The sequence below is a fragment of the Topomyia yanbarensis genome, chromosome 2, assembly GCF_030247195.1.
Source record: "Topomyia yanbarensis strain Yona2022 chromosome 2, ASM3024719v1, whole genome shotgun sequence".
In the NCBI taxonomy this organism is placed as follows: Eukaryota; Metazoa; Arthropoda; class Insecta; order Diptera; family Culicidae; genus Topomyia; species Topomyia yanbarensis.
Window position 1 is genome coordinate 58,526,709 of NC_080671.1, and position 72,089 is coordinate 58,598,797.

At 36.4% G+C, this 72,089-nt stretch overlaps 1 protein-coding gene across 11 annotated transcripts; it reads right to left on the bottom strand.

Annotated features, from left to right (window-relative positions):
• Window positions 1–17,019: 17,019 nt before the first annotated feature.
• On the bottom strand, window positions 17,020–54,163 carry LOC131685829 (lipase member H-A). Of its 11 annotated transcripts, none has more exons than XM_058969806.1 (8): window positions 46,659–46,786; window positions 32,330–32,501; window positions 21,096–21,162; window positions 20,782–21,031; window positions 20,561–20,718; window positions 20,280–20,497; window positions 19,785–19,950; window positions 17,020–19,721 (listed from the first exon to the last, which is right to left on the bottom strand). In XM_058969806.1, exons 2-8 carry the CDS (start codon window positions 32,349–32,351, stop codon window positions 19,643–19,645), a joined length of 960 nt encoding a protein of 319 aa, XP_058825789.1. In that variant the 5' UTR covers window positions 32,352–32,501; window positions 46,659–46,786; the 3' UTR covers window positions 17,020–19,642. The 11 variants fall into 11 exon arrangements, with proteins under 11 accessions (XP_058825789.1, XP_058825787.1, XP_058825785.1 ...); XM_058969804.1 differs by having other exon boundaries at window positions 32,330–32,508; window positions 46,659–46,780; XM_058969802.1 differs by having other exon boundaries at window positions 32,330–32,565; window positions 46,659–46,779.
• Between the last annotated feature and the right edge of the window lie 17,926 nt (window positions 54,164–72,089).

Genomic DNA, 72,089 nt, shown 5'->3' on the forward strand with positions numbered 1-72,089 from the left:
TAGGAATAAGATAGACAGTAGAGGAGGACATGGTAATATGAATAAAATTAAATTTCGCTCCGAGTAACTTTTTGGGTCCCATTTAGCTCCCAGAACAACTCTGCAAATTTTTAGTTCGATCGGTGAAACTATATTTTTGAGCCCACGGTTTAAAGTTTACATGGGATTTCGTTGGGGAGAATGTATTTTGCAAATTTATTCTTAATTCTTAATTAAAAATCGCCCCCTTAATAATCTAAAAATAGATATCTGATTTTTATAGGAAATTTGTCAAGGAAACAAAGTTTAGAAGACCACGAAACGATCTGATGCATGTGGAAAAAGTTACTAAGCAAAAACCAATTGTTGCCCTGAAGATTAATGAAAATTTTACTTTTCATTTTTCATCTTTAATTTTCTCTTATTATGTACAAAAGAAGACTCAATTTATCCCTTAAAACTCTTGCAAAGTGGCCAAACAGTATAGATAAATGATTTAGACACATTAAGAGAAGATCAAAACAAAATTGCATATAATTGGACATCCAACTGCAGTGGTACTAGAAAAAATGAATATTTTATCAATCGTCAGAGCATCAATTGGTTTCAGCTTAATAAGTTTTTTCTCAAGTATCAGATCGTTTCGTAGTTTGCGAAACTTTGTTTCTTTGTTAAATTTCCTTCAAAAGCCATATAACGGTTGGGTGACTCCTGGAGGAATTATTTTGTAAAAGTTAATTTTTCCCATATATAATCCCATGTAAACTTTAAACAGTGGGCGCAAAAATATAGTTTCAGGGATCAAGCTAAGAATTTGCACAGATGTTCTAGGACCCAAATGGTACCCAAAAATATGCTCGGAGCTCTATTTTTTGTCCCACCCTAATAGACAGTCGACGAATTATTCAAAATGTATTTTATAGCCCATAGTGAGTTATAACTAATCTCACGCGACACTTACAGAAAAATTTCCATGAGTTTCAAAATCATTTTATTATGCTGTTCATGTTTATTATTTATTAATTAAATACGGTATGTGCTGAGCAATATATTTGTAAGGTTTAGATAAAATTCTCAAAATCACGGTTCAAAAATCGCATAAAAGGTAAGTATTCTAACTTTGATGAAAACAACTGTGTCCTCTGTTTGTCTTACCCCAATTTCCTCTGCCAAAGAAAAAGCAAAGGCACATAATACATTTTTTTTACTCGCACCAGGTGAAGTAAACTAAATCCTATTTTCAGCTGTTCGTCATTCTCTGATTTTCTTTTGCTACAGCAAAAAACATCGCATTGATAGAAGCCTAATTTAACTTCAAACGAAAAACACGATGACAAAGCTAATGCCGACAAATTAATTATTATCCATGGAACTCGATTGGCTTGGACGGATTTTTCGCGGACAAAAAGAAAATATTGACGGAGCAAACAAAACACTACTGAGCCGTGACCGAAATAACAAAAGTTGGGACACATAATTCGAGGGAGATTGTGAGTTGAAAAGGAATTTGTTCCCTTCGAGTTTTTCACACACGGTGTATCGTATTCGCGATATTACTGTGTATTGGAAACATATCAACCTATGGTCATGATTTGTTTCAATTCTTTCTTAGTTTTGTTGGTTTCTGCACGCACATAATTTGAATTTTAAATTGGTTACGGAATTTGCGTTTCGACTTCAGCTCATCAGAATCCGACACTAACTTAGTGACAGAACTAAGCTAACGCCGGATTGACGCCAGCGCCAAACACGGAGACACTGATTGTCTTCCTGAACAAATTACTTGTCAATCGTGATGTTCCGCAAGAACATCACGCTTGACGTTTTTGGAGCTGGCGACAATCCGGTGTAGCTTAGTCCTGTCATGAAGATAGTGTCGGATTCTGATGAGACGAAGTCGAAAGGCAAATTCCATAACTAATTTAGTTTTAGGTTTTGTGCCCTCGACGCGCAAATGAGGTAAACGATTTGTTTTCCTCCCAATTCAAACGTCAAAACGACACGAGGAAAAAATCTTCCGAGAATGCAACAGGGAGCGTAGCGAGCGATTGACTCTCGGCTCCCTTCGAGTCGGTTAATTTTCAACATTTTCGGTACAGTTTACTGCCTCCCGGTTATCGAAAGTGTGAATAACGGTGCAATTTAACGATTATACAAAGTGAAGTGGCTTATAAAAGCATTTTTCGGCATATTTTCGGCTGACGCGAGTGGTGACAGTTTGTGAAAATCGAATTCCGGCAAATGAACAAAAAATCTTTTCCTCGCATTACGGGCCGTCGATTCCCGATGCAAGGACAATAAAAGTGCACAGAAAACATCTAGAAACACAGTGTACATTCTAAAAATAGTGAAAAATGGTTTTTTAGAGAAAAAAATTCGATCCGAAAAATGAAAATATACGGCAATAAGAAAAATTGGCATATTCAAATAATTGGCGTTTCATCGGCGACGGGCGACTACCAGGTGTCGCCCTAAAATTCTTCGCCCGAAAAATAGGTGGCAAACCAGCCTGTCGGTGCTCAGCTATTTTCGTCCGCGTCCCTTGTCACCTATTTTTTATTGGGTGTTTCATCGGCCGTGCTATCTTCAGGGATGCCAGGTGCACAGATTAATCTGTGTTTCACAGATTTTCAATGTGCTGCACAGATTTCAAAAACTGCACAGATTTCCGCAGTTTTCTGTTTTAATGCACAGATTTGCCCAGTTTTCTTATACAATGCACAAATTTTTCAATTTTTTACCTTGCGCTTAATTTTTGCCTAGATAATCAGTAGTCAAACATGATGAAGTCAGTGTGCATTCGCCAAAATCATTTTCACAACGCAACGCAACAACGGAAATAACTCAGTTTGCGTTCCTGTTTGCACACTTCTTAATAAAGTTTAATATTAATAAAAGCTCCTCATACTACGAAATCATTATACATGTGCAATTCCAACTATCTACAAGAATAGTACTTGACACAAGAAAAAAATAAAGACGCAGGCAAATACCTTCTGTATAAAATTCCGCATTTTATTCAAACGATCGCCGGGTAAAATCAGACACGATAGAAACCAAGAAAAAATTCGTCGCTTGATTGAATATTATTAAAAATATAAGCAGCACTCCTTATAGCCGGCTATCCGGAGTTCAAGTTGCTTATTTTGCTAATCGTATTAATACAACAAATGATAAATTTCCCAAATTCTCGGCAGCCGGCTGCTCAAAGCGATTATTACATGATAACGCTATTGGCACACTTACTAACAACTCTCCCCTTCCCGTGATACATGTGGAGATGCAGAGGATTCCTCGGTTTCCAGTAGCAACATGTATCGGACTAACATTCCTTCCTTTCCCAGAAGATCTGCATTCGGACGTGGCCGGCGTCGGTATTGTTCAGCATGCAGGAATCAATATAGATTGTACAATGTGGCTCATCATGTTGTTCCCAAGTATGTTGTTCCAATGAACATTTTGCAACCTAATTTGGCTCTGGTCAATAACGGAGTAGCAACTACGAGCGATCTCTTATGCTTATGCTTATGCACGGTGTATCGTATTCGCGATACTGAAATGCGAAAATCTGCTGAAGTAAATGATGGGCTCTTTTTTCCATGATTAAGATTTGGAAGATCTAGCAACTTGAAACGTTGTCGAAATTTAGCTGACATACTGCTTCCCAGCAAACCGCTATTTGCTGATTGATCCAGTGATCGACATCTGCGGACTGGAAGTAAAAATGACATTATGTACTTTCTGCAATTTAAATGGTTTTACTGCAGAAAAAATATCAATGATGAACATTGTCAACCCTCTCAACTCAGTATTGAGGTTTGGAGATATTATTGTGTATTCCTCTAGACTCCGTCTAGAAAGGCGAAAGGAAGTAATTGAAAATTCTGACCCAAACCCCCCCACCCTTATATTGAAAGTGCCAGACTATTTCTTTACTTGATAAAAAGCGTCTATATTGGAATCGATATTTTTGATTTGTTACAAACTTGTTACGGTATAAAGCTAATGTGAAAATAGTGTTCTCTTTGGGATTTTCTAAAACGAAAATGAGAATCGGTTATCTTATTTTCACCCTTATAATGCACTAATATATGCATTGAAAGGCGATACGAGATGTGGCAAAAGCTTATCTATCCAACGGTTTCAAGTGGATAGAAAGACAACGCTAATATGTTGTATTCAGATTTCTTTCTTCACAGCATTGTCGCGATATTACAACCATACGACCATAAAAATAACATTTTTGCGACACAGAAAACAAATTTCGTGAAGTAAAGTGGATGGGACCCCGGAAAACGGAATCATCTCCAGCGCATCACCTGATACCTCTGCACCGCAATAACCTTCGAAGCAATTACTGCCCTATATGCAAACTATCTTTTCATTTCCAAGATCGTACTGCATAATGCAAATCACATAAACAAACTCACTTCCCCAATGAACTAGAAAACTGCTCTAGACTAAACACCACTAACAATGCGTTGCTGGCGCGTCAACTCAGCGCATCCTCCATTACATCCGACGGCACCGAATATGCATGGAATTTCGCCGGCAGCTTTTACTTTCTCACGACTTTCCACGCGGTATGTGTGTGCCTTCCTATTAGATACTGTGTTACTAGAAGATTTTCCCAAACCTGCTGATACTGCTTCGTTTGCGTGCAATGTGTGGGTGGCAGTCATGTTTCAGTTGTTAACGCAGCGTAGTAAACAACCAAATCGTGGCTGTTAAAGCCAGTGCACTTCTATCCGTTCACCTGACTGGCGCAAAATGCTTTTTTTTTGCAATAATCAGTGCAAGTGCGATGCAGGATCGTGTATGGATGTCTATAAACAGCATAACTGTGGTAGAAAAGAAACCACCACTCCCTGCGTGAAGGCGGAGGCTATTAAATTGTTGAGAGTAGCGATATATGGCTTTTGATTTAACATTTTTCAATGTAGGAGGAATAACAATTTGTCGAAAGAGGAGTTTTACTTGCCGGAAAACTGAACCGCAGTGGTAAGATGTTGGATGAAGATGAGATTGATGCAGCATGCATTTAACATTGTGCATTGTGGGAAACGGATATATGTTAATAGATTTATATGATGAGTAAAAAATGTATAATGGACGAGTGAGCTTTAAATTAGTCTCTATGATTAAATCCATCGCAAGTTTCCGTTAGATAAAAAAGTGCATCGTGTTGTGATGGTTTGAAATTGCGACAGATAAAAACAAAACCGTCCAGATGATTTTTTCTGCAGGTATTTTTATCTAATAGGAATAACTATTCGCTGGGTTCAAAGGCGGATCCAGGGAAGAGGTCCAGATCCCTCCCAAAACATTCAAGTTGTAGAGAACTTATACATTAATTTCAATTTTAAATGAGTTTCAAACTCATGTTTTTGTATTGTTTGGCGTCACCTGTCAGAAGAACAATACAAACAAGCATAACCACGTATTACACGATTAACGTATTACCAAAGATTGTTATAAGTTTGGTGTCTTATTGCAAACTTCTGCAATAAGACACTAAACTTCTGCAATATGCTACCAAACTTCTGCAAAAAATCGGAGGCATAGATGTGTGCTTTCACTAGTTCCATTTTTGCTCATAACTTAAGCTCTCGATTAGGTGACTTGCCATATAAATGGCCAAAGGAGCGAATCTTTGCCAAACTCATTCAGAAATAGCCCACTAATGGGATTTTATCTCAACAGATGGCATAAATGAACGACAATGGAATGTAGGCAAAATATCAAAGATGGGCATCTTCCTCCTTAATGATATTTTCGATATTACGTATTGTACAGTTTCCAAATAAAAATCGAAATTAAGACTCCCCCCATGTTTTTCTGGATCTAGCTGGGCTCGGCACCCAAAATGCGACCTATATGATTTACAAGCATGATTATAATGCGAAATTTGGTTTCTCGGAATTTTCTGAACCGATTTTGACAAACTTGATTTTAAAAGAAAGGTCCATCAGCTGATATTGAATTTTGTGTGGATCCGAGTTCTGGTTCCTGGATTACAGGGTGATACGTACGATCACGCAGCAAATCCCGATTCTAACGAATTCTGCAATGAATGTAGAAAGGTGATTTTTTTCCAAAATGTAAACACAACTGTTGAATTTGTAGATCTAGGTCACCAACAGTCATTCAAAGTCCCTTTGCCCACACTGGCCATCATCGACGGATCCGGAAGCATCCAAATTCAGAATAACGGTTATATTGGTTTCTCGAAAATGGCTAGACCGATTTGGTCAACTTAGTTTCAAATAAAAGGTGTTGCGTCCCTGGAAACTGATATTAAATTCCATCTCCATCCGACTTCCGGCTTCGGAGTTACGGGTTGTGGAGTGCGATCACATAGAAAACTCCGATTCAAACCGATACCGCGATGAATGCAAAAAGGTGCTCTTATATATACTTACCAAGTGTAATAAGAATGAAAGACATTTCCATAATGTTATATTGTACGAACTAGCTATTAAATCATAGTTTGGAGAAATGAGAAAGGCACAATTGCACCTGTAGGTGGATTAAAACAGGTTTTTCATATTATTCTTATGAAAACATAGTTTTGTTATACTCAGCCAAAAAATACAGTGAACTTCATAAGTATATCGTATACTTTTTAGCCACAAGCAGGACGTATGTAAATAATTAGAATATCTTATGAAGCGGCATTTATTTCGTCAAATCGTTTTGCTATGATTTAATTTTCCATAACACATCTTCGATTTTTCATAAGACAAAATTATAATTTTATAATTTGAAAGGATTCAAAACTAATATTCCGATTTCCGTGAAATAGTTCACGAGAAAATACCCAGACTGTTTTGATTTTGTGAACAGATTTACAGCCACGAAAACTAGATCATGATCAAGATGAAATCAGTTCACGTCGTATAGTACGACTCTGAATAATGAGACTTAAGTTCGCAAAACAAAAGCAAATATATCCTCCAAAAAATGACAGATTTTTGACATTGAAAAGTTTCAAAAACAAACTTCTTATTTTTACTATCTGGTAGGTTAACATGGCTGCCAGTCTCGCGGTTATTGTAGTATATTTGATCGAAAATGTAATTTTTGTGTAGTGTGTAGTGTAATCAAAAGTGTAATTCCTTTGACCTGACAGATTTTTGACATTGAAAAGTTTCAAAAACAAACTTCTTATTTTTACTATCTGGTAGGTTAACATGGCTGCCAGTCTCGCGGTTATTGTAGTATATTTGATCGAAAATGTAATTTTTTGGTGAATTCATATCATTTCATTTGTGATAGCGGAGTGCATCAAAAATCCAACTTTCAAAGCAATAAACAATAAAACATGATTTTTATTCATGGTCCTGTTTTCGTTACGTAAAAACGCGATTGTTTCCGAGTTCGTGGCACTTTTTTCGCAATTCCGGAAAAAAAAAATTCGTGCAGCATACGCTCTTAAGCCCTTTGCAAGACTGACTCAGACACACTTCGTTAAAAGTTTAATAGCTTACCCTAACGAAGCTGGATTGATTTATAGTATTCTATTAATCGAATAAGTTTTTTTTAATTCGTTTATTTGACACGGCTCATAGCGGTAGCTTAACGGAGCCGTGGATCTTTTATACGTTTACAATCCATGTAAAAATAAAAATACAAACAAGAATTAATTAATTGGATCTCATGCGCGCAACTTTTTATTGCGAGCGGAGACCTTTTTCCGCGAGGTCTGTTGGCAAACAGCGTCAGGGGGGTCATTTAATTCTCTTGTTTTTCACGTCCCGGTCGAAGCTGGCTTGGTGTCCGGGATCAGATGTTCTCCCTTGCTTCTTGCACTTATTGTTGATCAGTGTAAATCCGTCATCATTGTTACTGCATTCGTTGCCGATGTTGCTTACAGTTGCTTTTGGGGTGCTGGGTGATTCTTTTGCGGTTGTCATTATGATCTGAACAGCTGCCACAAATTTGGCCACCGTTTGTGGTTCAGGCATTGGTATTGAAAACTCTGTTTTAGGTTGGTTTGCTGTAGATGAGTTGGCAATCGGTTGAGATGCATTTTCCTCTGCATCTTCCACGCAAGGTTGTCCATGATGAGCTGTCTGATTACAATACTTGCACGTAGGAGTTTTCCCCTGATGGGTGCATAGCGTAGTTTGCATAATTGTAGTTCCGTGAGTATTGAGTTTTATTGCCAAGTAAGAGGGTATAGGCCTTTCAACCCGCATCCTCACTACAAAAACGCCGTTAGGAGTACCCGGGAAGAAGTTTCTCCAAGTATCAGGTGTAACGGATTCTACTTCTCCGTATTGCGACATGCATTTTGCAATTGGCTCAGGAGGGGTACGAGGTGATAGGTCATATAACCTTACATCTATATAATCATTCTCAATGTATACGGGAATCTTAATCCCAACGTTGTCACTTTCAACCACGTGTTTCAAGTTGTTCTTCAAAACGAAACGCTCGGCTTGTGCTAACGTGTTGAATGATATTAACACTACATTGCGAAGATGATGATACTGAAGGTACAAGACATCCGCAAGCCTAAGTTGCATTTTTACCTTCAAGGTATTCCACTTCACTAAAACTCGGTCGTTTTAAACAAAATTTAAAGTCAACGACCGCTGCGTTGGGTCGGAGTAGAGCTTTTTCGTCAACTTTACTCATGATGACAAGAATAATCCGATATTTCCTTTGTTCTCGAGACAATGCACACTAGATCGAGAGGCCTGTTGTTCACTTGGCTCGATTGTACGTCTGACTGCGGCAGAAGTAGAAAGTAGACTGCCATAATTCGTGTTTATTGTTACATATTTCAAATCTGGCAAAAGTCGAATGTAACTGACGAAATTCTTTATACAGTATTATCATTATCATCATCGACTTAGTCCGGTCTGACTTAACACCGACCATCTTATTATTTCCATACGTGCTATTTGTGGCTAAAAATTAAACGATATTTCTATGAAATTCGCTGCATTTTTTTCCTGAGTGTGTAATAGCCGAAATGACAATCGTCAACGATGTTCTCTACCGTGTAGCAAAGATAATGCACTTTACCTATCGTACGCCCATACCTGTTTGACCCAATTCTACTCTACATTTATTATACATTTTATAGCTCGTGACAAAAAGTTATTGTGATTCTACAGTTCTTTTAACCCTACGGAAGTCGCGCCAATGGCCCACTAACCGAGCAACTGCTGGTTCGCTAAGACGATTTCGCTAGATTTTCAGACCAGCGTGCACTCAGTGCACTAGCGCGACTTCCGGAAGGTTTGACAAAAACAATATGTGAAAATAAATAACATTTGAGTTTAGATTCGTCCCAAAACACATTTTTTCGCCTCAAACTGCCTATTAGTACCTACTAGGAGAATCCTTTAATCTCGTAAAAAACACTAGAAATGTATTAATTGTTACACTTCCCGAGCAAAGTCCAACATCAAAATTACAGCAAATAGACAACATATTTTAATATCAAGCATCAAATTGAAATCTTACATTGATATCAGTTTAAACTTTTTTAGATATGACATCATATTTTGATCTCATTTTGATGTGCTTACATTTTTACAAAAAAATGTTTGTTGCTATTTCTTTGACAAACATCAAATTGATTACTTATTTTATTATCAATGAAATATTTCACCATCTCAATGAGTTTTCAATTTGCTTTCACTGATAGCATAAATAGTTTTCTGTTTGATGTCATAGTGCAATTTTTCTGCTTTCGATTTTGATCTTTTAACCGTTAAAACGACCAAAATGATAACAACCTGAGCAATTATTCCCTACCACATCACAACATCAAGTTTAGTTCTCAATTTTTTATCAGACTCTGCTCGGGTTTCTAGACAGATCATTATATCCCATTGTCATTATCGTTGTCCATTTTCCGTTTGCCACAAACCAAATCGACGAGAACATTTCAAATGGGCCGATAAACAAAACGTAAACAATTCCGGTTAATACTTACTTCAAATGGACACTAACAAGGCTTTATACATACCTTAAATAAGCCGATTCTGAAGCCTGGCTGTTGGCGAAATAATGGATTATCGAAAAGGCACATAAGCAAAATAACTTGTTTTGCTTATGTTACCTTTCACTTCCCCTCAAAAATAAACGGTTCATATACACCAAACAACAAAACGGAAAAAAATGTTTATGGGCTCTTTTCTTAATGAAAAAGTCTATACTTGTAAAGGGAACAAAAACATCGCAACACCAAAAAAGGGATCAAAATAAACGTCACATAATCATTTGATGTAAACAAAAGGGCTCACCCGCACGCACTATAAGCTAACGTCTCGCCGAAAAGGGATTATGGGAGAGGGCACAAAACCAGTGCGATGTTTCAAAAGGGACCAAAACATTTATCTGCAAAAATCGTTCAAACTACAAACAAATTTTTTTTTAATAAATCTGGTATATTATTCGGAAAAATGGTTAATTTAACACGGCATTGAGTTGTTTGGTCCTTCAATCAAGCTCCTGTGCATGAATGGGAATATAAAGTACGAGGTAATTTTTCAGACACCATTTTCTCAACATGAGCATATTGTATGAAATGCTGACGTCGAAATGTTTGATGTTCTGCTCTTCTCTGTCTTCTCGCTGTACATTATGTTACTGTTATTCCGATGCTAGAATCAACCCCCTGACAATGTATTTCTCAATCAAATAGACTTCCCCACAATCCTTCCGATTTTCCCACCGACTAAATCTGTTTGCGTCGGCACAATCGGTCGATTATGCCACCAATTAATCGGTCGATTGTTGCATCAACTCTTATGGGAGTTTAACATGGGCGTCTATCGACGCGACAACCGATTAAATATGACCGACGAAATCGGTTGACATCGGTCTATTTCAACCAACTAAATCGGCCGATTAGTTGGTAGTTTAAACCAAATTATCACGGATTAAATCTGGCGATTAATATGTTGACGAAAATTGTACACCGACGAAACCCAAATTAGTCGGTAGATTAATCGGTTGACCTCGAAGCACCCGATTTCGTCGGTCGACTGGGAAATTTATCAACTGTCAAATTTTCTAAAGCCCAAATTTGAATCCATTGCCCTTAAAAAAACAAAAACTAAATGTAGGTATTTATTGATTTTATATTGGATTTAAATTTTATTTTTTTATAGTTTTTTGATTTGTCACAAGGCATATAAAATTCGCCTGGATATGCTGCACGGTGTATTAAAGCACGTTTCCAATGCAGTGGCAAACGGTACATCGCAGTACCTCGCCCCAAAAGTTGCACGCCTAACTAGCTGCAAACATCATTGTGCCCGTATTTCTCGCGCCAGTCGGAGGTCCAATATTATAACTTCCACCCACATCGCATGTGAGTTTTTATCTCTTCGGGGTCTTTTTGGAAAATGTAAAATGGCATCAAAACGAGCATCAAACCCGTTTGTGAAATAAGCACATTCCCGATTATTCATACCAGCCGTACAAAATTTAAGAGCATAGGGAATTTGAGACATTTGGCGGTATATTCCGAAAAGGCACTAGTGCGTATTTATCCGAAATTTGCACGGAATAACTGACGTTAACAGAATGAAGAGTGTTCCTAGATATAACACATGGTTCCTAATGTGAGAAATGCGACGAAAACGTTGAAATCAAGATTTACCAATGCCTAAAAATACGGCGGACATGCAATCCGGACCAGAATTGTATGATTGTTTGGTCTTGCGTATAACCTGAGTAATTTCCTCGTCGGTAATGGTAATACGTCGCTGTAGATGAGTCGTCATTCAAAACGCTCGCAAAATGCCTAGCGGATAAGTAATAGTGCGAGTTGCCCGCTGTCGCTTCATCTGCTTCCAAAAATATAGTTGAGGATAAACCGTTCTCTTTCTGTTTCTAGTTAACATAGTTCCAGAAACTGCTTCGTAGACTCTGCTCTATCTATATCCTTTTTCAAGGTATACAAAAACTACGAAAAAACTTTACCATGATATTGCAACTGCCTGCGTCAAGAAATAAAATACTCTGTCACATGTCCGCTGAAAGTATCGTAAGTGCACGTGTGATCGACAACGGCTGAGCTGACAGAGTCATTCGAAGCGACTACTAATATGGGAAGGAAGGCTAAGGTGGACACTGTGGGTAAGATGGACACCGCATTTCTAGAAACTGGAAAAGTTCAGTTAAAATGTACTGACACTATATCATTTTTAGAAGTTTTCGAATGATTCTGAAACATACTGGGATTGTCAAACTTTTTAACGATATTCAATTAGCTAGAAATTACTGAGTAGGGAAAGTTATGAAAATTTAGAGCCATAGTACTCAAGTGAGAGCAAGGACGTGAAATATGCAGATCGGAAAACTAGTGGCAGGGTAATTAGAAACAGACTTAAAATTTTTGTCTTCTACTGGCAGGAGTCGAGCTTAAGCAGCATTACTACGAATCGCTCAAGTCTACCACATGCCTCCCGGCAAAGAAAAACTTGTCCCTCTTTACCTTGAGAACCGACAAAAGAGAAGCCACTACTACTGTCACTACTGAAAACCTGTCGACAATTAGTATCAATGAAATGCTGCTGTTCATCTCTGTTTGCCTTTCGAATACTGAGGTAGATTTTTATTAGACTATTGCCATTGCGCTTAGAGTGGTTTGCTACTGTGTGTAAGGTGGTGGCTTTGTCTACAGCTGCCGGTGCCGATGGATTCCCATCAGTTCCTTTTTTTTCTTTTTTATTTCGACTAATATATAGTCACATTTTCAGTGGGAACAGGGTTTCAGGGGTGGTTTCACATGGCTTTACTTTTGTCGTTTCTCACGGTAAAGAGTGACAAGTCTGTCCTTACCAGGAGACATGTTGGTAGACTTGAGTGATTTGCTGCCTCCTGTCAGCAGAAGACAAAAGATAAGCCCGTAAGATTTTAAGCCTGTTTCTAATGACCCTGCCGTTTATAGTTTTCCAATCTGTATATTTTACATTCTTGCTCTCACTTAAGTACTATCCCGATCAGAAGGGCATAACTAATTTATAACAACTGGAACTTCAAAAATATTTTGAAACAGAACCTGTTATAAATCCGGCTGCTTAGTTGTTAAAATAACAAAACAAAAAACTGGCTTATGAAAGATATCAAAATTGTAGTTATAACTAAAAGAGATATATTTTTTTCCAAAAGATTAGATTGAAACTGTATTAGATATAATCTGCCGTGCTACGTATACTTGTCCCATGAATATAGGGAATCCCATAGAACATGGGACAATTAAGCGTATAACCGCAGTAATCATAGCACTTGAAGCAGTTTTCTACTAAAAGGCCCTCCTTGAGCGATCGTATTCTTCGATGGCTAATTCATTGAGCAAAGATACGGATTTTATCGCTGCTGATCTGAGTATCAACGATTCTTTGAAATATTTTATAAACAATGTGCAATGTAGTGCATTTATATTGTGTAAAACTTGGTTAACTTCCGACGTAGATCTAAACTTCCACAATTTTCACGATATTCGCAAGGACCGAACAAACATTTGTCAAACCTCCGTCAAATGCAAAGACCTTTGCATTGCTTCCATATACATCCCACCGAAGCCCTACCCGCATCTTAGCTGGTTCTAGAACACTTCAACTCCCATGATATGTATGTCATGGGGATATCTTCACCGTGATAACCGATCTTACTTACTGCATAATATTTACAAGAATTTCACTACGGCCATCTTGAATACGGGAGAAACGACAGGAATGCTAGTACCACCAGCGCACCCAAGCGCGATCAATTTATTATTGTACTCGACCTCGCTACAATTGAGGTGTATCAATTAATTGAAAGAGCTACACATCTACTATATCCGAAACATTAGAATCAAAACAAGAAATGTGTCTCCTTCCCCCCACCCCCCCCAAATATCTTCATGAAGCATTTAGCTCTTCTTGCCTTTTCTAGTTTTAACTATTATACTATATGATCTCGTTGAAAATGCCCAACTCTACTACCACATAAAATAACTCTAATTAATGTCCCCGAATCTTTACAAAATTTAATCACGCCCTCTAATTATTTCTACTTTTAAGATAGTCGTAAAAATTTTCCCCCTTAGTTAAACATTATTTGCTCAATAATCTCATTGCTAAAAATGTCAAACCATATTGCCATAAAAACTAAATGACCCCCTAATCTTACGAAAATTATATTACCCCCTTGTGTATATGTATAGCTATAAATGCGCCTTAGTTTAATTTCAAAAATCAATATGTAATCCCCTAGTTTTAAGTAATTTAAAATGTAAAACAAAGCAAAATTGGCACCTTGCGGCTAACGCAAACCTGCCTTATCAAATAAACGAATTGAAAAAAAAAGAGATGTGTCCGGTAGAAGAGTACAAGGTTTAGGGTTGGCTTGATTCTCGACACTGCGATTAAAGAGCAGACGAAACGAGTACACAGCGCAAAGTCCCATGGACGGTCTCTCAGTCCATGGTGGAACAGAAAGTGCTCAGAATTGTACTGGAAAGTGTCTTACAATGAAAAACTTGATGAACGTTGGAAAACGCGGATATTAGCGCCGGTTCGTCAGATGATAACGGTTATACCTCACTTCTATGCTATTTATTATGACAGTAGTGGTAGGGACGACCATAAAAGAGGCTGTGCTGCAACGTTCTCTCCACAAAACTGACTGTTTTATATTTACCTACCAGCGACCATATCTAGTATTTCTTGTCAGAGGACGCTCAAAAATTGGCGAATTTCGTGGAAAAATGGAAGTTTTGGAATATATGAAAAAATCTTGCTTCAAGGGGATGGATTTTCGTTACTTTATTCGGGTGATCTAGGGTTTTGTCCTATCATTATACGTTGGATGCGCATCCCCGGCGTATTGGGGTCGTGGATAGCGGTCTTCGCGCTAATGGTGACGGCTATCGCGACATTAAACATGTTGTCTAGTCATGCGCCTAGTATTATGGCGCCGGATCTCCGCTAAACGGTTCCATTCGGCCTCGCTCTAGTCCGAGATGTGCTGGCTATCCTCGATCTCCCCTTTATGTCTCTCATATACATATTTTGAAACACGATAAATAGCCAAATTTAGTTACCTCTTCTTTTTTGGTTGATATGCTAACAGCGACCTAGAAATCTGACCCCAAAAGAGTTCCCATTCGGTGGTCTGGTTCATGATGTTTTGGCAGTGATCTTCCGTTTGCCAAAAAGTTGGAAACTTGATTTCTTTTTTCTCTGTCATTGTTGTCCGCTCTCTCTTCATTTTCCCGGATACGGTTTCTGCTACTCTGATGTTGGAATCAATCACTCTTGTGTATGTATGTCATTTGCCCTAAGAAAATATTCCTAACTGCATCCTTTAGTCTAAATAAAATTGCATTAATATTTTTGTGACTCGATTTGAATTACTCGTTTTAAGATGTAGATGTGTCAAAATGTATTCCCCTTAGTATTGATATAAAAAATAATTTCATATTTCAAACAAATCCTAATTATTATCCACTATTTTAACCCTTTAAAGGGCCAGAGTTTGGGGCTAATAATGAATGTTATATTAATAGAAACACTGTTCTCTCACTTAGTTTAGAATATATTTACATTTATTTCGTAATAAAAACTGTTTTGAACATATGCTGCTACCGCCCGTAAGAAAACGTCAGTCTTTGTAATGTTTGATGTTTTTCCAACGAGATTGGTGCAAATATAAAGACATCGAGCTGGATCAGAAATTCAAACAGAAATTAAGGTGGGTTACTGGATTTTACCTGATTAACAGGAAATAACCCCTGGATTCTAAGGATAAGTTGAAAAATGAGATCACAGATTACAGACGTTCATTTATTCATTTTATTTTTTTTTCTTTGCAATTTTTTCCACTCATCAACCAAATTTTTGGATTATAAATAGTTGTTTTTACAAATTTGCATCACCAACTTATAGGATCTAGAGTATTTTTTTCAAAATCGAGCTAATTTTATTGTCCAAAAGGAAATCATCGCATTTTTTTCAAAAAACTCTTCACAAATCTGACACTTTTCACTGTATCTCAATAAAAAGTAATAAGAAGAGTTGCCAGACTCCTAACAAGTAGATTTCATAGGATTGGAACACTTCTTACTTCATATTCCTGCGTTTTGAACGAAACGAAAAGGTGGCAATATTGTTGCCACTGCCTTATAAAGGGTAAAAGAAATTTAACCCTCAAAAAGGCCAGCTAAAATTGTGCATTCCAGAAGAATCGCCTACAAGACCCGATGAAATCAAAAGCCTGTTTTTTTAGTTTTATCAGTGATAGAATCGAAAGCCCGAAAACGCTCGATCATTTGTATTTCAAATCACTATAACTAGCCGGGCCTCTGAGACCCCTTGCCTTTTTGAGGGTTAAATAGAAAAAACAAAAAAATTGTTTAACATCGAGGATCTCGGATGCGTGCATTTAGTATGCGAGACACAAACGTTGCTAATCTCGGTTCCTTCCATTTTTTCTCGTGTGTAAATAACCCCTCGGTTATTTTCAAGTGGGTAGTACCATGCATACTATCCACGTAATCTGCCTGCTCGGATTCTGAGCTACGATTGGATCAATTCGATAACGGCAACGATAGACAGTAAAGTTGTTTTGTTTTTTGGTTTCGGTTTCATCTTATCGGCAGGATAACAGACCACCTTGGCCGTTGGCTAGACACTAAACCCAAAAATAACACGTCTTGTGTGAACATCCAAACAGTGTATTTCATATTCTTACATTTTTTGGTAAATTGTTCGTGTTTCACAAACTGGTTACAAATTGTTTTATGACTATAAATGATATTTCTCGAAAATTTACACTATCATAAATTTACAATTCCTTTAAGCGTTAGGAGCAAAATAGCGAAACTGGATGCACTCCCTTACAATTGGTTGTAGGCGTTTGGTGCGTCATTAAGAAAATATTGAGGAATGATAGAGAATCATCTCTTCCTGAAAAAAATGATGCACGCATAACTCCACACTATTTAGTAGATTGTCTCTAGATTTAATGCTGAACTAAACACCGTGTATAGTTGATTCGGAATTAATAAAAAACAAAGAAAGGTTACTTTCAATTTCTGGTATAGCAGTAAATATACTGTTTTATTTATTATATTACGACATCCTATTATCCTAGACACATTTGTTCTTTGTATAGCAACCAAAATGCTACCGATGAGAATTGTGTTCATGTATTTCTTCCACATAAACAAACTAAACAAGGTATCTGAAAGATGCGAAAAATATCACACCTATTGAGCAAGTAGGATTAATCAAAATGGGAATGACATGTCAAAAGTATCACATTTAAATGACAACGAACATGACATATAAATACAATTTTGACCCAATGCAATGTACCAACGCGTTGATTACTTATCATGAACAAATAAGAAGTAAATGAAGTGAAGTGAAGATCAGAGTGAAATGTGTTTGCTGTGATTACTGAAATTTTGTTAATCTTTGGATATAAAAGTTCGAATAATGGGCGTCGAAACATTAATTACTGTGCCGGGACTACAGAACAATTCTAATATATTTTCCTACCCATTTACCACATTTTTATTGAATCTTAACATTATTTCGGATGCTCTGAATATTATTTGGCCTGTGTTAAGCCAAAAGTGACCAAGCGCCATTTTTTTTTAAATACAGCCGCTGTCGTATCCAATGTTGCACTACAAACACCAACATCTATTTATTCTTGGAAAATGAAATAGCAAACGAAGGTAAATAAGGGTACTCTTTATGTTCATGGTAAGATATCGAAAAATGAATTTTTGTTCAAAAATTACTAAAAAAAATCTTGGCGCATAGTTTGGTTTGGTTTAGCGCAGGCCATTTTAACTTCACAAAAAGAAATAGAAAATATTCAGTATTTTGCTTCAGTGGATAGTAAATAATTTGTTGTTGATATTTTTATCTGATTGGATGTATTTTGAATTTGAGTTAGTTGTAGAAACATCGGATTGCTTGCGGGTTTTTTATGGCGATTTAAGACTACACAGTCAATCAAAAAACAAAGCTGTATAGATTTCTAACATCAACTACTTATTTTTAGAAATTTACTATTTTCGTGGGATAAAATAAATCAAAACCGTGATACGTGTACATCTATGTAAGGTACAGTGGGGCCAAATCAATTGCGTAGTAAAATGAAACTGAAACCTAACCATGCTCCAAGAAAGGAATATTTATAGGAATAATTTTATGCAGCAAAAGCATTTCTTAAATGTATTCTTTGTGTCACATAAACTTAATATTAAAGAGTTACATACCTTTTTACTTTATCTGAAAGTATAGCTCCTTGAGAATATTTTTCCAAATTTTTATTGAGATCGGAGAAATAGATCAAAAGTTACAGCGCTTCCTAGTGCGCTTCATCTACTAAGAGCAGTGGTAATTTAAAATTTTAAAATTTATTTCCAAAAATGTTTTTTCCGTAATCACGATTGCCGAAAAACCACTCAACCGATTTTGTAATTAATTTCCTTGTACCCTAACGATTCCTTTTTTATTCATAAATTTTTGTTTTATAGATAAGAATTTTAAATACAATTTTTAGAGCTTAAAACAGAGATTTTTATGAAAAAAGTTACCGAACACAGGAGAAAATTATTATTTATTCAACTAATCGTTAAGTTACGAGGAATACTCATATACCAATGTAATTTTTTGAGTTTTGGAATTGTAGTTGATCTATTGGTCTTCAATCGTGATCACCGTTAAGCTCTCAAATAAAAAATGGTTTTGAGGGAAAAGCCATAAGTCCGCCTATTAATAATACATTTTTATGAACTTATGCTTATTTGTTTCACTGAAAAATGTACTATCAAAATACTGTACGTTTGATGTAATGAAATCATTTCTTTACGTAAATTAAAACTTTCATGACTTTTTTCTCACAAAAAGCTATGTAACCCCTTAAAACATTTGTTTGTGTCTTTGTTCACTTTTCGTCGTTCACGAAACCTATCCAAAATACTTATTATTGTTCATTACTTCTACATGATTTATTGAGAAAAATCTACGGAAGAAATCTTTTTGCACTTTAAATTTAGGTAATTATGCATGTATTAGGAGGAACAAAGTGAAACGATTGTGCGTTAGAGCTTGAATTGATTGATGTTGGCCTATATTATTTCTATCCTGATAATTTTATTAACTGACGCTAATAAAATGTTACCATTACTAAAAAAATAAGCAAATGTGTATTTTACCCCGTAGTTAACATGAAAGTAGTTATTAAATACACCAATATTTATTAGAAATCACCGGTTTCATCTCTCTAATATTTGACGAGGTTTTTAAACAACATAAAAAATAAGGCAAAATACAATTATGATGTCATGATTGAATAAACTTTGATTGTTTCGGGCGATTTTATTAAATAGGTTAAAGTTTCAATATAGAAAAAACCGCTTCAACTTGCCCCAGAGTACCTTATATTTACAATTTTGTTTTTTTAGCTAATGTGCAAGTTTCTTCTCTAAGTAGATATTAGTTAACATCAAGCAACATATTCAAAACAAACAAAAAATAAGTCACTCGTCTTGATGTACAATGCTTCTAAATTTTCGACGCCCGTATTCTAAGTAGACCTATCAAATTGCTGGTTGCAAATCTTTATTCGTATTCAATTTGTACTAATCTAAGACTGGTATATAGTCAAACGGCTATCTGCTGCGCTATTCGTACTTGGCCCCCGCGATACCCTTTGAGTAGGGTGGGGTCCCATTTGTCTGCAGGTAATAATCGCCTTTGGCGCTAAAAAAAGAGAAACATATTTAGTCGAACAACTCTTTTAAACTCCTCGCCCACCAAACTTACTCTGTACTGCAGTCTATACCCATGTGGACAAGCTGTGCAGATTGGTCTACTTTGCCCACTTTGAAGTCCCCCCAGGACTTACAGCGCATTGCGTGGAAGCATGTCGACGCACTTTCGGATACACTTTCCGCCCAGAACCACCACGACCGCCGGTGACTGCATAGATCTGCAAATAATCGTGTGAAATCTTTAATAGTTCAGCAAATGGCTTAGCAAGCAGTCAGCTAAAGCAACTACAGTTTGGAAGATTGAATTAAGTCTATGTTACGACAAACAGTACAAACATGCGTATCTACAGGCATGGGCTTCAGGGGAGTCCAACTTGAATGGCACGACTGCATTGGAATGGAAAATGGGTTATTGGGTAACGGTAGGGTCCATGCGGGAACGAAAATGTTAGAAACGAAAAACATGCATAAAAATATAGCGAATATTATTCTAGAATACAAAAATGAGCTTCGCAGAGAAATCCTATATTGAATTTAAGGTACTTACCGTTGTCTGTAAGTGGTTTGTAGTTTCTTTTGGGACAACCAGGCTGCAGAGTTTTACCATTATTAGGCCAAAAATCTGCCGTTCCTGTACTTACTGGTGCTCCGTACAGCCAAGCGTCCGTGTGAATGACGTCCACAAATTCAGCGTCCTTCTCACTCAGATGCGTCACAAAAACGCCCGGATAGAAAGGGGGGAACGCGGGATCCAAAGCTGAAATTCTTATGTTAAAAATAATTAGCGGATTATTCATTTTCCCTTGAAAAAGCAGCTCATCGGTGTACCTCTTAAGCTTAATCTTTTTATCGGATAACGATAACACGGTGCGACCAGCGTAACCTGCCAGCTGTGCGCCCAGCGAATGTCCCACCAAGTGTAGCTTACTGACGTCTAATCCAGCGCTTATCATATCCAATATCACGGATCCAAGTTTTTGCCCTAGCTACGAAATGAAAAAACAAATATTTACTTTTACTATGTAGTTTAAAACAGCGACAATGAATACCTTTTTGCAGTTTGGTACTGCTTCCAGCAGATAGTTTCCATCGGCAAGCTGTGTCCAGTCCAGTATAATCACGTTGTGATCATTTCGCTTCTGATAGGCGTCCACTATCACGTGTACGCTCTCCACTTCCGGCGATTCGATGTACCCGTGGAAGTACATAACCGTCTTCTTGGTTCGATTGAACTCTGGATGATGCACGATCTTATCGGCCTGGTCCAGATCAAATATTTCATGTCCGTCGAACTTGGAACTAGAAAACACCGAAAACAATCATTGAAAGTTATTTATCGTTTGATTGTTTATTTTGCGCTTACCCGTAGAAAAACATAAACTTGGCCGTTTCCAACTGTGCTTTGATCGGCCGCAAACCGATCCATAGCCCTGCGGAATGAAAAGAAACACACGAAAGCTATTAATTGATTGCACGAAGAATATACGTTGGTGAATGGACCTTCAATTGGTTCAATTCATTCTGATTGGCAAAGTTGTGCATTTAGCACATTGTGTTTATTCTGAAACCATGGTATAAGGCGAAATAAATGCAAATTGCTTTAAATCAGAGTGATGAAATGTATTAATAGTTAGATGATGATAGTTTAGTTGATGATATTCGAAAACACTGTTCGTGAGGAATATGGTGACTTTATTACATTTTTTAATTGAAATTTAACATCGCAAAAATTAAATCATTTTCTAATCCAATAATTTTCATGCTTAGAACATCGTCAGGCATAGTTTTCAGTGGAATGAAATTCACGACACGGTCAGGAAAGTCTCAAGATGGAATTTTCCCAACTTAACAGTTTAAAGAATACCCGGGTTTTCGGACACTGCACGAGGTAAAAATCAGTTCATAAATTCATAAAAAGATCACGTTTTTGTGAACTGAACGAATTACGAAAACCGTGACCAAGCTCCTGAAATTATGAATATTAAACCTCGTATTCATGAAACTATTTGTGTTTCCAAAAAAAAATAGTTCGCCTCGAATATGCGCCACGAATATAATTTGGGAATAAACAGCCGACAGTCAAACGATGATCATGATTTCAGACGCCTATTCGCGATTTTTGTAATTTCTCATCACGTTACCGTGCCATTTTATTCATGATTTTTCTGTCGGATTAGCGGAATTTATGTTCATGGTTTAAAGATCTTTCTAAAGACCAATTCGCGATTTTTGTAATTTCTCATCACGTTACCGTGCCATTTTATTCATGATTTTAATTTATGTTCATGGTTTAAAGATCTTCAGACGGGATTTTCGTAATTTATATTCACGTTATCGTGGTATTATATTCATGAGAAGAGTGAATCATGTTTTGATTTCAGGATGTTTGTCACGATTTTTGATAATTTAAGCACACGTAATGTGATTTATGTTCATGATTTCAAGAAATTTATCATGATTTTTATAATTTCTATTCACGATGTTGTGATATTTTAGTTCCGAGTAGAGATTTATGTTTATTTATGTTAACGTCACTATTTTTGAGATAATTGTCACGAGTTGTGTGATTTATGTTCATGATTTCAGGATTTTAGTCACGATGTTTGTATTTTCTGTTCATGTTATTGTGATATTTTATTCTAGAGCTTACTTTCGAATTTGACACGTGGGGTAGTGTGACTCATATTAATGGTAGCATGGGTAGTGTGACTCATATTAATGGTCAGCAGTTTTATCATCGAATTCGTAATTTCTGTGCTATTTTTGGCTACAATTGATTTTTTTATTCGGAGTAACGATACAATATTAAATGGACGTGAAAGTTTCATTACCATGTTGTATGAAATTGAAAATGGTTAGGGATATCTTCTAAATATCACCAGCGCGCCAAATGGATCGTAAATCATGTACTAGGAACTATGAACGAATACATGAATACTATTTCATGATTTTGTGAACTGTTTCATGAGCACGGATAGTGGTTCGTGACTGATATATTAGGAATCATGAATCAGTTCACGAATACATGATTAATATTTGATGATTTTTTGCACTATTTCTCGACAAACATATGATTACGGCCTAAAAGCCAACTGTCAAAATCCACTTTGAATGGAAATTCCGGACAAACCGTTACACGTCAATCACAGATGTTGGTAGTAAACGAAAGAGAAAAGTTTTCTCTTTCATAAACTGTTGTGAACTGTGTTCGACTAGTAACGGTTTGTCTGGAATTTCAATTCAAAGTGGATTTTGACAGTTGGCTTTTAGGCCGTAATCATATGTTTGTCGAGATTTCATGAAATTTCACGGAAACCGTGACTGATTTTCTCAAAACCTGTTTTAATCTACTTAGTGGTGCAATTATGCTTTTCTTATTTCTTCAATCTATGACTTGTTGGCTGGTTATGTTCAAGATAATTGTGAAAATGTCTTACATTCTTAGTGCATTAGCTCAATATTGTTTTCATGCTAACTAATTTTGCCGAGCGGGGGTGGGTGTGTAAGGAAGGTGAACGACGCACAAACACCACTCCCTAGTTTAATTTGGTATCTCTGAGGGAAAGAGGTCATTAGCGGGGGGTAACTTCTCCGTACATCCCTAGCTATGCCCTCGTTAAAATTCAGAAACCTTACGTCAGTTGAAAAAAGTTTGGCCGAAACTAGGTTAACGATTTTTAGAGTGATTAACCTTTCTACATGAGAAAGACAAAAATTGTGATGTGAAGTGATGTGTTTTGAAGCCACCATCAGCTCAAGGTTTTCCCAGTGTATACGGGTAGACTTATCGTAGCTCCGAAATTGTTTATCATTTAACCTTCATATTACTGCTGTTATTGAAGAGGGAACAAACGGGGATCAGGCGGCCCTGTAAGCAGAGACACTTACGCGCATACCGCGGGATAAAAAGGTCCTCTTCCAACAATAATATCCAGCCAAAGGGTAAAGAATTTCGCTATACGTGCTTGAACCCACCGGATGGTTTGTTTGGAGAAGGGTGCATCAATTCCTATCGGACCTTCTGAATTTTCCTTCAAGTGACTCAGGCTGGCTACCCACGTTCCCTCGTCCAGTCCTCAATTTGTTTGATACCCTGATGTTCCCGCCCCATTTACGCTTTTATTTGTTTTGTCAAGTAAATGTATCATTTCATAAAATAAAATATAGTACATAATGATCATATAATATAGTACGATATAATGTTTTAATATTAAATACACTCTATTTAATAGACAAAAAACCTGCAATGTAGTACACATTAGATAAGATGAACTAATCATTGTTTTGATTGGATGTATTCAACTCTAAAAAAGAAGGGTGGACCTAATCCAGATAAAATATATGTACAATTATAACAAAATGTTGTTTGTTAGAAATGCGCGTCTCACTATTGTGAGATCTTCAAGAGGAAACAGGACGTTTCCTCCAAGTAACTACGATTGGCAATCCACTCCATCATCCAGTCTTCCATCGTGAGGTGCCCTGATGCTATTTCCCCCTACCCAAGAAATTTCATATTTTTCATTTGTTTTAATAGTTATAACAATGAGCCTTTGCTTGTGAATAAAATAAAAGCAGAGAAAATTATGTGTATGATTGAGATTAAGATTAAGGGGGGTAAGAACTTCAGCGCGAAAAAAAAATCCGTTTGCGATTCCCCCTATAAACCCAGGCGAAGCAAACCAATCAAAACCTCCGCACACTACACTGCATCACCCCAACAACACTCCGCAATCCCTCACGCAAACTCCTATACAAGTGACTCGGTGACGAAACCGTAGAACGTCTCCGAAAAAACACGACCCCGGTGCCAACCGCCACCCAAAAACTACTCAACCGATCCACCTCAAACCCCGTAAATACACGCCAATCCAAAAAAAGGCCTGACCCCCACGAAGAGTTCCTGAGACAATCCCTCAACCAAGGGTTTTCCTACTCACTTGAAATAAACATTGCCATTTTTCCACCATTTTGAGTACAAGATTCCCCGATCGAACAACCATCCCGAAAACTCCTCGCAGTGGCGCATGCTAAGCCTGAAATAAATCGGCCAAGCAGTCCCCGAATGGCAGTTAACACCGCAAATCGTGCTCCCCCCAAAAAGACATCCTCGCATAGAAAAACTACAGAATGCTACTGAAATAACACATTACAATGCACCAAAGTACCGATCAATTCGCCCCACGTAAATCTCCAAAACAAAATTCGCAAGAAGTATCTCCCTTCACTCTGAAACCCCTACCCCCTCCCCCTAATGAAATGAGTATAATAGACAATATGGTTATTCCATGAATTTATAAATTATTTAATATACTGCATGTAATATATTCAGTTGCACGTACCAAAATACTACGTGTATAAAGTTCTACTCAGTCGAAGTGACAATTGAGAATAATACATTAAATATAGGAAGTGAATAAAATGAATATAACACTAGAAACTTGCAATCCATCCATCCATACACTTTTGTTTGCCAGCTATGGGATACAATGCTTCCTAAAAATTACGTGAGCAGAATTTAAAAAAAGAATAATATATATGTTAATGTGTATAAAATTCCTAAAGTAATGCCAAACAAACAATGTTTATATATAACAACGTATTTATATAAAATAGATACAGTTGTGATACGCTGGTCGGATACTTTAACTGGACCAGCTTTGCTAGTTGGACGATTGTTGGACCATATTCTTTTATCAATGTTTTACATCTGTCAGTCGTTTTTTATAACTAGCGTATCAAATAAGTTTGATTAGTAGAGACTTTGGCTCAACCAACGAATCATGACTGTATGTACTGTATGAATAGTATGTAATGCTGCAATAATAATAATAAAAATAACATAAATAAACAACACAGCGGTTCCATGTATATAAAATTGCAAATAATATTCATTTTTTAAAAAATAAGCCCACTCCTTTTGCATCAACATATTGATCACTCTTACGTTCACTGTTCAACTCCCCGCTAAACATTTCGGCCGGTCCCATTGTCCCTCGATTTGCTCTGGGAAATTTTTGCAGTTTTCTTACTGCATCGAAGCAATCGAATGGGGTAAGCATTTTTCGGCACATTTTCGACAGACGCGAGTGGTGACAGTTTGTAAAAATCGAATTCCGGCAAATGAAAAAATATCTTTTCCTCGCATTACGGACCGTCGATTCCCGATGCAAGAACAATAAAAGTGCACAGAAAATGTCTAGAAACACAGTGTACACTGTAAAAATAGTGAAAAATGGGTTTTCAGAGAAAAAAATTCGATCCGAAAAGTGAAAAAAATATGGCAATAAGAAAAATTGACATATTCAAATACTTGGCGTTTCACCAGCGTCTAGCGACTACCAGGTGTCGCCCCAAAATTCGTCGCCCGAAAAATAGGTGGCAAACCAGCCGGTCGGTGCTCAGATAATTTCGTCCGCGTCCCTTCCCGATCAGAAGGAAATAACACAATTATAACTCATGCTGATATTTTGTTACGAAAAAAATCCTATCAAATTTAGTTATAAAGTAGAAACCGTTAGGTGTTAAAATAACAAAAATTCTAACAAAAAATTCTCTACGAATATCAAATTTATAACAAACGTTGATAGCAATATAACACGATCATAACAACTTGAGATAGCATAATTAAACCCAACATAGCGTGTATTACTTATTGTATAATGTCAACGATTTTAGCGTGCACGTCTAAAAATAGAATGCGAGAAAAATAAAGCATACATTAGGGCGCTTTTTGCTTGGGAGCAAAAAGCTTCATTCAGCAAAAGCTTTTATAGCATTGCCAAATGATTGCATACTTGCTGGCTGATTTTTATAGTGAATATATGACACGCAGATTATTATTTGTCGATATTGCCCCGCTTTGAACCTGGGTATTCCGAGTTTGATGGGAAAGTTTCCTGTATGAACCAACGACGTTGTTTTCGACTGATGTTTAATGTTAGCATAATATTCCACGCATCCGTCAAGGGCAAAACGATTATAGATGTAGAAGACGTTTCCAGAACGCACACATTGAACTTTGCCCAAGCCTAAGTGCTGCTTGTTTTCCTGGTGTCATACGCTTTGTTTTTATTCCGTTTTACTCACTAATACAGCTGCCTATATGATGATAGACTGAATAGCTTTATAATATCTTTTCAGATTAGGAAAGAGGGGCTATTTTTAGATTCTAAATAGTGCGCTTTGGCGCTTGCCTTGTACGTTAACGTGTTTTACATGGTTTTTAGAAATAATGTCGATGCGACATGGTAACATTGAGCGGATATTTTACGTACATTACTTTACGGAGAATACGACAAATCTTATTTAGGATTCCGCATAGATTCAAAGCAACAATTGGGGATTTGTTATTGGCATTTTTGATATGGGGAAGACTAAACAAACCAGTATAATTATCTCGCACCTAATAAATTGCTAGAAATGCAAATCTTCCACAGAAGTTATATCTATCAACTGCAAATATAACAGATATATGAGAAAATTCGAGAAATTGTTGATGCTTCTTTGATGGGACGAATTCTTGAATATTTGATGTTTTTTTCTGTTACACATTTTCTTCCAAATTTGATTAAATTGTAAGGAGGAAATTAACAAAATTTTTGCATTGAAGTTTTTAGATATTTCAAGGATTATCTAAAACGCATTCAAATCACTTGTTAGTGCAAACATTAAATATCAAACTTATCTTACGGGGAATGAAAAGATATAATACTCAAGTAAACTCAAACACTTTTTATGCGGAGGATTAAACAAAAAAGTCACGATAGTTTAAACATTTAAAAAACGGGCAAACTAGAAACTGGATAAGTTTGGAATGTTAAAAAAAACCGTCATCTCTTAATCCAACTGCAACCAAGTAAGTCAATCAAACACGTTACTGACACGTTCTCCGACCACTTACATCTAAAACTATCTATACTCAATACGCGGAATTTTGAAAATCCATGTGCAAAACACAAATCAAAAATCAAAACCTTCGAAAATTCACTTTAAAAAGTTGAATTACGACGCATAAAAAGAGACTTCAGTGTATATGCAAATAGACTGTCATTTGTGTAACCGTTAGTGTTCAAAGATAATTGTGAAAGAATATATAACTTACTGTAACATCATCGTTGTATGCGTACATAAACATCATATTATTAAACCAATGATAGCACCAGAAGATATAATCTTGATATAAGTTTTCTTCCATTCATGATCGGTATATCATAAAGATAACACAGAGAGTAATAAATATCAAAATGAGATATAAATTTGATAGTTTTCTGTTATGATGTTCTGATCGGGTTTCCCGCTTGTTTGTACCCTTTTTAGCAACAATTAGAAAAGTATTCTTTCTGCAGTTGGTTTATCATTTTTAATCCGGGGCCAAATTATGCAAACCAATTCGAGTCGACTTTTTCATACAAGCTCGTGTACATTAAACCTTTCGTTTCGAGATGTGTAATCTCATTTCTTGCGAATTGCAGATTTATGATCTTCGTTCGAACCCTTTTATCAAAGTCAAATATTAAAACTTTACTCAATAAACCCTTATCCACCTCATTTATGCCCCACTATTCCGATTATTACTTGGCATGCAGTTAATAGAATGCGTGTTAACCTGAATCAATATCTCAGCTTCGTTCCTAAGAAGTAGTATAGGCTGTTACATTTTGCCCTCTGTATAAAAATTAACCAATTTGTACGCTTTATTTTTAAAAGTCATTTATTTATACCATGCGAATCTTGTTATTTATAGACGCGTGAAACAAAAAATATCTTCTTCAGAACTTCGCACAACTTGCTGTAAAACAATATATAGAAACTCAGTTGAATATATTTATAAAACTGCGATACATATTTAGTTTTCATTCGATAAATATATAAAATTTGAGAGTACATTAAGTGTGTGTCTAGGGGGTACAGAATTCCTCTAAACACAATAAAGCTATGCATATAAATATTATTTCATTAGTCCTCTATAATTGATACTAGTTACCCAAGGAACTTTTCATTCCGTAGGTGCAAATGGTTTTCCCCAATTTTCTCCTTAGGAATAGATATAAAAACGTTGTTGCTAAACCACCTTGCGAGATTTTGAATAAAAGACTATACTTGTCGTTTTTGTGCGCGAATTCGAATGCTTCTCTTGTAGATATAAATTTGAGACAATACGTTGAACATAGATAGCAGACACTGATCTCACTAGTTGGTAGTATTCATAAAGAAGTTAAGATCCCTTAAGAAGCGCCGACCCTACTAGTTTCCTGTCAACCATAAATATTATTCAACGATTTCGTCAGTGAATTAAAATGCTGCCAAAGATTGTTCAAAGTGCGGCTTATCAACCAGAACGGACGTTGATTACCTCGTACTTGCTTACAAGTTGAATATAGGAGCCAACCTGTCTCCTGCCTAAGATTAATGCGTGTAAACGAACAAACATCTTTTCCACCTCCGAACATGTCGCTTATAATTCCATTCATATTTATTCGATTACCGTCCGAACCAGACAGTGTTCTACAAATAAAATCAACAATCATGGTTTGTAAATTCAGACGATGCCACCTCTGATTCATTGAACCACGTGGGGCGTAAAACTTACTCTTTATCTTTTACAATATTTGCTTTCAGCACTTCAGCCACAGTACACAAACGGTAAGTTATTCTTGAGCCGTGTTAGATGGCAATTTCCATATCAGTAAAAAACTAGCCTCACCTTAAAAGGATGCTGTGTCGCGGATCGCGATGACATCCAATCGAGGAAGCAAAAAAAAATCGCGTGTGGCGGAATCTTGCTATGTATCAATTCTCTTCCCGTATATGAAATGAAGCCTTGTCTATATAATGAGAACACCGAGATCTCGTTAGTGTAAAGCGCAGCTTTTCGAATATTCGAGCATTTTTGCATGAAATAATTTTATTTTATTGCAGTGTAAACAGTTGTACTCCTTGATACGTCTTCCTGCTTCAAGATATCTTCCTGTTTACAGTGCTTCTGTTTGCGCACAACAGTACGATTTTTCGCATAGATAGTTGACTGAAGCCGATCAAACGAGAAAGTTGTGTATGTTAGATATCTTCATTTCACAGGTAACAGGTGAGCTCATTTTTGTCCTATTATAAAAAATGCTGTGAAGATGATTTTTATGTCGTTATCAGAAGGCGCCGAGGAAATGGATCTTCATAGTAATATGCACTAAAATTACTTGCGATAAACCCAACACTCTAATTGTTTTTTTAATATTTGTGTATGAGTATATACACACAAATCACTTTTCACAGTTTTTGTTTTCAACGTAATTTTGCGATACATGAAGTTTAACATTTTTTGGTAATGGTTGCCTTAACGCGGTATATGTCCCTCGCGTTAAAAGTTATTTGATTGTGCCATAAATATGTAGATGAATAAAATCAATCCAATTAGAAAAAATATTTGTTAAAACAAATAAAATTATTTTTTTAAATGGTTCATAAATATAATAAAAACAAATATTGAGTTGAAAGAAATATGACCGAAATCTATAAACTGATCCTAATAAATTAAATGGAAAATTAGGTAAAATAAAAGAAAGGTATTTGGATGATGTCAGAGACAAAACCGTAATGAATTAAAAAACACTTAAGTTTTTTCCTTCTAACTTGTGCCTTAAATTGTCATCAGAATCTCTAAGTAAGTCATTTGGGATATTTTTTTTTCGAATTCGGAAAAAATATCATAGCGTTTAATGTTCTGGAATATGCAAACACGTTGAGACTATGAACATTTTTTTTCATCAGTCTATCTTCTGACCTCGCGCAAAGCAGAAGCAAAACATCGCTACGCTATAGCAGGCAATAGGCACCAGTGAAGCAAGCCAGCGTTTTGTTCTATATCAGTGCACAAACCATGTGTATCGTTGCTCCCGGCTGCGGAGTAAAATGAGTTTGCCAAATTAAACAAAAGTGTCCGTGCTACGGGATAACACAGTATCGATCGACTTTAAGGGGTTGCATACCTTTTTGTGCGAAAAATGTCAAGAATGTTTGAATTTACCTAAACCTGATTTTATTACGTCAAACTTATAGTATTTTGGTAGTACATTTTTCAGTGAAATAAACAAACATAAATTTATAAAAATATATTGATAACTAGCTAATATCAATCGCGCATTGCTGCGACTTTCAACGAAATAGGAGCAAAACACAACTTGTTCCATGGCGCCATCTGGCGCGCAGATAATCCCCATTCAATAGCACACAAACACGCTCCCCAACAAATGCCTACTATGTATGAATTTTATGGCAATCGGTTAAGCCGTTTGGGAGTCTATAAATCATGTACATACAAACATTGACCTATATATCTATATCTATATCTATATCTATATCTATATATATATATATATATATATATATATATATATATATATATATATATATATATATATATATATATATATATATATATATATATATATATATATATATATATATATATATATATATATATATATATATATATATATATATATATATATATATATATATATATATATATATATATATATATATATATATATATATATATATATATATATATATATATATATATATATATATATATATATATATATATATATATATATATATATATATATATATATATAAATGACCTATCCTTTTTGGAAACCCTCTTAAAGTTTGACCAGAGCTAGAGTTGTCGATGGCAATGACAAGTAGACAGCTGCTAATTAACCAGTTCATTCCACATGATTATTGCATTGGCGATAGTGATACTGGTCCGCCTTTCAAGTGAAATCACAGAGTTGCTCCTCCGACGACAAACCCGTGGAAATCATCCAGGAGTAGTTTCCAATTTAGCAGGAATTTTCTACATCGATTAACATACGCTCGTAGAGAACAGATGTCCATCTCTAGTGCTCTAGTTGTGTAAAAAGTAATGATCTTTTCAAAGATAATTGGAATATCATAATTCACCACCAGGTGCGCTTCAAAGTGTGACTGACTTGATAGCCGATTGCATAGATTTCAAAATGGCCGACATAGTTATACCTCTAATTGGAATATACTGGCGTGATGGCGCTAGTCTTTCATTCAAATGTCTACACTAGTTCCAAAAGGTTATTTGTTCGAATATTCGACGATTGTGCTGTAATTTAAATACAATAACTTAACTAAAATTTGTATACTGATGAAACCACGACTGTTACGTTGAACATTTAATATGAGTAGTAGTTAATTTTGTTGAGTTTATACAAATACCAAAGAATCTTCGTTAAAATTATTTGATATTTGATTTTACACAGGAAATACATATAAAATGAAAAATAAAAATAATAACTATTGTAAGTATGTTCAAACTAAGACAAAAGAGGAAACGCGTTCTCACGTATGATCAATAAACGACGTTCGTGTTTGAAGTCTTATGGTTTGCATTTTAATTAACGTTGAACGACAGTATTTCTTTCACAAAACAAAATTACAAATTAGTCTCGAGCTGATCGAATCGATTTTTGGCCTTATACCTAAATCAAAATAATAATGTTTGAGCTAATAATAAAGGATAAATAATGCGTTTCAAAACCCCTTAAATTAATGTATGCTTACTTGGATTTTTCACTTTTTTCATCGTTGATATTCCGTGTTATTCGAAGAACGCCCGATTCACTGTCTATTCTACCGCTGGAATACAGCTTTGATTCATGAGATATGTCACTCTTCTCGACCTGCCTCTTTCATCACCAACTCGGTACTGATCACTTCTTAAAGATATATAATTCTACGTACTCCAAATTATAGGTTAGCACAAGAACATAGCTGAGCGAAGAACGTCGTACGTACTACTGCCATAGAACCATATGATCCCCTCCCTTGTCGATTAGCACCCGTTGAACGCGTTTGCCATTAGCCACCGGTTCTAGCCGCCTTCTTGGAGTCTTTTCGCATCGCTTATTGCCCTTTCAATCGCTTGTCGATAACCCGTTTCACCGAGTTCATTACTAAGTTGCTTCTTACTCACCTTCAGAGAACTGAAATGGTACATAAATATCGCAATCCAAAGCTATGTAATAATTCTGCCAATGAACCGCAAAACCAGAAAGTTCTGAGCGCGATCAGCTTAATAGAAACCGGTCAGTAGGCTCAGTACCTACCCTAGAACCCAGCCAGGCGCAGCAGATAGAGCAAAAGCTGGTTGACCGATGCTAGAAGCTGGTTCCGTTTTTATTTATTTTTTCTCCACTTATGTCTACTCGAATCACGCACAACCACAACACAAGTGGCCTTGCCAGGTTAAATACGATGTAAATGCAGCGAGAATATTTCGCAACACTAGACAGCAAATTACTGCGCACTAACGGAAAGGTTTGTAGGGTACATGAGCCAGTTATAGCAATTGTGTCTGTTACTCGTTTAATATCCATTATTTTGAGACAACCTGTCCATCTAGATCCTCTACCACATTTGATTGATGAATATTTACTTGGTTATTTGAAAATGTCTAGTTAAATGACTCATATATTCGACTATAACTGAGTACAGTCATAACTGGTTCACATACCCTACATCAGTTTTGTTCTAGTTAGGTCTTGAATGGACAGATTCTTTATGGCAAAAATACTCGCTTTTGAAGTGGTATTTTGTCTCGTGATGAAATATACTAGAGTATCGAGAAATTGTACTCCTGTAAGTGGTGACTTTATCACTTTGAGTTTGAACACTCTTCAATGTATCTTTCGCAGTTGCCCTTATTTGATTTACATTTAATAATTTCCAATGTATCGTATTATCTTTGATGAATGAAAGCTTCACAAAGGTAGAGAGTACGCTGCTCAATGCCTTAGTTTAAAGGAGCCGTTGAAATATAATATATTTGCAAAATATAAAACAAAAAAACATGATATTAAAAAACGAATATTAGTAGTCAGCTTTCGCGCACACAACTTGCTATTGTGCGTGGAGAAGTTATTTTTGCGGTAGCGAAACGTTTGTTTGTTTGCCTACAGTTGTCGTTCACGTTCAGGTTGTCATCGATACTGCTATTTTAATGCTCGAGATCAGATTTGTCTTATTCTTGCCTTAGGAGTGTGAACCAGTTCACTTCCGCTACCTCCAAATCAACATTCAGTAGTCATTATTATCTGAAAAGGCCTCTGTCCGCACTGAGTGCCAATCACTGACGGTCGCTCTAGCATCTGAACTCTAGATGTTGACCTATCAACACATGGGCCGAGCCCAACGGCTTGATTTCCTCAGCGGCCTCGGCTGGGATTGAATCCACTGGGGTGAGTGGGGGTCACGCTTACCACTCTTGATTTCCGAAAATAAGCTTTTCTTACTGAGTTTTATGCACTTTTAACACCCGTTTTAGTCCGTTTCTGGTCACGGGATATTACACTACGCACTCCATCATCTGTCCCGCTTCTGAGTCGCCGAACGCATGATCTGGTACGTTATACAACGAAATGGTAGTCGTTAAGGCAAAGGGAAGCGCAGAGCCTTGACAAGCGAACGTTCTACAGAACGATGAATGACATAAGGAGAAAAAGAATACTGGCATATAGCGGCGGCGCTAGGGGGCGAAGGAAGCAGCCGCCCCGAGCGGCAATAATTGAGGGCGGTATTTCCTGCTCAACAAATTTCTTTTTTAATAGAGTAGAATGGGGTCAAATAGGTATGGGGGTACAATAGGTATATGGCATTATCTTGGATATATTATTGCAGAGGTTGCTCATGTTGTATGAATTAGATACACGGTAGAAAACATCGTTAACGACTGTTATTTCAACTCTTAACGTCGATCGGCTGTTGTAGCTACGACGTCGTTCAATTGTTCGCGTGTTGTTCTGCGAAAACTTGTTGTCTTTCGTCCTTAGTACAGCACATTTAATCAATGTAAAACATATGAAGTGATCATCAGCTATTAAGATATTTCAATTTAATACAAATTCTAACAAATCTTCAACTTTATCAATTTTCATCAAAATACGCGGGAAATTGCATTCGTGAGATGAAACTTCTACCTGCAGCGAAGGCAAGAAAAATACAATGTAAAAACTATAATATATAAACAAATAATAAATATTAAAAAAAAATTTATGCTGTCATTTTCTAATATTTTTATAAATTGTTAATTAGCCGGAAGCCATTTGGGCGAATGCCATTGTTCTTTTGACCGAATGGATCATTTCGCCGAATGTTATTTAACCGAATGGGTGATTTGTCCCAAAGACCAAAAGAGCCATTTGGCCGAAAAGATATTCAATAATTAGTTCTTTGACCTATTATGAACAGTTCATATTGTATGAAAGAAAGCTATAATTGGATGATTATCCTACAATAATTTGTCAACAACATAACAAATCGAAATATGAGTCTGCAATTTCTTTGAACGATGCCAAAGCTCCTAAATCAAGATAGTGTCAGGATTTAAACTAAAAATGAATTGTGCACTATTTCATTGCAGAAAAGAAAACTGCTTTGGGCTCCTTTAAAACTTTGTTATTAATTTTAAAATCAATTTTTGAGGCGAGAAATTTAGAAGACCAAAAAAAATCAAAATCTACAGTCCAGATTTAAGTATTTGTAGTGCTCAGAAAAATTTCACCTTGGTAAATTGAACAAAAACCAAAAATATACCGTGAAATAAGTTTGTTATATGTGGAAAAATACGACCTAAGATACATGCATACATGTTTGAGTCATGGAACACATTTTCCTGTCAAACCATTCCAGAGTGTTTTTGCCCTAACCCTGCAATAAAATATTCACGAGAAAACGGTTAACTGTACAACGATCATGTCTTCTACGGTCTTTATTTTCGTGAAATAGTTGCAGTGATTAATCCCTCTTGGATTGTGATATTTGTTACCTTTATTTTGAAGGTATGAAAAACAAGAAAAAGTCATCAGAAATGTTGTAGAGCTTGTTTTTGCGAAGAACTTTACTGAAAAATCTCGACTTGTATGCTTGAAATTACAATATATATCCGGAAAAAATATATTTGGTTATATATAGTTGAAGGAAATATTGTTTTATCTTTCTAATATAAAAAGGTTAAGCAATCATTCTGAACACCGACAACATAATCCCGGCTCGGAGACCCGAGTTTCATATTCCATTCGACTCAGTTCGTCGAGATTGGAAAATGTCTATGTGTATGTGGAAAAACATGGTCATCTCTGTTTCTCAGAGATGGCTGAACCGATTTACACAAATTTTAGTCTTAACCTTCTAATCGGCTGCCATTGAATTTTTTACTGATTGGACTTCCGGTTCCGGAGTTACGGGTTGAAGAGTGCGGCCACACAGCGAATTTCTTGGTACCACAATGATATCAAAATGATGCAAACTTATTAAAATGGGTACAAAAGGATTTACTAGTCTAAATCAGTAATGACAAACCAAACTCATTTTGACCACATTGGCCACTTACGACGGTTCTTAGTTCCATATAAGCAGGAACTGAAAAATGCTCAAAGGAGGGAGTATAGGAAAATTTCAAAATTGAATTTGTATTTTTAATACCAAATGTATTTAAAATGCATGAAGCATCGAGATTTGATGTAAACTTGAAAATTTTTTTTTTGCGAGATTTGACCTTTTTGGACAATAATACATTGTTGCCTTTATCATATAGAAAGATTATGTAATCAATCCGAACATCGACAACCTAATCCCGGCTCGGAGGGCTGAATGTCATATTCCATTCGACTCAGTTCGTCGATCGAGTATGTGGAAAAATAATGTCACATCTGTTTCTCAAAGATGGTTGAACCGAGAAATTTTATTTTAGATACGTCCGTGCTTGAAGCAAGAATATATAATATTTAATATTTAATTAGCTTAACCCTTAAAGGCGCAAATCAATTTTTTTTAAATATTCTGAAAATTGTCTCACAGCTTTGATACTATGATAATTTTGAGATGGTTTTCGAAATGTTTTAAAACAACATTGCGCATTTAAGGTAGACCTGTGCGCCGCCGCGCCACGACGCCGCCGCCGGTAAATTTCAACAAGCGCCGACGCCGAAAGGTAGACCGGCGGCGCGCCGTCGACGCTTTTTTCTCACGCCGACAATTCGCGAACTCAAAAATCATTAGCTCATAATTTTATCCACAAATCTATGAACATTGTCTATGGTCCGAATATACGACGTTAACTGATTCATGATTTATCACATATTGATCTTTATTTGGTATTAGTGGTTGTGAATTAGATCACTAAGTTAACAAAGTCTTGATATTTTCTCGAAAATCATTACACGACACTCGGAATATAATTCATGGATCCATTCTTGCTTTGTCAACTGGTTTTGATTGCGGATTATATAAATTACAATTCACCATTCGTGGAATGGTCCACAAATTCAAAAAAAACACATCCACTTTCAAGATATAGTTGATTCCTTATATGTTAGACACGATTCACCAGTCGAGCTCGTGAAACTGTTCATGATATAGTACATAAAGTAATAAATCTTTCACATAATCTTAATATACTTACGTAAACAATTACAAAGAATTATTCATGGATTATTCGCTCTACTCTTTGGTTTTGAAATTTCTATGTGAGCTATTGTGTACAACTGCTAGCAACCAGTCTCATAGGCGCGAGTATTAGATACAAGGAAACTACTAGGACCTGTAACCAGGGTTGCCACTATTTTTCAAAGAAAATCTGGCAGTTCAATTAAAAATATCTGGCAAAATCTGGCACTTGACAGCGACCTCATAGTCATCGAAATTTGGCATATATTTTAGTTTTCGTAGAATGTGCATCAATCGATTTTTGTAAAATTTGGGACATTTTTACCCAAATTTTCAAAATGTGTATGTAGCCGCTTCCGAAACTTAAAAATCTGACAGAATGAGAGATTTGTCTGGAAGCTGCCAAAACTTCTGGCTATGCCAGATAAATCTGGCATAATGGCATCCCTGCCTGTAACCCTGTTATTCTTTTGTTAAGATTCAGTGTAATTTTCGAAATTAAATGAAACTGCGCTGAGCACCAAAAATACATTACCTAACCACAATTCATGTCCGTGAAATAATTAAGAAAACTATAAGACACGTGACTCTGTGTAAAAAATCCGACGGTAAGCTCAAGACTAAAATATCACGATAACACGACGAGAATTTACGAAAATCGTTGCACAATCGTTCAATTCTTGACTTTTTCAGTCAAAGTTAATATAAATCAATGTATCATCAAGTTATGAACTAGAATCATAAAAATATTAAACATATTCAGGTACAACCACCTACTAAACATTTGAGTATAATGGAATCTTTTTTTTGCGTGAACTAGTTTTGTAAAAACACAAAAATTATTTTCAATACGAGGTTTATTTATCATTGATTGAATCGTGACCTATTTTGCAATTTTTTTTCTTGAAGAATAGTTGGGCAGAGTGATCTTGACTTTTAGCGACGTTGGTGCACTGATGTGGCGATGCAGAGGGTAAGATTTCTGGCCGCATAAATTATTAATCGTATCATCTAGTCCCTCAGGAAAGATTTTCAGTGGCAGTTGCATCAGCCCGGTATCACAGACAAAGAGGACGTAACACGAAATGAATTCTCATCACTCGTAGGTAAAACGGTCGATTTAAATTACAAAAATGCGCCATATCAGCGAGTGAAAAGATTTTGACACTGAGCTAAATACGTTACTTAGTTTCTGCACCCATCCGAAAACGTTACCGTCTTTTTAATCTCATGCAAACCAAAACAAAATGGGCTGAAAATGTGAAAGTCATTCTTGTCGAAGTGAGCAAGGCGGGAGTTGTTCACAACCATTTCTTAAGTTACAACACGATGCCGATCTGTGAGTAAGCACATAATAGGATGTTAGTAAATTAATTGATTCGCTGTATCGAATCTGAATAGATGTATGCAATGGATTAGAATTTGAAGATCCCCGGAACTGCTGGAGAAAATGGCGGTGTGCTGGTGAAACGAAAACTAGAGATACGCTCAGACCATTTTCAATCAGACTTGTTTAATGATCAGCTTCAACCCAACAGGAGCTAAAACATCAAGTCGTGAAATTATTATGAATGATAGTAACTGTATATTTAGGTTTCGTCAGGGTGCAGATCTGTATGATTCCAGCACATCGAGCATACTTTGCATTCAAGATATAAGCAAATCTTACGTTGAAAGAAAATGTAGTGCCATGGAATCAAATATGCCTTATCATCGCGGCAATTTTGTACTTACAAGAAGTAAAAGTAAACGCCAGCCTGTAAAATAAAGTAATCCCAGCAAAGTTCAGCCGGAATTGAACTGGAAATCTGGCTTGTTCCAGTTCGTACACGGGATCCAGTGGCACAACCGATTCTAACTAGAATCGGATGTGTCACTGTAGCAGGAATACGAACTGGAACCAGCCAGGATTCAGGTTCATTTCCGGCTGAGCTTAACTGGGATGTGTCTACCTTGAAAGGTGTCCTTACACGATAATTAAAAGTGATATTTCTGCGCAGTAATGCCATTAATAACGCCTCCTGTTAGGGTACCTGGTATCTGCGGGAGCGACGGTAAAGAAGACTAAATTGAAACAAAAAACAATGAAACGACAACAAGAATTAATTTCCTCAAACAAAACAAAAACTGTTTTACCGTTGCTTAATTCCCCAAATATAGAACAATAAATAATTATTATGGGTCATTGAATTCCGTCGTTACTCTGCATTCTTCAAATTTGTCAATTGCAATCATTATTTCATGCGAAGTCGTAGTATGCGACATCGACAATTTTTCTATTTCGTTCTTCAAATTTTACAACTGCAAAAATAGTTCAACCTTTCATTTATTATCTTGCATTTCGCAAGCAGGGTGGGCACTATTAGAGCATCAGTTAAAAAAATTTGATGTGGTTGCGAGAATTACATTTTGTGCAATGTGTTCAACAGATGTTGCTAGTACATTGTGGGCGATGATTTTTTTAGAATTTTCTTCAAGCTGTAACGTCTGTTTGTATGTGCCTCATACAATAGAACCTGAAAATTTGGGAAAGGAATTGTACTGCCAAGATTTTTTTTTAGTTACATAGGTGTCAATATTCGTTACGCCGACACACGCCGGCGCGCCGCCGCCGATAGGGTCCAACGGCGTGACGCTGCCAACGCACAGTGGCACGACTTAGAACAAAAGGTGGACTAAAGTCCAAACTTTTCCGTATCGCTTCATATAGGACGTTTTTATGTAATTTTGGTACGCTGAATTCGTTTTCGATATTAAAACATTTCAAAAATGAACATTCACTATTCATTAGGGTGTCTCAAAAATATTTTTTTTTCTAAATCGTTCTTAAAATTTGTGTATATTAATTTTCGTGTGCTAAATCGTTTTTGATATTAACATTTGCAAAAAATTTCATTGTACATTAGGGTGGCTCAAAAATAATTATTTTGTTGTGAAGGTTCAAATTTTTTTTAAATTCATTTTTGTGCGCTGAATTCCTGTGTTGGTTATAGAAAATAGAAATTAACTTTACTACTTATTAGAGTGGCTCAAAAGTAAAAATATTGTCTTTTATAAAGATTTCTTTCAATTGTAATTTTGAAATTTATTTTCGGTATTGAAACGAATTGATTGAAATCTCATTATGGGGCTTTAGAAATGATTATATTATTTTTAAGGATCAAATAAGATGTGATTGTCTAATTTTGGAACGTTTAATTCATTAGTGGGTTACTTGGTATGAAAACAAACATTTTGAGCGTCTTAGTGGAATATTGATTTACATTCACTAATCAACAAGATTGTTAACGATTTTGTTTTCGCAGGTGTGTTTTAAGTTGCTTAGATTGCTTATTTCATACCTTAAATTAAAATAAATCCAAAATCCTTTTTTGCGTATATGGTTCATTTAAAAATGGTCTTATTTTATTTGGATAATATCGCATACCATTAAGCTATATCAGTGCTATGCAAACTCGGAAAAAATAGTCTCACCAAATGACTAGAACTCAACTGTGTTCACACAATTTAACAGTTATTGCGTAAGTTAGCAAAAATAGTTCATGAAACATTTTATGACACATTTCAGATGGTTGAAAATATTTACTGACTTTTAAACATTCTTAATTCCTTTACCACTTAAAAACCATACTTCCCACTCGGCTCCTTACTCTTGATCACTAGTAAAACCCTTAAAGATCATGCTCTAAATGCTATTTGAAAGTTGTGCATAAATTAGTGTCATTATTCTAGTTATAAAGTGAATATTCAAATTAAATATCAGTAATAACCATGCGTCTCCATTCACAGTTTTTTCAAATTTTGACTGCTTATCGCAAGTTTTCGCAAAACTAGCATAGGCTCATTTTGAAGAGAAAATGAAAAGCTTTCGAATGAGCATAGTGTGATCGCGGGCATTCACGGGCGTCGTTGTTGTTATCGCTTTAGAAGTTCGAATTCAATAAAAATTCATGACAAACAGTTATCTAAACACTAACTAAACCAACTAGTGACTTATTTTTGGCGATTTTTCGATGTAATTTTATCACACGGATAATTTTGGTGAAGTAATGCAATTCATAAAATCAACCGTTTCTTTGAAAAACGAGAAAAACCGAATATAGTTCCTATGGTCAAATAATGCAAAAAACACTTGAGTTATGCCCTTCAAAAAGCTGTCAAAAATTCATTTTGCATTCAAATCACCTAAAATCTCGCGAAAATGTCTCTGATGGCTCAGCTGATACGAGAAAAATACTAGTGAGAATATCGCATAACCTTCATATATGGACTTAAGTCCGGGCTCGTCCCACTGTGCAACGCCGCCGCCGCCGGCCAAATATATCGCTTACGCCACCGCCGATTAAAAATGCATCGGCGCACACCTCTAATTTAAGGGTTAAGTAGCATTAACTCAATGTTATCGTTCGGCTAACTAATTTCATCATGGGGGGATGTGTGTGTGAAGGGCTTGAATAAGCTGACCAAATCTGACGAAAAAATCCGTACGCTGTGCCTAAGCGTGGCGAACGATTACACTTCGTTGCGATATGGTGTACGGATTTTTTCGTCAGAGTTGGTTAGCTTAGGTAAGAATAACCCATAACTGAACCAACCCAAGCCTATCTTGGTATGCCTACTGGGTGAAGGTGATTGAGATGAGAGAGGGGTGGGTCGGAAGTGGATGGATGGCCGTTTGAGGGGAATCTGTTAGATAGCTTAATTGAGGGAGGGGTTTGATGGAATGGACAAGACGGGGGGCGTGGGGGATGGGTTTTAGGGAAGAATAAGCTTGTGCAAATCGGTTCCATCATCTCTGAGAAACAGAGGTGACAATATTTTTCCACATACACCCATACACACAGACATTTTCCGATTTCGACGGACTGAGGCGAATGGAATATGACACACGAGCCTCCGGGCCGGGATTAGGTTGTCGATGTTCAGAGTGATTGCATAATTTTCCTTTATGAGAAAGGTAAAACGCGCGAAATTCGTGTTACAACCAAAAGACCCCCTTAAGCATGATATCTCTACAAGCATCCCAATTTTTGGAACAAAGCTAATCGACTTTTTTAAGAAATCAATTTCAATTCCATAACTAATCTTTGTTCACAAAGCCTTTAATTGAAGATCCAGCTATTAAAATAAGAAACAACTGATAAAAAATAAAATCAATCGGTTCATTGGTTGCGTAGATATCATGCGCACCACTAACGCTACACTATAGAAATGCTTCAGAACTTGAGTAAGGTTTGGATATATACCTTTACTAATAACGAAAAATATTTGCATTTTGTATTTGCCGATCGAGATATTCCCTGTAGAATTTCTTTTGCAGATCGTAAGTATTTTGGAATAAATTAAGAAAACTTTTTCCCGGGAATCCCGCATTCCGGGGTGAAAGCTCTACTATTAACCACACTCTTCAGATTACTTCTAAATTGATGATGGTTTTCATTGCTTTGTAATAACTGGAAGTTTCACCATGGATTTAAAAATGGCGTCAATTATCAGATCCTGTTATATACGCACCACCCCTTTCAAACCATATTTATGGTAGTTGTAGAGGTTTTCTGATATCCAGAAATCGCCATCTTGAATTACAAAATCACTAATCAATAATTTATTATTTTATACTAAGTTACGCCAGTGTCTATACAACACGATGCACTATAAGAATATTCGGGTGAGTAACATCATTCTAGCAGTCGCTTTACACTTTCCGTCAGGTGGCTGATTATTGTGGTATTAACCCTCTTAAGGCTTCCATTTAATTGCACTAAATTTTGTTTAAATTCTGAGAGTCACCCAATAGTCACCTCATTTAAAACAGCTCTTGGAATACCTCATCGTGAGTGAGGTGACAGTAAGAATTGGGCCCCAAATAACCATTGGAAATCAATATAAAAACAAATGAATGTAAAAACTGGTTTGTCATGAATTATCCATGAATTATTTCTTTATCTTTAAAGACGAAGGCTTTAGTTTTATTTTTGTTTAGAAACAAATAGACAAAAAAATCTCGCATTAAGTTTGCTCATGCTAAATTAAAGTGCTGTGGATGAAAATTCCGAATTGCGATGAACGGCAGAACACAGGGAGCTACCACGTGCGCAGCAGATTTTAGCGAATCCGCATTGTCTCATCATGCATGACAAGACTTATGTGAAATCAGATTTCTGGGGGCGCGACATAAGATTTGGTAGGCAATTTGCTCATGTGGGAAGCAGAGCATCTCGTTCGTTGTAGCTGGAACGATCAATGGGCCGGTGTGTCACGATGACCCTGCGCTTGTCTGAGCGAATTTTGCCTCGTGCTATTACTCGAAAGATGTTCTACAGTGCAACAAGGCCAAGGAAGTCAATTTCGTTCCAAGGTATCTTAATGTCCCGAATGCACCTAAATTGCCATCAGGAAGCAGGCACTCTGGAAGCATCCCAAGGAAGTGGAATCGTGAGCAGAAATAAGGAAAAATGGATTTCCACACAAAAACAGTTGTTAAGAAGATAATACAAACATGGAAAAATTTAAATAATATGTTTAATTTTGTTACCTGAAAGTTTGAAAGCGATCGCTTTTTTCCTTGTTAGGGGAAACGTTGCTACTGCGGTAACTATTCAGGTTATCTTTTGTGGTTACCCTTGTTTGCTCTTCATATTACAAATTGCCCGAATCGCATTGTAGTTGGAAGCGAGTTGTTTGTTTGTTCACTTGTGTCGTCCCAACCGGACACGACATCATTAATGTACCTGAGGATGTACTTGGGACAGGCAAACCATACTTCGCGAAGCATCATAATATGCCTTCCGAAGTATAACTTCCTTCGAAGAAATAATGCTGCACAATGGCAAAAAATGTGTTCCGAGCTCTCGGGCTCGTAGCTACAGAATCGGCAAATGTTTTCTTAATTTTTGGCAATTTGTTCAAGTGATACTAAATAGGCCTGCGATTATACGTAAGATTTCGTTTAAGGTTGCACAGAGAATGCGTAAAATTCGCAAACGAAAAAAGCAGTTTTTTCCACACCGTATCATAAAAATCAATCAGCGTATGTAGAATGTTGTTACAGTACTGCTGATTGATTTTTATGAAGATCTGACATACGGTGTGGAAAAAACTGCTTTTTTCGTTTGCGTATTTTACGCATTCTCTGTGCAACCTTAAGATCCATTAGTTTTTCGCTTTTGTTGTATCTGAATGTAGCTTAGCTTGTCGAGCGCCTACTAAATTACACGATCGGATGAATGGATGAATTTTGCCGAAACTTTTGTAGTGATGCAATTTTATTCCGTAATCCTTTAAGGAACATTGCTAAAATTTTCAACATAATCGATATAATGGTTCCTGAGATAACGGTACAGCGAAGCAACGGTCCCGCGTGTCGAGCGTAGCGGGTGGCCTTAAGTTGTAGTGCTTAGATGTTTTATGAAGTTTTGCGCAAATTTTCCGCAACGTATGCACTTTCAGAATATATAATTAAAAAAGAATCGATTTGACAATACATTGTTTATTGTACTACCAGTAATGTATAGAAAGCGATTAGACTTACGTAACTTATTGGCAGTTACCGATGATTCTTGAACTAGCGATAATTGTTTAGAGAGCTTCGTTTAAAAAAAAATGATAAGTTTTGCTGTGCTATAAACAAGCCAATATCAATCATATAGTTATAAATCATCCTAACTATTGAGATGCACCGGATAATTATTTCGCTTAGCTCTTACATTGAACGTCCTCGGGATTAAGAACGTCAAAGTGTTGGGGTGATTCCACGTCAGATCTGAAACTCTAATGTTGATTGCTCCCAAAAATTTTGATTTTTTGAGCTATTAAATTTTATAAAATTTATCATTTTTCAATCACTGATAATTCTGAAACTACTTGATGAATGGAAAATATCAAATATTAAAAGTTTCGTTTTCACATATACTCGCCGGAAAAAAATTGTAATATTTTTTTGTTATATAACGTATGTATTCTGCAATTATTAGAAACAAGTTATATTCTTTCAACGTTAGACCAGCAATCGTTTTCTTCATGAAACATTTTTAATTATACTAAGAAGTTTGTGTAAAAATAGGACCTCACAGTACTTTGCGACAGGTGTATCGTAGGGCGTTTAGTGTAAGGTTTCCTTGCTTTAATGTTATAATTGTAATATCTCGCAAAGTATTCTGGGATCCGCCTTAAACTTTTTACGCAATCTGTTTAACATAATTCCTAAAATCTAAAGAAAAAATTGAAATTAAAGATCCAATTGTAAAAAAAATCTATTTCATTACAATAGTTTTAGATTACACATGTTCTAAAAAATGTTATAGTGAACCCATGCGAAAACGAATAGTTTCCGAGTTACAAGTGATTGCAAAATGTAAAATTTTATAAACTTCGTAAGTTCAAAAAATAAAAAAAAAACTTGAAAAAATATCATGTTCAGCTAAAACATAAAATAACCGTCAATTATTTTGAGTTAAAAATGCAAAAAAGAAAAATTTTCGAAGAAATTTAATATTTGGGTTGTAAATCTGACTAAATTTCTAAAAGTTTTGCAAAAGAAGCCGAAATCTTCAGATTTGCATTGTAATGTACAATGACGAAGCAGAATGTAACTATATAATCCAAACCATCGCGAAATCATCCGGATATTTGGCAGCAGCTTCTGCTAATCAATAAACTTGTTTCATTACCGACATGATCTCAGAAAATGATGCAATTGAGTACAAATTAAAGCAATATAGTTCAAGATTGTGGTTCTCACAAACATGAGCAACGGTAGCAAAATTGAATTCAATTCACAAGATACTCGAAAAAATCCAATTCGAAAATTACCTCAGCAATTGAGGCTCAGCTCCAAATGAACCGTGAACTAGTTATCAAACCATAGTTACTAAAGAATTTTTGCAATTCCGCTACGTAGTATTTCAGTGCCGCTTGCTTTGATCTAAAGTTACTAAAGAACTTTTGCAAAACCTCCACGCAGTATTTCAGTACCGCTTGTTTTGATCGTTCGATTTCACATTCTATATAGGTATCTATTTTTTTCCGTGGGAAGTGATGCCACGTAAATTGCTCGAATGAATCGTTCCGAACTAGTAAAACAATGAACGCCGGTTACGTGTTACGACAGTTTATTGATACTTGCTACTTCCGAGATTTCACACATATAGCTCTCTGTCGAACCAAGCAATGTTCTTAGAACCGTCAGTTCTACCCACTATAAACTGATAAGTTTCTGATTTTTTTTTCAGGTCAATCACATTCCTAAATTCGAACTTGTCGTTTTCGTTTGATAGCGATTAGTCAGCGAACGTGTTCAGCGAAGCGGAGACGGTAACAAGCGAAGCGAAAAGACTCGATCACTATCGCATTATAAAGGCGACATGCAATGGCGTTACACAAGGTTTTTTTCTCGACTTCAAATTTTCACCACTTTTGTCACTTCGTCGCAACCGCAGAAGCTAATTACCGAAGCAATTTGAGAGTTATTGGTCTCGCGCACTGCGTGCACCTTCAACAAATTGTACGCGTAGAACTACACAAGTTGTGCTAAAACGCACCAGAACGATCGACAAAACACAACCGATCGACGCAACGCGATCTGATGAACTGAACCAACCATCAAGCGTTGCTCATTCGGAAACCTGGCGAGAGCTAAAACTAGTTCAGCCGACCTTGACGATGAATTGTGTGCGCGGTTTCTCACCTCTGTGGTCGCGAATTATTAGAGACTGTTGCGCGATGCAAGAGCCAGAACACCTATCGATTTTGTTGATAATTTCGTTTACAGGTAATACTCGATTGGGTATCCAACAAGTCTCAATTTCAGTGACGTGGACTAACACAGTCTTGTGGAAAACTGGCGAGTGCATAATATTTTTGCAATTTGATCATCCTTAAACATAAATATTAAATGCACTGTGATGAAATCAATTCCGATTTTAATTCATTCCAGAAAACTATTGTTACGGTATTTGAACTCAACTAATTTCTTTTTTAATTCGTCTACACAGGCTAGTTACTAATATTCTCCTTCTTATTCAATGGTTCTGAACTAGATGCGGATAGACATGGGGAAATATGATGGTTGTGGGGGGCTTATACTGGAAGCTGAGGACTTATACACGAAAAGATTAGAAGATAACTTACAGTGTGTTCTTTGTAATCTTATGAAGTTCGTTGGCATTTTTCATCTTGCTTAGTCACGATTGTGGTTCTGCGAGTAATCACGATTATGGACTTTGTAATGACACTGATATTCATTACAGTGATTATCGTGGACGTACTTGGGATGAATAGTCCCCCACGTCTTGTTTTATGAATGAAAAATAACAAGATGAATAATTTTTTTCAGACTTGTCCAGTGCAAATGCGATTTTTCGAATTGCATAAACATAAATACGTCTCATTGCGGTATGAGCAGATAGGGTACAATAAAACGAGGTGCTAAAGTTGTCTTAGGGTAATAAGCCATTTTTTCCTTTTTCAATTGTCACTCTACTCATTTGAAGCCGGTTGGTTGGAGCAGCACCATCTGTAATCTTTGTTTAACGCATTGATTCAAATGGTAGTGCGATAATAGGGGCATTCGATACGAGCACTACCGCTTTGCTGCCAGAATTCTGTTAAAAATGCACAACTTCAATCCAAGACCAATTTTGCTAAATGTGTAGAAAATCCTACATATTTTGTTCATATTCCCAACCAAAATACTAGAATTCCTGACGTTCTTAATTAATTTGGAACAAGATGTCATAGGTTCACGAATTGTTAGGCTTGGTGATTTGCTTCATTGGCCAAAATGTGTTTCATTTATATTTCTCGAGGAAAAAGCACAAATGATTTATCGATTACATACTTCACACAACAAAAAAAAAAACAAAAAAAAATACGCATAAGTTAGCAAACTAGCTCGTACCCAACGAGCTCGAACCGTCGATATCGGATCATAAGTAGGGGAGACCGGGGCTAGTTGGCGGTGTTTTCAGTTTTCAATTTTTACCGCTTTGATTTTAGTAGATCTTGCAAAATAAAATACGTTGCATGAAAGGGCAGATTGTTGGCAACATCCCTGAATTTTATGAAAATGTTTGATACGTTGTCTTCTTTTCTAGAGACAAAAATATGTGACGCGGAAAAGCCGCCAACTTACCCCAGCCCCGGGGTAAGTTGGCGGTATGTATGGTGTAAGTTGGCGGAATGCTAGAAAATTAGTAATCAAATGGAAATTCTATTTTATCAGTGGTCCTTATGAAATGTGCCGGTTGTCTTTTCAATAAAATTGTATTTTATTCGACACTTTCCATTATATTTCACTCTCAATACTCCGTCGTTTTGCCTTCGACGCGTACTCCATATCAAAAGCAAATTTTCGAAATTCTTCAGGTGATTGGCCGAAATAATTGAGGAGAGATACAAGAAAAAGTTTCTCTTACTTTGGAGTGGATTCCAGAAATGAAAATATTTGATGACACTTTTTGCACTGTAAATAGTACCGCTAACTTGCCCCGTGTTCGTCACCGCCAACTTACCCCAACCGCATATTTTATAAAAAAGGATAAAAAAATACTGTTGTGTATGGATAGGTGTAATATCTATATGGATACTGAAAGCTCTTTTCACGCACTATCGAAAAATATAATCATGCGGGGAATAGATTGAAAGCCACCTTAAATATCACAAAATGTTTAAAATTAAGAAAATTTACAAAGTATGCCGAAAAACACAATATCACCTTCATCTTCCACAAAACAAATTGTTTTGCAACAAAAACACATTGGATAATGCTTGAAGTTCACATTACTTGAAGTTCACAACGAGAGACAGCGCTTTATGTCTAATAGAAACGGAGAAAAAGGGATTCCGCCAACTTACCCCAACCGCCAACTAGCCCCGGGCTCCCCTACATAGTCTTTGCTCATTTGAACGCCAAGATGTAGCAACCTCTTGCGGTTCCACTGTGTGATAATTCAATTTTGAAAAAAAAATGGACTTAATTGTATGGGCTTTGCTAGAATGTAAATTCCCACTCGTATTGATGAAACCGTTGATGTGTGTAGATCCTTTTTGGATCTTCGGGGAATCGAAAATTGAGTCACTTCCCACAACATCAGGTGTGAATACTGCATGCTAGGCTCATTATATAGAGTCTTCGAGTCTCAATACTTATCGAGTGCAAGCAAGGTTGGAGAAAGGTCACTTTTCGATTGCGCTGAAGAATAATCTGCTACAAGAAACATGGACAGGCGTTTTCATTGCATTTCGTTGTAATATTCAGTTATGTCGATTGATGCAACCAGCTTTACCAGGTCGGTTATTTTTAATAGAACCATCAAAATTAGATGAAAGTATTTGTCATAGCAAATCAAAATAGATTTGACGAAAACATATGAACCAAGGCGCAAAAAGAGAAACCACGGAGAAAAACCGCTTTTAATCCACCTAGTGGTGCAATTATGCCTTTCTCATTTATCCAAACTATGATTTAATAGCTGGTTATGTTCAATATAACATTGTGGAAATGTCTATTACATTCTTATTACACTTGATAAGCATATATAAGTGCACAACTGCCACGAACCTGATAAGCAACATATCGACACTGACACACTTGAAACAAACAAAAATATAATATTTACATTGCTTAATCAGCGGGAGTTCAATGCTGTCTTCATGCTAACTTCATGGTGGAGAAGGGAAGGGATATAATTAGTGGGAGGGGAAAGATGCGTTAGGAATCATCTAACTTATTTAAGTATACGGGGTGGATGAAGGGAATGCAGGTGGGAGGTTGGTCTGAGAGGGGGTGGGGGTTGAGAGGTAGGAGGTGGAGAGGTAGATGGAGGGTTCAACACCGAACTTCACATTTTGCCATCCATTTGGAACTAGGTTAGTGGTTCAGTCATCACCGAAGTGGGTTTAGATCTAGAATATGCCCGGAACTTGGGACTTCCGGAATTATCGATAGTGGACAATATATTCCAATAATCTTTGATTCGCCATCAGCGATCAGGGCCTGCTAATCAAAGTAATTTGATGTTCATTTCAATAGATTTTAAACCCATTGTACCGGTTAATATGAGAAATTCCTATGTGACCGCAATAACCAACCTGTAACTCCGGAACCAAAAGTCAGAACTGGATGAAATTCAATAGGAGTCATTGGGAGTATTATGAAATCAAGTTTGTAAAAATCGGTTAAGAGTTTGCTTGAAAAAGGGTGTGACATTAGCTCGGTAGCTTGGCGAGTTCCCCGGGGCATCAAGATCCGTCCTAGGTGACCAATGTGGTCAAAACTACTTTGATTGGTCATTAGACCCACAAATCCAAGCAATGTTGAACGTATTTGAGTATGTATTACATCTTTCGGACATCATAGGGTTACCAGTTTATACGGGAATTTGCTGTGTGACCACTAGAGTGGGACATGGTTATACGAAAAAAATGAAATTTGGCTCCGAGTAACTTTTTGAGTCCCATTTAGCTCCCAAAACAACTCTGCAAATTTTTAGCTCGATCGGTGAAACTATATTTTTGCGCCCACGGTTTAAAGTTTACATGGGATTTCGTACGGGAAAATTGTATTTGAAAAGTAATTCTTCCAAGAGTCACCCGTTATCTCCTAAAAATAAACAGATGTCTGATTTTTATAGGAAATTTGTCAAGGAAACAAAGTCTAGAAGACTGCAAAACGATCTGATGCTTGTGAAAAAAGTTATTAAGCAAAAACCGATTGATGCCCTGAAGATTGATGAAAATTTCACTTTTCATAGCATCACTGCTTCTGACGGTTTTATTATATACAAAATGTTCAACTTTCTCTTATTATGTACAAAATAAGCCTCAATTTATCCATCCAAACCTTGCGAAGTGGCCAAATAATATAGATAAGCGATTTAGATACGTTAAGAGAGGATTAAAACAAAATTGAGTATAATTGGACAACCAACAGCAGTGGTGCTAGAAAAAATGAATATTTTAGCAATCCTCAGACCATCAATCAGTTTCTGCTTAATAACTTTTTTCTCAAGCATCAGATCGTTTCGTGGTTTTCGAGACTTTTTTTCTTTGTTAAATTTCCTATACAAGCCACATAACGATTTATATTTAGGAAGTAATGGGCGACTCCTGGAGGAATTATTTTGTAAAAGTTAATTTTCCCATACAAAATCCCATGTAAACTTTAAACAGTGGGCGCAAAAATATAGTTTCACCGATCGAGCTAAGAATTTGCACAGTTGTTCTAGGACCCAAATGGTACCTAAAAAGTTGCTCGGAGCTGGAATCTATTTTTTGTCCCACCCTAGTGACCACACTCTGCAACCCGTAACTCCGAAACCGGAAGTCCGATCAACTAAAAATTCAATAGCGTCTTATGGGAGCGTTATACCGTTCATTTGAAACTAAGTTTGTGGATATCGATTCAGCCATCTCTGAGAAAATTGAGTGACTTTATTTGACACACATTTACATACACACACATATATTTTGCGATCTCGGCGACCTGATTCGAATGGAATATGACACACGTTCCTCTGGGCCTCGGTTGGAAAATCGATTTTTGGAGTGATTGCGTAGTCTTACTTTATATGAGAAAGGCAAAAAGGTACGAAATCGGCAGTCCCAAAAAGTCGATTTTTATAAAAAAAAATAATTTCCAGATAACATAAAATCTCAACGTTTCATGCATTTCAAAGATGTTTGGCATCAAAAATACGAATTCGATTTCTGAAATTTCATGGGGTCCCTCCTTTGAAAAAAAATATTGAGTTCTGGCTTATATAGGAATTTCATATGTGACCGGACGGTTCAGTCTATATTTCCGGTAGCTATCCGTACGAAATTTTATAGATATCTGTGGGGATAATATAGCTATCATTTGGGACTAAGTTTGTGAAAATCGGCTCAACCATTTCCGAGAAATTGATGTGAGTTTGTTAATTTTGAAAGATTGCCGCTTTTCCCGGGCACTTCCGGCACCGTTTATGGTGCTCAATGTAGTCAACGAAAGTTCGGTTGGCCGTCAGTGACCTAGAACTGCAAATTTAAGTTGTTTGAGAGACATTTTAGCGAAATTTTTAATTTTTTTGCTTTCATTGGAGTATCGAAGCTTTCATCGGAGTATGAGACCGCACGCCACAACCCGTAACTCCGGAACCGGAAGTCGGATGGGGATGAAATTTAATAGCCATTTACGGGAATAAAACACCTTTCATTTGAGACTAAGTTTGGTTGAATCGGTTAAGTCATCTCCGAGAAGTCCAATGTGGCCAAAGAGACTTTGAATGGCTGTTAGTGACCTAGTACTACAAATCCAAGCAGATGTGGCCACATTCTGGGAAAATTTTCACCTTTATACATTCACTGCAGAAATTGTTAAAATCGTCATTTTCGTATTCATCACCTTGCAATTCCGGAACCGGAAGTCGGATCCATTAGAATTTCAATAGCAGCCTATGGAAATGTTGTAACTTTCATTTGAGTTTAAGTTTGTAAAAAGCAGTTCAGCCATCTCTGAGAAAAATGAGAGATTTTTGGTCACATACACACACTGACGCACATACACACACAGTCATTTGCCGAACTCGACGAACTGAATCGAATGGTATATGTCACTCGGACCTCCAGGCCTCCGTTGAATAGTCGGTTTTCAGAGCAATTTCAATATCATTCTATTGAGAAAGGCAAAAAATGAAAGCAAATTACTTTCAAAAGATTCCAGAGCCACTCAACTGGACAACCACTAAGCTGGACAAATGCTTTAAATGTTCCTCCTGATCCTCACCTGATTGTGGTTATTATCTTCCTCCAATTGGCAGAAGAAGTAGTCTTTTGCGATTTAAAGCAAAAGAACAGACCGAACATCGAGACCTAAATTTAACGATTGGGGCAAATTTTCTGCTCTCAAACTTCTCCAATTCCAGGTTTTCATGGAATTAGTTTGGAGATAAAATCTACTGATTTGTCGTCTAATCTTTCAGAATCTATTCTTTTTAATGGGATTGGATATATGAGGTAGTAAAATTATTTAATCATATGAACTATTTCAATATAATAAAATATTATAAATGTCACCACAGTTCTAATTCCTGTTGGATCTTTTGAGTTAACCATACGATATGAACAACATCGGTTGTTGTAACGGAACAATAATATCGAGAAAACGCATTAAAATATTGAAGTATGCATGACAATTTTTTGCTTTTGACTAGCTATCTGTCTACTATCACTGATCCATAGAAGATACCATTATTTACTTCGTTAAAGTCCTGTAACAGTGAATATTCGATTATTTTTTAAATTCCATTCTTTTACCTATCACATGAGATACAGGTATGCTTACGCAGAACGCGTGCGTGTAGAACGCCTTAGTAAAGGAAAAAGAATCCTCGACGGACGCGCAAAACATCATGCGGCATTCGCCGACGCTTCAATTTTCGTGTGAGCGTGTCATCGTCGTAACTCCAAGCAACGAGTATCACGATGTGTATAGAATGGCGCCAAACCAATCAAATCAATATTAAGTACTTAATTTTGTATTGCAATCTTAATTTAACTGTAGGATTGTTGAATTCAGAAAAATGCCTACTTATTTGTCAAAAAAATAGACGGAGATGAGCTAGTCCCTCTATTACATGTTGTTTCATAAGAGAAAACCAAAATCAACCACCCAAACAACAGTGCAGCGCATCGTTCATCTTCAGCTATCTCAATTCCGCTCATCGTTGAATATTATATAAGCGTGTTGTTTATATACGTACCTAAGGTCAGAACAAGTGTTGCAGTGATAGCTATATAACAAATTTTTGTTGTACCCATTATAAATGTGAACTACATAAACTACTGGAGCACAAAAAACATTAAATATGTAACAAATTTAGTTTCACTTCCTAAGTTTCACTGGAAGCGCAAGACCCGTCCACAATATCACAGCAGACGACCGCGAAATCTCAACTGTGCTACCACTGACTGCTCGCGTCTACCGCCTCGCGTGAACACCGACAGAGTCAAGTCAACTGTTATCATCTGACTGTTTTTTTTGCCGTAGACACAACTAAACTGTCTAAAAGCGGCGGCTAAACAATAATCGGTAGGCAATCCTCCCATTAGCGTATTTAAAGTCTTATGACATATTTGGTTTTATATTCGATATATTATTTTACTGGTTAAGTTTGCTATATACAACTGACAGCAAATTTCTTAAACTATTGTCGATGTTTTTGTTAGATGTTATTTTGAATCATAATTTATTTTTTATCCGAACCTAAAACACGAAAATTAATCAGCTACCAAAGCCAGCTGAATTTCATGGTGATTTCAACACTAATCAACATTGAAACCCATCAAATAAATATGAAATCGCAATGTGACACAAAGTGAGTTTATATAGTTGCAAACAATGACGTCACTGCTAGCGCCGTTAGCATGGGACCGGCATCTCTTCGTTCGACCAATTTCAATTCACTGCCCTCGGCATGAACGATAAATAATTCACCAACCTATACGAAAGCTTGCGGTCATTCGGTTCAGTGCTGCCTACCCATCCTCATTGTTGATGCGGCTTCTGCTGATGATTCGCCGGCAAGACGAGTTGAGTGTGTTAGCTGCGAACTGAAAATGGTTTGATTGTTTGTGCGATTAATTATTCGTACACTTTTTATTCAACTGTAGAGTGGTGTTACTTGTTCTAAAGTACGAATCAATCAATAATTGGTTTTTTTAAATAATAATTTTATTTGATTACATTTGTAGATTTCTCTACAGTTTGCTAATATATTCAACATACCTATTCCAAAGGTACTGGAATAAGGTAGATTAGTAAATACCGATACTGGACTAGATGTTTGTAATGCTTAAATGTCGAGAGATCACAAACAATGGGACATTACAAGATGACGTCATATGATTAAAAATGCTCGAAAAATGACAGTTCAGCGAGCTTGTTTACATGATGTTAGAATTCGAACCTATCACTTGTGATGCATTTTAAAAAATCAACGAAATTAAATGCATTTCTTTCCATCAAAATAGAAATTCATAATGTATTTTGCGATGCGTGTAATGTATTTTGCTTTGCGTGTAAGACGTCAAAACCCTACAAAAAACTTGCCCTACTTTCAGCAAACCGTCGAACAAAGTGGATCAGCGTAGGACGTTTGTTAAACAAACTTTTCTGTGAGGGAGTGCAAAGTTGTTGCAAAAATGGAAATTAAACGCATTTTTTTTCAATGTGATGCAAATTTGTTTAACATATATAGAGTGATCTGAGGTTATACATTTTCATGCAATGAAAGTGAGGCTATACATTTTCATGCAATGCTCAATAAACGCTGTCTCCAGGGAGTTGTTTTATCACTCCTGATCTGGTTGCTTCGCACAGCAGGGGCTTCTTTTTGCCAAAATTATGCGATCTATTTATGTGTTTACATTCCCAAGGCGCCAACCTTGAGGGTTCAGGGCCCTCTGTCTTGATTGTTTTATAAAATAAGTCAGAGTAGAAGTACCGTTTCCTGGAATTTTATTATTCGAAAATTGAACTGAAAAATAAAACCAATATAAACACCAAAGGGGCGCACAGCTGAGTCTCCAAAGTCATCCGATGATCACGCTATGACCCTGTCAGCTCCGATCAGATTTATTGCCAATCAATGGTGTTGATCTTCAAGTGTAAAATGGATAAAATAACACACAACATGAAAATTTCAACTGCAAAACTTCAAATTTAAAAAAAATATCGAACATTACTGCAACTTTTTTCGCTCGTTTCCTCAGTTTCATAGAAACGCTGGTGGGATGCATATGTGATCATGGATAGTAAAGCAGGTCACCTCCTTAAAGCTGCAGCAAAGTATAAAGTAAGGTAGACCAATCATCATCGAGAAGACAACCCCATGCCGTGCCGTGAGAATTGGGCTTCTTGATGCTGGGAGGATTTCCGCAATATTACAAAGTTACCGGTGCCTAACCTATGCCCAACCAGTCCTACACAAAATTGAATCTATGGTTGAAATGTCACATGAGATTTTTGGTGCTTCTAGAACTGCTGAAAACTCCTTGATTGATCACAAATTTCTCAGACCAGAAGCTGCCAGAGCTTCCTCGAGCTGGTATATTTGACAGTCTCTCAAGAGAAAAATGGAGCTTTTATAAGGAATCTCATCTACCTATAGTTATTAGGAGCAGTAAAAAATATCCCCATATGGGGTTCATCAGAGTCACACTTTTCCAGAGTTAAAGAACGCACAACATGAAAGTGTAGCGGGGCGTCGTAATAGGTCATGTAGATTCTTCCCACAATAGACTGTCTTTTCAGCACTCCCAATCTAAGAATCATCCTCATGATTCTCTGCGCAACCATCGCTCCGAGCCTTACTAATACTATGGCCTATTTCCACAAACAGCCGAACAGGCAGACGAATCTTGTCGAAGAAGACGTAATTAAGGGGAGAGGGATAAGGATTTCAGCGTGAAAAGAAAGCCTTTCTTAGCGATTTTTTTAGAAGTTTGGGTGAAGCGAATTGATCGAATCTTTTTACCAAATAATGTAGGGGGAAGTGGGCCAATTCGGACCGCTGGCCAATTTGGACCCCCAGTTGTTTTTCAGCTGTGGTAATATAATGAAAAGCATATATATCATTTTCATGGTTGTTATGTAGCTCTGTTCTATCTCTCAAAATTTTGCGGTTCTCAGTTTTCGTGTGTGTGCGCTGTTACAGAGCGTTTTTTTTGAAAAATGTGTAAGCCGAAAAACAAGATTTTTGTTGGATTCCTAGTCCCACAAGGAGTACTTTGAAGCGAATCGGACAAGTCTAGCTACCGGACCAACGTGCCTGAAGTTTGTATGAGATTTTTCGACAATTTACGTGGAGAAAACCCACTAACTTGCCTTTTTGCCGCTAGGTGGCACTGTGTGCATCGTATTATCACTTTAAGTGAAAATAAGAAAGATAATTTAATTTTCTACAACTTTGTCGAAGACTGCTAGTCAATCCGGCTTTGTTAAAAGAAGTTATTAAACCTTTAACAAAGTGATGTCTGAGTCAGTTTTCTATGGGGACTAGCAGTGCATGGTTGTGTATCAGTACTCGATTCCCACGAACTAAACATTTTTGTGAAATGACCGTTAGATATAGCTCAATAGTATATTCAGAAGAGTTGTAGTAAATAATACGAGTCATGTTTTGGTTAGAAAATTTTAGTTTCACATTGTACCGCATAGAGGGCGCCAACACTAACTTTTCAACGAAAATATATAGATATTAGGTGTCTTCTACAAAGGTAGAACAGACGTTTTTTAATATTGCGAATCTTTTCTTAAATCCACATTGCGACTTTTCAGCCATGCGCCACCGGGCCGTGCGTTGAATTACGCGCCCATCAAATTTGCATCGGTGAGGGTGAGAAAGCGTTTTGACGTTTTGTTTTTGTTTCGATCGCACTCGAGTGGTTCCCGTATAGCAACAATTCGACGAAACGCTAGATTATCTCGTGATAGAGAACAATTCTTCCGAACATTCTATCTCTCTTCTATAAAAAGTTAGTGCTGGGGCCCTCTATGCGATCACAGTTGGAACTAAAATTTTTCAACCAAAACATGACTCGTACTATTTACTAGAATTCTTTTGAACACACTATTGAGCTAAATCTAACGGTTATTTCACAAAAATGTATAGTTCGTAGGAATCGAGTACTGATACACAACCATGCACAACACACACAGAAAAAAAATGTTGGTAAAAATAAAAGTTTTTCACTCTTAGCAAAAAACAACCAACGCATACTCTTAGGTGAAAAATAAAACTTTTATTTTGATTACTATTCTTCATTAGCTTAAAAGGAAAACTTTTATTTTGATTATTATTTTTGATTAATTTAAAAGTTTTACTTTCAACCTAATAGTTGGCGTTGGTTATTTTTTGCTAAGAGCGGAACACTCTTACTTTTACCAATATTTTTTTTCTGTGTGCAACTAGGCCCCATAGAAAACTGACTCAGACATGACTTCGTTAAAAGTTTAATAACTTCTTTTAACAAAGCCGAATTGACTAGCAGTCTTCGACAAAATTGTAGACAATTAAATTATCTTTCTTGTTTGTACTTACAGTGATAATACGATGCATACAATGCCATCTAGCGGCAAAAATGCGGGTTAATGGGTTTTCTCCATGTAAATTGTCGAAAAATCCCATACAAACTTCAGGCACGTTGCACAGTGGGGCCAGTCAAAATCTCCAAATTTATTGTCGATTTTCATACCTTTTATATTTTTTTCCTAAATGTACATTACCTAAAGCTATATTCGCCAAATTTTTGAGTCAATCGGTTGAAAAATATAAATGCAACATTTTTTTGGACCGTACAGGGTGTTGAAAATCTGTAAGAATTTGAGTGACAAAAAGTTTTTGTTCATTCCAATTCATCTCGCTTTAATAGATACTACAATGATAATTTAATTTCTGATAATTTCTAATAGAAAATCATCTCAGGAATTCAATGGTGTATTTCGATATGAGAAATAATGAGTATTTAAAAAGTTACCAATAAAATCAATATAACTATGTTGTTACTTATTTACATTCAGAGTGTCATCTCTTTATCGGCAAAAGCGTGTTAAAGGATCTCATCTAGTAAAACTGACGTAGAATTTTATCTAGTTTTCAAAAATCATAGTGCCATCTTGCGCCGTTTTTGCGCCGAAGGTCGATATTTGGACATTTGTGAAATTAGTTTTTTCATGGAGACGCATGGTATTTCTTGATTTCATGAAGTTTTGCATTATTATTCACCGGTGGATTTCTTTTTCTGAACGCTGCTTGTAAATTCAGGGTTTGGGGCGATTTCCTTGATGCAAATATAAGTATGCCTTAACCGTCTTGCAACTATGACTCGTGTTTCTACATTTTCACAGTTATCTGCAATATAAAAAATTTCAAATATATAGAAGCCAACGAGGCAAACTAACTGCAACTATTATTATATCTTTCCATGAATCCTATCTCTTTGGTATGTATTAGTCGTTAGCTTTACTGGTGGCCGATGAAAGGTAAACACGTGAGTGTGGGAAGTGTTCTTTTTTACGCGATTTTTAGTTATTGGCCAGTAATGCAACAACATTTATTTTCAAGTGCAAACTCCCCATTGAATCTATCACAATCAACAATCAAATTTAAAATCTCCCTAAATAATTCACTTCCAAATTGACGAGAGTTTCAGACAAAAACGCTCACGCCTCTATTTCTAAGCATACACATACAATGCACAGTATGCTCAGGATATTTTCGTACGAAAAACCAAGTCAGTACCCACAAGAAGAGATATTCATATCATCATTGGAATTGAAAATCAATGGAAAAGTATTGAGAGGCTTAGCTGCAGTATGCATCGTATGAACAACTGTGAATAGAGCATAGTACGGCATGATTTGAGATCTTCATCATAATCAAATAAACCTGTCATCTTTTAATAGCTTTGGCGATAACTGTAAATAAATAAACCAATAAAACAAAAATTTAAGGCATTCTATCAAACACCTTAAGATATGCTATCTTTTACAACTATTCTAAATGCATACGTTTATAAATTAGTACATGAGGATTATCTCTTAAAGAGATATGAAGGGATGATTTTTTCTACGATGATATTCAGATTGGACTGAAGATCTATAAACAAATGTATAAAATTACATCATTTTTTATTCACCAGATATCAATAAATTAGAACCACCCTAGCAAGCTCGTTACTAAGGACTACCCTAGGAAATCAAAATGTTTCTATTCACTTACGAAGTATCTGTTTTGAGAAGTTAATAAAATTCACTTTTGTGAAATTTAAAAAAACTTTTAGAACCACCCTAGGCTGTCTAATTTTCATTTTAGCGTCCTAATTTAATCAAAATCGAGTTCAGCGCACCAAAATTACCCTTAGATGATATTTTCAGACATTTTAAACTACTTTTGAGGTTTTGTCCAGCTTTTGTATGGAGTGGATCCACTGTGCGTTGGTCCGGTAGCTAGACTTGTCCGATTTGCTTCAAATTTGGTGCAAGAACTCCTGGTGGGTCTAATAATCGAATCAGTAGTGGGCCGATAGATTTTTCAAAAATTCATTATTGTTTGCGCTAAATTCTTTAAATTTTGTGAACTCAACCTAAATGTATTTTGTCCAAATTCTTGAGTGTATTTTTAAATCGTATGTTTTGAGTCACCCTAATCTAAATGTAAAGTATCATTGTGTATCCTAGTAATGTAAGCAAAATCAGTAGCAATATAGAATCCAACGGGAAGCAAGCAGAAGGCAACAACCGCGAAACCCGCTGTTCAATTCGATACGGAAATAGTGCGTATACCTTTCTTTCCGAAGGCCCTTGATCCCGCTATCAGTTTTTCGACCCATGTAACTTACAGAGCGGTGAGGGTGTTGTAAAAGTGTCGACAGCTGTGTAAATATTGTGTTGCCCAAGTAAATCATAGCTCTGATTCGCCGCAAGCTATAGGCTTAAAGAAAAACCTTCGGGAAACCGGTAATATTAAGATCCAGCGCGATCAAATATATTTCTGGGCAGTCTAGTGCGCAGTCGGTCGAGCTTTCAGGAAAACATAAGTTTTCGCAAATCGGTTGACAGATTTCGACGTTATAGCTCATAACCTACTTCTAGGTAATTTGGCCCAGCTCTTACTTTTTATTGTATATTTACTACAAAGCTTTATATATCAAAGAGAACTTTTCATTTCATGATTCGAAATTTAGTGAAAATCAAACAGGAATAACTTAGGTCAAAATAAGAATTCATTTTTATTACAAAAAATCGATAAGAAATGGGTGGTCCGAAATAGAACAGGGTTGGGATCTTCAATTTGGAAAAAATTATATCCATCGATAGCGGGTATCTTTATGAGTATACTTATATAGTTTTTAACATTTGATTATTTTTATGTGATTTTCAAACGCAAAAAAATATTCCTCTTACAAACTGACAGCTGGCCTGCAAAATGACAGTTGGATGCCCTATCGAAAAGGTGTGCATTTTGTTTCCTGCAGGACAATCCTATCTTGTCTGCTGTCATTTTTGACGTCTTTCAAAATATAAGCTTCCGTTTGTTTTGATCATTTAACTCAATAAAGAAAAAGAGTGTTCATTAGGTTCTTTACAGACACAGTTAACCTCACTTTTCTTGATAGTTCGCTTCTGGGAGGGAGAAACAGACACTACGCACGAAGTGTAAATAATAGCACTTGTCAAGAAGCAAGAAAACTTTCGACAGCCAAAATCAATCAAGGTGGGCGACGCATAAATGAGCAAATTTCTTTTTGCGCGTCATTGATGCAAGCGTGTTACCGGCACATGACTTCAATCGTGTGATGGAAAGGATCTTGGGACAGTATAAAATCAGTGAAAGTTTTTTTCCCGGGTGCTTTACATTGATTTGAAGATAAAGTCAGACGACAGTTTGCTTCCAGTACTCGAGTGAAATGGGACAAATTTCGGAACGATGTGTCTAATCTTATACTTTTAAAATAGGATTTTTGTGCCGTTCTTCTCCTTCATTCTACCACGGTTTCCTAAAAAATTGCTTAAACTGCATATTAAAAACCGATACAACATTAAATTCAATCTGAAAAATAGAATTTAATTTTATAAAAATTTAACTAACAGAATCCTTGAATAAGGAAACTCGCCGGTAGAGGCATGTTTATCTGATTTGTGAAATGTTGACCAATGCATAGGTATTTGATAGGTAGATATATATAGGTACGGCTGCAGCCTTGGAACGTAAATATCCATATAATGAAATAAACGAAAAAACGTTTGATATAACATGTTTTCGTTTTTTTATTTCCCCTTTATTTACTACTGAAAAATATTGCCATCCTAAATAAAGTACAGAAAACTGTTTCCACCTTTCTTTTTACATCATCAAACAATTTTAACCGTCGAACTGTCAAATTTAGCCAAGGGTATTTTGCAAATAACTTTCGAAGTGTAAGATTTTAACTAATAGATAGAAATGGAATTTTTTCATGATTCTGATCATCAGATAAAGCTGCATGAGCACCCGAACATTAAAAATATTATGTCGATGTCAAACTTCACGTCGAAGTAACTTGCCAATTTTTTTCGAAACTTTGTTTATATTTATTAGCATGCATCTAAGCCGTTGATGATTTTCATTTTCGCAGTATACTCTCAAAAGAAACTTTAAACTGGAGAACAATCAAATCTGACTAGCAAGGTGTCACTCATTCTAAAATTGTTAAATCAGTCACAAATTTTTAAAACTTTCTTCGCACGATTTACACCATTATTACTTGTCTTTACTATAGATATGAAAATAGCTTTTATGGCATGTTTTAAATAGAAAGATGATATAAATTATTTTAAACCAAAAAGTATTTTTGAATTACCAAAAAACGTGCACGTCACAGCATATTTTTTGATTCCATATTCCCATTTCTTGGAGTAGAGAACATTTACAGCGTCGTCACATTTCCATAACTGGTTTTATAACAAGCATAAAATATATTTTAGGCGTAGTTCATTGAGCTTAAAATGTAAATATTATTTGAAATTTTCATATAAAATTAGCGTTTATTTTACATTATAGCAAGATCGCAATATTGTCTTAAAACGATGCTCGAAACTTTTGAACGCATCTAAATTCTTATTCATCATTGAATACATAGAAATACAATTTATTTGATTGTGGCAGCACGGATTACCGAAAAATCTATCTGGCTAATTTCAAAATGGCATTAAAATCACAAAAAAACTTTAATAATATTTACTGCTACACCCGATCTAGACAAAAAATCAAGGAAATTCATCGTTCGGAAACATTTTCAAGCAAGCATATGATAACAATACTCTCATTTCCTCGATGAACACTTTTTTGTGGCTCGGAGTGACAGTTTCGTTCTGGCTGGCTATGACATTCACATTTATTGAGTCTGTTTCTCCCTCCCAGGTTCGCTTGTTTACATGGACTTAAAAAAAATTTGAGGATGACTAGATTCGTTCGAAGCAAATCGCAAACATGAATGAACACTCAGTTCATTTGTGACGTCACCGTAAAGTATTCAATAGCAAAAACACGGCTGGATGTGGTTGGCTCGAAGCAAAACTTGTCGAAAGTAAACAAAGTTCATTTCATATCGTCAACCTGGCGCCCAGGTGGTGAAATCGTTAGAGTTCAACGGGGTGCTGGAGCGTTGCCAGAAAATTTTCATTTCCAGATTAAATTTTACTAAACTTCCCAGTTAAGCTCAGCCGGAATGCTGGCTGGTTCTAATTCGTATTCCGGCTCCGGTGACACAACCGATTCTAGTTGGAATGTTTAAGGGGTACCATTTCGATGCGGCTTAACTGCATAACCGTCGGAAGTAAGGGAACCTGTGATCCACTCGTTTGCCCGGCTTACTCAAACATAGGGGCTATCCCCTTTGTTGGAGTAAGCCGGGGCACGCGCAAAAGCGGTGTGGCGTAGCCACATTGGGTGGTGGACACAAAATAAAATTGGCAACGCTAGCAAAATGTAAACACAAATGAACACTCCGGATGAACCTATCGTCAATTGACATTTCGACGAGTTTTGATTCGAGGCGATAATATGAGCCCCAAGAACACTATCACGCAGATTTTTTCTTGAAGCCTGGTTTTTTAAAAGCGGATGTAAACTCGCTTCCAAAAATTAATTTTTTTAGGGCGCAGCATTTCTTAGCGACTATCTAACAATCTTTTACACTACTAAAATCTTCTTTGGAGAGTTTTTGACATTTGTCAGTCGGTCCAACAGCGCATTAAATTCGTTAGTTGGACATGGGCTGTGGCCCAACCAACGAATCACGACTGTACTGCAAAGGCACGGGTTGTCCCCGAGCACAAGATCACAAAACGGCAGTACAGTTTAGTTGCGATAATCAACACTAAACTTGAAAGCATGTTAACAGCGAATTTGGAAAGGATGGCTGCAAAGCTGCTGCCGGCGGATGCAAACACGCCGATGCATTTGTTTTTTTTTCTGTATGAAAAATACAATGAACCATCGTCGACTGTGTCTTCTTGTTTATGGAAGGTTCCGACACTGCCAGAGTCGATGAAAATATCGATGGATTTAGCCTGGCGAAATATACTGGTTTGGTCAGCAATTCATACAGCAAGAAGCGGTAGTGGAAGATTCATGCAATTGATTCTTACCAACCGCCCAGAGAATCTTACAAATGCGTGTTTGAAATATCATCTACCATACCGGCGAATGGAATCATATGCAATGCATTGTCTGGTAAGCGATTTTAAAAACACACCGATTGCTAAATGTAACACCGTAGCATTTGTTGGCTTCTGCAAAGCGGAAATAAAAAGCACAACATGCCATGAAATTGAAAATGCAACGAAAGGCCAGGATTGTTCGTATTGGCATTTTTTTAAGTTTGGGCGAGTTGCAGGCTCGTGGATTGTTTAATCCGTACTGGAACAGCAAACTGTTTCAACCGAAGCAATGCAGAGAGGTTTGCGCTTAGAGACAAAGGTAGGTGAAATAATTAAACGGCACTTTTATAATGTGAGACGATGTGGATTATTTTTGAATCCAAGATATCCTGCTTTTGGCGCCTCACCCGATGCTATCAACGCAACTACTACTGTCTTTGAGATAAAATGCCCAAGCAAGCACATTAAATATTATGTAAATACACAGGGAGAACTAACGGATAAAGTTAAATCGCAGATACAACTACAGATGATGCTCTCGAATAAAGATTGGGGTGTGCTAGTTTTAGTGCTCCCAGGGCTCGAAAGGAATAGAAACCCTGAAAAATTTGTTGAGTTCTATGAAGATCAAGATATTGATAAGAAAAATCTCTTCAGATGAAATCAAGTTTAAACTTTTGGTCGGATAATATATTTGACAAATTATTTGAACAATTTTAAGCAATAAAGATACATTCGAACTTATCTAACCCTGTCAATTATTTAATCAGTTTTCCCTGCAGATTAACTAAGCTGGCCACAACTTTCACTATTTTGTCGCATTTATCAAAAAAATTGACAGACCACTTAGCATGGGGAGCAACCATTCGATATTCTCTAAACCTCTTTATTAATCGCTCGACGTGTATTTCTTTAGATAGTATGGCATCGTCTTTAGAGAGAGAATCATCATTTGAAACACTCGGAGGTCGCATCAATAACCCTCCTTTTTTGCTATATCTCATGCTATATTTTCGAACACTTTCGAATATGTCTCAAATATTCTGATGTGTTTACAATTTTCTGATCACTCGCTCGCCTGGGAATCCTTTCAAGATAAAGTTTACCAGTGACGGCGCTAGGCGTTTTGCCGCTCGGGGCTAAAAGTTAAATTTGCCGCCCCTTACATATTTCTGACTAACCAAACTATCTCATCAATAGAGTTTTCTGCGGTGGTGCATATATTGCACCTAAAAACGATTTTTTTTTATTAAACTCAATAATAAAATGAATACATTTTTTTATCCATTTGGAATCAACAGAATAAAACGTATTCAAACTTGACCAAGTAGCTCTGCGGCAGCGTTGCGTATTGATCACGGTGAGCAAAGTGAGGTTACAACTCTGTTCACAAGGTCGTACTTAACCGTTATGTGTCCGACAGCGAACTACTTTGCAGTTTTTAATTCATGAATTTCCAGTACTCTTTCCCAAACGGAAGTTTGCAACTTAGTGACATCTTAGAATAATATCAAGCATTGCTTTTGTGGGAAAAAACTAATGATACGGTGATCTGGGGTTTGAAGAAGGGCTTTTGGATTTTTTTTTAGCCCGTAACAGCCCGACAGGGTACCCGAGTACCCCCAAAACCGAAACACTCGGCATTTTTTCTCCAATATAGACACATTTGAATGTTTTGAATTCCAGAACTCAACTTTTAGAATCTGTAAAAATGCATCTGGTTCACGGTTATTCGGATTTCTGGAGGTAAGTTTCAATACTGGGATATAAAATGTATAATAATATAAGTGACCGCAACGCTCTTTCCGGAGCAGGTACCCGCAAGGCAGTGAGTGACCGTTCCGAGGTCAAATCGTCATATGATCCCACAACGATAAGAACCCTCCGTAATAATTCCAAATTGTTTCTCAGTACGGGAATATCCCTCCGGAAATCTGGATTAGCGGGATTAACCAGATATATTCGTCGTGTTCAATTTAATTTTTTCTAAAAGTGGATGATTTCCTGAATTCAAAACATCCAAAAGTGTGCTAAATCAATTAAAAATTGACATAGCTACAAACTTTTGAATTTGCGGATACCCAGGTCGGCCTGTTTTCTTTTTGTTGGTCACACAACGGATAATCTGTGGGCTATCGTCACCTTCAGTAGTGGAATTAGAAGCCTCCGACCAGATAGGAGATTTGTGCAGCTGTAACAAGCCGTCTGGAAACACAGCTTTGCGTATAGATCGGATCAATTAAGTCATGCTACGAAAAAAAGTGCTATTGGAAATTTAGAACTGTAAGTCGCTTGGCTTCCAGGGGATCGACCGAATTTTTGAATTTTTGTTAACTCGTAACTTCGGGGTCGTAGCATTGCTCTGCAGGACAGAAGGTTTGAAAAAGCTAGCATCGAGCAGCCACATTCTACCAGAGCGGCGGCACAACAAACAAGCTGGGTTTTATAGTGCTAGACAAGAATCGCCCACGCTTGCTCAAGTAACAGCAAGAGAATGTGCGTAGTGACAAGCAAAAGCCCGTTTCTTCAACTACCGTATCTTCAACGTTCACTGCTCACACAAAGCGAGACCAGCGAAAGACAAATATGCATTTTAGGCGGATCTGGAGCGTTTCTATGACAGCTGCTCACGATGGGATGTTAAGCTGATTTATGGCGACATAAACGCCCACATAGGTCAGCAAACAAACAACAACGGCCAACGATGCGCGATCTTCTCAACCACAGAAACGTTAGTAGACACTCGTGAGTATGGACGCCGATGCTCAACATTTGGCAGCTACGATGGTGCTGCGGAAATACGTGCAGAAGCTGGAGACGGCACTACTAACGGAAGAATAGGTCGATATGACTACTCTTGATGGCTGGAGCAACTTATGAAGCACCACAGGTAGCACTACTGAGATAAAGAGAAGATAACGGAAAAGGCGAGAATGATGCAGCACCATACGAGGGTGAACGAGAAACGATACAAACAAGCACGGATCAGAAAAAAGACTCAGTATTCGGACGAAAAATACGGTACGGATAACGTGGCGATAGAGCTATAAGACGATAATAAGACAAGGAAGATGGCGAATCGTTCTTGCGAAGGCTATGTGTCACGGGAGATATGTTATATGGTTGAAGAATAATAAAGATTAACTGTCGTGTGACAGAGGAGGTAATTGGGTGGAGCACTCCACTGGGTGATTTAGAAGACTTAAGAGGAAGAGATTTTACCGGAGGATAGTATGGTGAGCATGGTGACCGCCGATGAGCCCACCAGCAGAGAAATTCAGAGATGTATTCTGGCAGGTACTTTAGGCTCGGGTTTTCGGTCGAACAAAATGCGATACGGTACGATGCAAACCAGCTACAAAATGTTCATTGAGCTGGTTGGCCAATGGGCTATGCAGACATATAGTGCTTGGTTGGTCAGGTTGACCCCCGCCAAGGGCGCCAAGCTTAGAGGCACGCTGAAATCTGCTGTATAAAATAAGTAAGGATAAATATTAAAATAAGTAGGATAACTGCGCTATGCACGCTAAATTACTGCTCATGAGTCGAATTGAAAATAGGGCACTAAACTAAAATTCCACCAAAAGTGTCAAAAGAGTACGCAACGGCCCTATCTGAATGGGACTAGATTCATTCACAATAAATAGGATTGAAATCAAATCTAAAGTTGATAGAAAAATAACGAACAATTGAAAATAGCGAAAATTGTTGCAAACTTAACGGTCGTTTTCATAGTTGCATAGCAACAAAAAAGGGACAAATATTTGATCATGAGCAGTAAAGCAGGCCACCTCTTTAAAATTGTAGCAAAGACCATGAAGAAAGTTAGATCGTTTATCAGCGAGAAGATAACTCCCTTTTTTGTGTTTCTTGAAACGGTGGAAGCTCTCAAATTTCCAAAACCTGGAGCCGTTTACTTCGGCTTTGTCTCAGCGCTTCCTGTAGCTGTTATATTCGGTCGTTCATAACAAATGTTTTTAACAAATAAATCTCGTTCGACTACAGTTTTTAGGAGCAGTAACAGATATCTCACGATGGGGATCGTCAGAGTCATACTCTTCCCAAGCCAAGAGAGCATAACGGTTTGTCGTGATGAGACATGGCTTTCTCTGGTATTTCTGTAAAAAGTGCTTAGAGCGGCTTTGATTGGATTTTGATTCTCTGGGTACTTGCCACTCGCGATTGTATTACTAAAGTGACCTATTTTCCTTTATTTAGTGCAAAACATGACGCGCGGTACGAATCTTGTGAAGAACAAATCCAACACAGCAATACTGCTACTGTGCGATTGCCATTCAAAATCTTCACTTACTGGAGAAAACGGTCCTTGAAACAACCAACCGCTTCACCCCACGCAATCGAAACGTTAACAACACCGTCGATCTCAACTATGTAAACCGACATTTAGATGCTGTCAGTCCGTCATAATGTCTCCTAAAAAATGCTCCGGCTCTCGGCCTCAAGCACCTAACTTCGAAAAACAAATCTGCAGTGAAGTTATTTTTTACATGTCTTCAAACTTTAGTGATCTGTTGCTACTCTATATTGATGGTTTCGATTTTCCGTGTCACTTTGCAAGGATTTTCTAAAAAAATAGTTTTCGTGCTTTTTTGTGCTCTTTTATAAAAGTCTTCATATTTCGATATATTGATTTACTTTATTAACTAAGTGCAGATAAGTCATAAAGTAAGACACGATAAGTGTGCGATTTTCAATTACACACTCACTTATTGAGTGTGTAATTGACTGTGTGTGTGAGACTCCGCCAAGGGCATCAGAAGATCACGTTGTGGCTCTGGAACTATACTATCCATTGTTCACACAGCAGAATAAACGAGGCTGTGGTGAGTTGGGCACGTCGTTAAAGTCGCGGACGACAAACGGGTAAAATGGTTCCCGAAACTAATCAGACTGGCACAAGTAGCCTCAACGAGCAAGGTAGGTCGACCACGATGGAGGGAACCTGAGGAGTCCTCGTGCTCTGCGAAGCTGGGGACAAACGGCAATTAACGGAGTGAGCTAGAGACGACATATTGATACAGCAAAGGATATTTTAGACTGATTGGTACGGTAGGTAACAAGAGAGTTAAAGGGGTTAGTGCAAGGATTTCGCCGTTGTCAAAAACCAATTGCAATTGTAAGTGTTGGAAATTCCCAAAAGTTTGGAAACGTTATTTAAATTAAATAAAATGCCGTATAGCGTGTGGGATATTTTTGCCACAATTAGACAGTGTTAATATAAACATAAGAAAAAAAATTAACATCAAATTTACTCTCAATTGCAGCAATAAGAATCTTATTTTTTTGGTTCCTTACTTGTGAGACAAACTGCACTTTCACCTTTATTCTTCCTTTTGTTAACTATCAAAAATAGTTATGCTAATAATAAAGAATTTTTGAAAAAACAATTTTCGCTTGCATTTGCTAAGATCGTTAAGTTTGAGGTTCAGGTTCAGATATATATTGTTGTGTTCCGTCAGATCCGTCGTACTCCTGATCATCAACACTCTTAATCTTTTACAGTCGCCAAAACAATATGATTTCAAACGATTCACACGAACTTAACGTTTATCGCGATTAATGAACAATGATAATCACTAATAGATAATTATGTTGAGCAGCATTTGCCGCCCCCAAATTTTGCCGCTCGGGGCGGCTGCCCCCTTCGCCCCCCCTTAGCGCTGCCACTGAAGTTTACCAATACGCATGGTGTACATGAAACAAGATATTTGATTGTGTTATGCGACTTGTACTGAGAATACGTGACCGATTGAACCATTGGATTTGAAGATTTTTGCACCTGCATTTAAAAACAATTAATAATGCTCTGAACGCTGCTGTATTTACGAAAGAATGCCACCGGTAAAATTTTTAATATCCTCTGATTTAGGCCAAAAAGTGGGTGAACGGAGAACAGTGAATCTAGTTATGTACGGTATGCAAACTAGGCTCGATGGCAGATCCAAGACATAGTGTCTCGATCATATACATTTGGAACAACATCAGATGTTGTTTCAAACTGATGACTACAAATTCCGCATAGGATGCTTCAGGGAGTCAGTAGAAGCACAGAGAACAGACATATAAGCTAGAACAAACTTTCCCGAAGAACCTGTGTAAATTTAAATTTAAATAAAAATACGTTGAAAATTACCATCGCATACAGGCAGTGTTTCAAAAATCACTCCAATCAGCAGGCGTTCATAAAACCATAGTTTGACAAATCATTAAAATCCATGATTTCATCACTCGTGATTTTTGACTACTGAGGAGTGAAAACCGCCAAGGAGTGAAAACAGGTTACTAGAATTCGGTCTATAAGCGGCGCCAGAACAAGAATCACAAACCGAAGTGGACAAGAGGAGCCAAAACCAGGAGTGAAAACCTAAGAGTCAAAACCCACTTGGATTTCTTCGATTTTTTTACTCACTCCCAGAAACGTGCATAACAATGATTGGTTTCCACCGCTCCTTTGGAAACAGGCTCCTTGGTGTGAAAAATGTGGTTTATTTGAAACACTAATTTTAACGAAATTTTACTAATTTCACAAATTTTTCGAAATTTTACAAATTTTACTAAATTTCTCAATTTTACGAAGTTTTACGAAATTTTACAAATTTTACAAAATTTTACAAATTTAACGAAAATTTACAAATTTTATAAATTTGCAAATTTTATAAATTTGCAAATTTTACGAAATTTTACAAATTTCACGAAATTTTACTAAATTTAACAAATTTTTCGAAATTTTACGAAATTTCACGATATTTTACGAAATTTTACAAAATTTTACAAAATTTTACAAAATTTTACAAAATTTTACAAAATTTTACGAAATTTTACAAAATTATACCAAATTTTACGAAATTTTTCAAAATTTTACGAAATTTCTCAAAACTTTACAAAAATTCACAAATTTACAAAAATTTACAAATTTTTCGAAATTTTACAAAATTTTACGAAGTCTCACGAAATTTTACGAAATTTTACGAAATTTTACGAAATTTTACGAAATTTTACGAAATTTTTCGAAATTTTACGAAATTTTTCGAAATTTTACGAAATTTTACGAAATTTTGAGAAATTTTACAAAATTTCACAAATTTTACGAAATTTTACAAAATTTCACAAATTTTACAAATTTCGCGAAATTTTACGAAAATTTATTAAAATTTACAATTCCAATTTTACGAAGTTTTATAAAATTTTACGAAATCGTACGATTTTTACGAAATTTTACAAAATTTACGAAATTTTACAAAAAATTACAAATTTTACAAAAATTTACAAATTTCACAATTTACAAATTTTACAAAAATTTACAAATTTTACAAAAATTTACAAATTTTACAAAAATTTATAAATTTTACAAATTTTACGAAATTTTGCAAATTTTACAAATTTTTCGAAATTTTACAAATTTTACTAAATTTTTCAATTTTACGAAGTTTTACGAAATTTTACAAATTTTACGAAATTTTACAAAAATTTACAAATTTTGCAAAATTTTACAAAATTTTACGGAATTTTTCAAATTTTACAAAAATTTTACAAATTTTTCGAAATTTTACTAATTTTACATAATTTTTCAATTTTACGAAGCTTTACGAAATTTTACAAATTTTACAAAAAATCACAAATTTTGCACATTTTACGGAATTTTACAAATTTTACAAAATTTCACAAATTTTTCAAAAT

What these genes read in the sequence shown, in the direction of transcription:
- LOC131685829 (XM_058969799.1), bottom strand. Translation starts at nt 54,007, where the DNA reads ATGGGTACAACAAAAATTTGTTATATAGCTATCACTGCAACACTTGTT. An exon ending in AACACTTGTTCTGACCTTAG is followed by an intron (nt 21,163 to 53,949) that starts GTACGTATATAA and finishes TTCATTCCGCAG; the next exon opens with GGCTATGGATCGGTTTGCGG. An exon ending in AAGTTTATGTTTTTCTACGG is followed by an intron (nt 21,032 to 21,095) that starts GTAAGCGCAAAA and finishes GGTGTTTTCTAG; the next exon opens with TTCCAAGTTCGACGGACATG.